We start from the raw sequence: 69,415 nt of genomic DNA, 5'->3' as shown, positions 1-69,415 counted from the left end.
CATTACATGTAGCAGCTGAGGCGGGACAAATCGAAGCTCTGCGTCTCTTGCTCGCTGCGGGGGCTGAAGTGGATGCTCAGGATTCTTCGGGAAGGACGCCCCTTTCGATTGCTTCTCGCAACGGCACTGTGGAGGTAAGGCTGCAACTTCCCCTGGATCATTTTTTTCCCCTGTGTATTACATTTGCGTCCTGACCTGGATGACCTGGGCTAGCTTGGTCTGATAGAATCATAGCGTTGGCCCGAGTCCCTCAGCCTTTCCAACTAGATCCTGGAAGCCAAGCAGGGTCAGCCCTGGCTAGTCTTTGGATGGGAGACCGCTGTGGAAGTCCAGGGTTGCTACGCAGAGGCAGGCAACGGCAAACCACCTTTTTGTTTGCCCTGATCCGGATGGTCTCGTCAGATCTTGGAAACTAAACAAGGTTGGCCCCGGTTAGTACTTGGAGGGGAGACCAGCAAAGAAGGCCAGGGTTGCTGTGCAGGGTTGTCATAGGCAACCACCTCTGCACATCTCTGACCTTGAAAACCCTACAGGGTTGCGAGCTGTGATGCAATGGCCCTTTCTGCACATCACATTCATAGCCTGCTTTTCTGAATAAATATACAGATGCCCAGGACTTTGTTTTGTAGCAGGAACTCCGCTCTTTCTAAATGTTCCAGGACCGACTGTTTGATGATTTGTTCTAAAACTTTTCCAGGTATAGATGTCAAGCTGATGGGTCGGTAGTTACCCAGATCCTCTTTTTCCCCCTTCTTGAAGATGGGGACAACATTCGCCCGCCTCCAGTCTTCCGGCACCTCTCCTGTTCTTCAAGAATTAGAGCGATTCCTCAGTGGAACAGGCTTTCTCGGGAGGTGGTGGGCTCTCCTTCCTTGGAGGTTTTTAAACAGAGGCTAGATGGCCATCTGACAGTGATGAAGATCCTGTGAATTTAGGGGGAGGGGTTTGTGAGTTTCCTGTATTGTGCGGGGGGTTGGACTAGATGACCCTAGAGGTCCCTTCCATGATTCTATGATTCCTTCCTTCCTTCCTTCCTTCCTTCCTTCCTTCCTTCCTTCCTTCCTTCCTTCCTTCCTTCCTCAGGAGGTGGTGGGCTCTCCTTCCTTGGAGGTTTTTAAACAGAGGCTAGATGGCCATCTGACAGTGATGAAGATCCTGTGAATTTAGGGGGAGGGGTTTGTGAGTCTCCTGCATTGTGCAGGGGGTTGGACTAGATGACCCTAGAGGTCCCTTCCAACTCTATGATTCCTTCCTTCCTTCCTTCCTTCCTTCCTTCCTTCCTTCCTTCCTTCCTTCCTTCCTTCCTTCCTTCCTTCCTTCCTTCCTTCCTTCCTCAGGAGGTGGTGGGCTCTCCTTCCTTGGAGGTTTTTATACAGAGGCTAGATGGCCATCTGACAGTGATGAAGATCCTGTGAATTTAGGTGGGGGGGGGTTGTGAGTCTCCTGCATTGTGCAGGGGGTTGGACTAGATGACCCTAGAGGTACCTTCCAACTCTATGATTCTATGATTCCTCTGCATATTAGGCTGCACCTCTCTAATGTAGCCAATTCTCCAAGAGCTTCCAGGGCTCTTCGTACAAGGCCTACTGGAAGCTCGAGGAGGATTGGCTACATCAGGGGTGTGTGGCCTAATATGCAAAGGAGTTCCTTCTTCAAAAAAAGCCCTGCGGATGCTGGCATTTCTCTCTGCTTCAACCAGGAAGGCAATGATGGAGCCAGGGGGAGCTGTGCTTGGGCATTCATTCTGTCGAAACTGTCCAGCTAGTTTTTGCTCCTTGACTACCTACAATCCGGCTCTAGTCCAGTATTGCTGAACGTTGCATGAAACCAAGAATGCCATTGCAGATGCTGCCATTTCAGCTCATTTTTTTCCTTCTTGCCTTTCCTTTAAGGAGCTGACGCTGGCATCCTGGGTTCTCCTGCTCCTCTATTTTTGCCCCACACCTACCCTGCGAGGTAGCTTAGGCTGGAACAAAAAATGCTACTGATCCAGAATCACTATGTTAGCTTTATTTCTAAGTAGGGAACTGAACCTCAGTCTCTCCGGTGTGAGTCACTCTGTAGGGTTGGCAGCGCTGGGAAATCCCTGGAGATTTTGAGGGTGGAGCCTGAAGAGGGCGGAGTTTGGGAAGGGGAGGAGCCTCAGCAGGGTCTAATGTCAGAGAGTCCACCCTCCAAAGCAGCCGTTTTCTCCAAGGGAACTGATTATTGCCTGGGGATCAATTATAATAGCAGGAGATCTGCAGACCCCACTCTGAGTTTACAGCAACCAAACAGAGAATCGCAGAAATGGAGCAGAAGAAAGGTACAAAGACCTCCGCGAAAACCAGCCTAAGATATAAACAAATTAATAGAAACTTACAACAATAGCAGTGTATTTACACACACAAAAAAGTGAATTCAGTCACATTTGAGGTGGCAAAACACTTGAGTCCGCCCGTACCCAAAATTCTCAATATGAGGGTCTGGGCTGTGTTGACAAAGTCAATTCTAAAACGGAGTCCAGTGCCCCAGTCTTTCTTTTTAAGAAGAAGGGTGGAATGGTGTACATATGAACATATGAAGCTGCCTTATACTGAATCAGACCTTTGGTCCATCAAAGTCAGTATTGTCTTCTCAGACTGGCAGCGGCTCTCCAGGGTCTCAAGCTGAGGTGTTTCACACCTTCTTGCCTGGACCCTTTTTAGTTGGAGATGCTGGGGATTGAACTTGGGACCTTCTGCTTACCAAGCAGATGCTCTACCACTGAGCCACCGTCCCTCCCCTTTGACCTGTGAATCTATATACGAACATATGAAGCTGCCTTCTGCTGAGTCAGACCCTCGGTCCATCAAAGTCAGTATTGTCCATTCAGACTGGCAGTGGCTCTCCAGGGTCTCAAGCTGAGGTTTTTCACGCCTACTTGCCTGGACCCTTTTTAGTTGGAGATGCCGGGGATTGAACCTGGGACCTTCTGCTTCCCAAGCAGATGCTCTACCACTGAGCCACCGTCCCTCCCCTGCTCTCCAGGGTCTCAAGCTGAGGTTTTCCACACCTATTTGCCTGGACCCTTTTTTAGTTGGAGATGCCGAGGATTGAACCTGGGACCTTCTGCTTCCCAAGCAGATGCTCTACCACTGAGCCACCGTCCCTCCCTAACGCAGCAAGGCACGAAGACGCGACAGGGTTGCGCGTAAATCCCTGTTTCGCCTCGAGCTTCCATGAGTCAGAATGCCATTATACAGTTTTCAACGGAGAGCAGAGCTTCAGAATTCTTAGCAATCAAATCGACCCTTTGACAACTCCGCTCTGGAAGCGTTTCATTTGGCATCGTTTGCCGCCAAAGCTGCCTTTGTTAAATTAGCTTTTTTTAAAAAGAATGCGGCTGCTACTTTATTTCTGTTTGAATTTCACTTAAAAAAAAAAAAAAAACGCCCGGGAGTTTAAACTGACCTCAGCATTCCTGGTTAAAAACCAAATGGAAGAATCAGTTGCGATTGCTTCCATTTAGACAAACCTTAATGAACGTTAAATGACAAGCCATTAGCATTGTATTAAAAGTTAATGATCCTGCTGCTGTGAAACAATTACCTCATGGGGTTTTGCAGGTAGCATCCTTATAAAGCCTGTTGGTAACTAAAACTGCATTCATAAAACAGAATTACTCCCTTCTAAATCCGTTGAAGCCAATGGCCTTAAAAGGGTGCGACGCTGCTTAGAATGGTGCTGCAAAGCACCTATTATTGCTCTATAATTTAATGCTTTGGGAAAAAAAATCGGAACAATATTTCACCAGCTGGGAGGGAAGGCAGTGTAGTATAAACTGGTCTCATCAGATCTCAGAAGCTAAGCAGGGTGAGGTACTTGGAAGGAAGACCACCAAGGAAGACTCTGCAAGGAAAGACAATGGCCAACCGCCTCTGCTTCTCACTTGCCTTGAAAGCCCCTTGCTGGGGGAGCTGAGCAGGACTGGTACTTGGATGGGAGACTACCAAGGAAGACTCTGCAGAGGAAAGCAATGGCCAACCACCTCTGCTTCTCACTTGCCTTGAAAGCCCCTTGCTGGGGAAGTTAAGCAGGATCAGTACTTGGTTTGGAGACCACCAAGGAAGGCTCTGCAGAGAAAGGCAATGGCCAGCCCCCTCTGTTTCTTGCTTGCCTTGAAAGCCCCTTGCTGGAGGAGCTAAGGAGGGTTGGTAGTTGGGTGGGAGACCACCAAGGAAGGCTCTGCAGAGAAAGGCAATGGCCAACCCCCTCTGTTTCTTGCTTGCCTTGAAAGCCCCTTGCTGGAGGAGCTAAGGAGGGTTGGTACTTGGATGGGAGACCACCAAGGAAGGCTCTGCAGAGAAAGGCAATGGCCAACCCCCTCTGTTTCTTGCTTGCCTTGAAAGCCCCTTGCTGGAGGAGCTAAGGAGGGTTGGTACTTGGATGGGAGATCACACCAAGGAAGACTGCAGAGGAAGGCCATGGGCAACCCCCTCTGCTTCTCACTTGCATTGAAAGCCCCTTGCTGGGGTTGCCGCAAGTTGGCTGAGACTTGACCACGCTGGACACACACATGCTTAGCCATCCAAATGAGTTCCTGCTGGGCTTTTTAACTGGAAGAGGTTGGGGAGCTAGCAGGCCTTGCAGTAAGCTGACAGCAGGAGATGGCTTTGTTGGAAGGGTAACAAAGAGAGCTGGCCCTTTCCCCAAGAAGCTACAACTGACCTGGTGGGAGTCATGGTACACGACTCACTGAAGATGTCAACTCAGTGTGCGATTGCAATTTAAAAAAGCAAATGCTATGCTGGGGATTATTAGGAAGGGAACCGAAAACAAACCAGCCAGTATTAGAATACTCCTGTATAAATCTACGGTGCAGCCTCATTTGGAATATTGTATCCAGTTCTGGTCATCATACCTCAAAAATAGTATCATAGCTTTGGAAAAGATGCAGATTATTAAATTAAATTAAATAATAGATGGAACACCTTCTTATGAGGAAATGTTAAGGAGGTTAGGGCTCTTTAGCTTGGGGAAAATGACTATTGAGGGGTGATATGATAGAGGTTTCCAGGGCTTTTTTTTGTAGCTGGAACTCCTTTGCATATTAGGAAGGTGTAGCCAATCCTACAAGAGCCCCGTGGTGCAGAGTGGTAAAGCTGCAAGACTACAGTCCTAAGTTCTGCTCACGACCTGAGTTCGATCCTGGCGGAAGCTGGGTTTTCAGGTAGCCGGCTCGAGGTTGACTCAGCCTTCCATCCTTCCGAGGTCGGTCAAATGAGTACCCAGCTTGCCAGTTTGGAGAGCCAGTTTGGTGCAGTGGTTAAGTGTGCGGACTCTTATCTGGAAGAACCAGGTTTGATTCCCCACTCCTCCACTTGCACCTGCTAGCGTAGCCTTGGGTCAGCCATAGCTCTGGCAGAGGTTGTCCTTGAAAGGGCAGCTGCTGTGAGAGCCCTCTCCAGCCCCACCCACCTCACATGGTGTCTGTTGTGGGGGAGGAAGGTAAAGGAGATTGTGAGCCGCTCTGAGACTCTTCGGAGTGGAGGGCGGGATATAAATCCAATGTCTTCACCTATCTCACAGGGTGTCTGTTGTGGGGGAAGAAGATAGAGGAGATTGTGAGCCACTCTGAGACTCTTCGGAGTGGAGGGTGGGATATAAATCCAATATCTTCATCTACCTCACAGGGTGTCTGTTGTGGGAAAGGAAGGTAAAGGAGATTATGAGCCGCTCTGAGACTCTTCGGAGTGGAGGGCGGGATATAAATCCAATATCTTCATCTACCTCACAGGGTGTCTGTTGTGGGGGAGGAAGGTAAAGGAGATTGTGAGCCGCTCTGAGACTCTTCGGAGTGGAGGGCGGGATATAAATCCAATATCATCATCTTCTTCTTCTTCCTTTACCTTTTTTAGCCAATCCTACAAGAGCTTACAGGGCTCTTCGTGCAGGGCCTCATGTAAGCTCTTGGAGGACTGGTTGCATCAGGGGGGCATGGCCTAATAAGCAAAGGAGTTCCTTCCTGCTACAAAAAAAAGCTCTGGAGGTTTCCAAAATTATGCCTGGGATAGAGAAAGCTGCCACAGTGTTCAGGGACACAATGCACAGCCTCCATCGTCCAGCAGTGTAGGTGATGTCCAGTTGCTTGTGGGCCAGATGGGTCAGTTCTGGCCCACAGGCCATATGTTCGACACCCCTGCCAATAGCATTCTACCCTGGCAAGGTTCCTTCCTCTCCCCAGCTCCACCCCCAAATCTCCAGGAGCTTCCTGACTTGGAGTTAGCCACTCTAGACATCTGTGAGCCATACAAATGGCTCCCAGTCATGGGGTTGGTTTGAACGCAGAGATGCTAAATGGGCGGCCGGTCTTTCTGAATTCCTCTCCCTCTCTCTTTAGGTTGTGAAATTGCTCCTCCAAGCCAAGGCAGACACGAACATAACCGACCGCTACGGCTGCTCTGCTCTCCACAAAGCCGCAACTGCGGGACATCTGCCCGTCGTCTGCCTCTTGGTAAATGGAGGCACCGCTGGAGTTAACGGAAGGGATGGCTTGAATCTGACCCCGCTGCACCGAGCAGCCAGCAGCGGTCACGTCAGCGTCGCCGGCTGCCTCCTGGACCACGGAGCTGACGTCAACGCGGCCGGCTGGCTCGGCAAGACTCCGCTGCACCTTGCTGCAGAAAAAGGGCACTGCTCTTTGATGGAGCTTTTATTAGCCAAGGGAGCAGACCACACGCTGAGATCGTGGTGGAAGGAAACAGCCAAAGCACTGGAAGCTGAGAGGCCTGGTTCTGGAGACGTCTCCAGCCAAGCCATTTGTGGCCCCCCCCCTAGTCTCCTAATCTTCGTGCCCCGTACTGCCTTCTGACTCTGGCCCCGGCTCATCTGATCCAGTGTTGATGGATCGTATTTTAAATGTATTTATAATTTTGCAATGTCTAGCTGTTCCGTTATAATAGCACCAATACAGTGTTGTAATTGCCGTATATACGTAAGTTGCCGTCCAACTATATAACAAATTAGAAGAAGAAGAAGGGATTGGATTTATACCCCGCTCTTCACTAGCCAAAGGAGTCTCAAAGCAGCTTACAATCTCCTTTCCCCTCCCCACAACAGACACCCTGGCTGTACTCCTTCTAAACTGTGGAGTCTCGTGAGCAGAAATTCTACTTCTTGAGCTCGTGGCATTAAAGTTGTGAGCTACTGCATGAATCAGTTTGCTCTGGAGCCATTTTCCGTGAGCCGAGACAAAAAAATATGTGGGCTGGAGGCTAAAAAACTCTAGCTCGTGGTAACTCAGCTTGGAGGGAACACGGCCTGTGAGGTAGGTGGGGCTGAGAGTGCTCTCCCAGAACTGCTCTTGAGCAGATCAACTCTGTAAGAACGTGTGGCTGACCCAAGGTCACTCCAGCTGCTGCATGTGGAGGAGTGGAGAATCAAATCTGGTTCTCCCAGATAAGAGTCTGCCCACTCAACCGCTACACCAAACATGTATGAATTCATTACTTTACATATGCAAGGCCATGGCTCAGGCAGAGGACCTCCATGGCATACAGAAGACTCCAGGTTCAGTCCCCAGAATCTCTGATTAAAAGAGCTCAGCTGCCAGGGATTCAGAAAGGCCTTTCTCTGCCCCTGGAGAGCCGCTACCAGTCAGAGTAGACAATACTGACAGAGATAGATCAAGGTGCTGACTCAGTAGAAGGCTGCTTGATTTAGAGAGGCGCTATGGCTCAGGGGTAGAAGATGTGCTTGGCATGCAGCAAGTCGTGAGTTCAATCCTTGCTGTCTCTAACTCCAAAGGTCACGTGAACGATGATGTGAAATTAGGGTTTGTAGAATCTTTCGGGCTCAAGTGCCGTATTCTACTGGAGAAAGTTTTCCTTCCAGACGTTTCGTTCTCAACTGCGGAGAACATCCTCAGTGGCGTTGCGGCCGGAGCAGGCGCTCTGACCTTCTTGGCTGCTGTGCATTGAGTGGGGCCAGGGCTGCTGGGGAGCTGCTATTTCTAGGCTGGAGAGGGTGTGATGAAAGGGCAATTGGTTTGTGGATGTGCCCATTGTTTGGTGGGGCTTCCTGGAAGGGTAGTGATAAAGAAACTGGCTGTTGAATGTGACCAAGGTCAGAGCGCCTGCTCCGGCTGCAACGCCACTGAGGATGTTCTCCACAGTTGAGACTGAAACGTCTGGAAGGAAAACTTTCTCCAGTAGAACACGGCACTTGAGCCCGAAAGATTCTACAAACCCTAATGATGTTACCAGCTGTTAAAACCTGAAATCTTTGATGATGTGAAAGCTTTCTGCCTGCCTGGGACCTTGGCCGGCTGCTGCCAGTCAGAGCAGGCAACACTGAGCCAGATGAGTCAAAGTTCTGAGTCAACAGAAGGCGTTGCATTATCTCATTCGCAGACCTACGACTAAATTTCATGCCGCTATTTGTTTCTGCGCAGCAGCTAGAATTGTTTAGCACAAAACCCATAATAGTTATGTCAATCAGGCTGTCTGGGTCGAAATTACTCTTCTGATAAGGAACGAGAGAGACAATGCTCATGGTAGATTTTAGTCAACCCTTCCTCAAATTTTGTTTGGGGGAGGGGGCCTCAAATAAAACATCACATTGAGCAGGGCTTTTTTTTGTAGCAGGAACTCCTTTGCATATGAGGCCACACCCTCGTGATGTAGCCAATCCTTCAAGAGCTTACAGGGTTCTTACTACATGGCCTACTGTAAGCTCCAGGAGAATTGGCTACATCGGGGGTGTGTGGCTTAATATGCAAAGGAATTCCTGCTACAAAAAAGCCCTGACATTGGGGCTCTATGATTGGTCTCCCGGCATGTTCCTCTGAGGACCTGCTGGGAGGAGCTGATTTGGGTAGGGGCCACTGTGCTGGGGGGCCAGTGGAATTTTTTGCAATAGAAATCTTACTTCCCTAAAGTGCTAGTAGCCTATTATGAAATATGAAAGCACACATACAGGCAACAGGCTATCGGAAGAAAGAAGCTGATATAGAAAAACAGACGTGAGAATCACTGAAGTGTGGTGGTTAGAGTGTCGGAATAGGCAGTGGTGATGGAAAGAGTGGTCAAGTCGCAGCAGTCTTACGGGTGACCCCATAGGGCAGGGGTGGCCAATGGTAACTCTCCAGATGTTTTTGCCTACAACTCCCATCAGCCCCAGCCAGCATGCTGGCTGGGGCTGATGGGAGTTGTAGGCAAAAAACCATCTGGAGAGCTACCGTTGGCCACCCCTGCCGTAGGGTTTTCAAGGCAAGACGGAGGTATTCAGAGGTGGTTGGCCATTGCCTGCCTCTGCATAGCAACCTTGGACTTCCTTGGCGGTCTCCCATCCAAATACTAACCAAGCTGACCCTGCTTAGTTTCCAAGATCTGACCAGATTGGGCGAGCCTGGGCCATCCAGGCCAGAGCTAAAGATCAGGAACTTGAGTTCAAATCCCCCCCTTAGCCACAAAGCTCAGTGGGTGATTGTGAGCCTGACATTCTCTCTCAGCCTGACCTACCTCACAGGGTAGTTCTGAGGATGGCAGGGAGACACCTGTGCATGCCCTGAACTCCCTGGAGGCTGGGGAAATCAAATCCACGTGGTTAATAGATAGGAGCAAACTTACAAAAGAAAGGGAAGGGAAGGGTAACCACAGAGAAGTGCAGATAAGACATGGAGTCTGTATTTTTCAAAGAAAGGGAAGTTTTTGCTGTATTGGTGCATGGTATGGAGAAAGAAGAGAAGTCCTTTTCTCCCTTTCTCACAATACAAGAACTCGTGGGCATTCGATGAAATTGCTGAGCAGACAGGTTAAAATGGATAAAAGGAAGTACTTCTTCACCCAAAGGGTGATTAACATGTGGAATTCACTGCCACAGGAGGTGGTGGCGGCCACAAGCATAGCCAGCTTCAAGAGGGGTTTAGATAAAAATATGGAGCAGAGGTCCATCAGTGGCTATTAGCCACAGTGTGGGTGTATATATATAATTTTTTTTTTTGCCACTGTGTGACACAGAGTGTTGGACTGGATGGGCCATTGGCCTGATCTAACATGGCTTCTCTTATGTTCTTATGAGAGTCCTGCCGATCAGTACTCCCTCTAAGCTGTGGAGCCTTGTGAGCAAAAATTCTGTTTTGTGAGCTGCTGGCATTAAAAGTTGTGAGCTGCTGCATAACTTTGTTTGCTCTGGGGCCATTTTTCCTGAGCTAAGACAAAAGTGTGTGAGCTGGAGGCTAAAGAACTGTGAGCTAGTTCACACTAACTCAGTTTAGAGGGAACATTGCTGCCGATTATTACAAAAAAGAAAATTCCCCCTTGGCATGAATGAGCAAGCATGTTCCTGTGCCCTAGATAACTGGTACACATTGCAGGATTCAATTATTCACAATTAGATGACCTACTTGAAACTAGAGCAACAGAAAGGGTGGGGGGACATGTTATGGAGACACAGACAGAAGGTAAGACAATGCCATAATGGGATAGGCATTTACCACAAGCTTAGATACTGCAGTGTAATCCCTGTAGCTAACTATCACTCACATCTTGAAAATAAACTGTGCAGAGAAAACCACTAGGAGTTTTCAGGCATCTTAGAAATCTCCAACATGTCATTGTGGCAGAAGCTTTCACGGACTGCAGCCCACTTCTGCTGTGCTTGAAGTGTTCCCTTCTGTAGGCAGATGTGTACGTATTGACAGAAGTATTAACAGAAACAGGGCCCAGGCAGAAAGGAAAATGGTAACTGAGTTGTGCAAACTGATAAACTGACAGGGCCACAGATGAATCTTGGATGTAAGCCTCTGAAGAGGAGCAATTTCTGTGAGTGAACCACGCCCAGCTCCTATTGAAGCCTAAACTGATAGGATCAATCAAATCTTCAAGGGAATTCCAACCACTCCCAAGTTGTAGGGTTGCTAGCCTCCAGGTGGGGCCTGGCTGGGACCCATCAGAATTACAAATAAGCTCCAGATTACAGAGATCAATTCTCTTTGAGCAAACAGCTCCTTTGGAGGGTGGACTCTATGGGACAGTACCCTGGTGAGGTTTCTCTCTTCCCTCAAACTCTGCTCTTCCCAGCCTCCAGCCACAAATCTCCAGGAATGTTCACACCCAGAGCTGGCAACCCTAAGTATCATATTTGCACACAGATTCCAACCATTCCCAAGGGTTGCCAGTTCCCATCTGGGGAAATACCTGGAGATTCCAGGGTGGAGTCCGGGGACTCACCAAGGAGGGACCTCAGCAAAGTAGAATGCCATACAGTTTACCCTCCAAAGCAGCCATATTTTGCAGGGGAGCTGGTCTCTACCACCTGGTGATCAAGTAGAACAGATTTTGAGGCCGGGGGCACCTTTAAGACTAGCAAAGACTCGGATTCTCATACTTTGAATAAATCTTTGTTGGTCTCTGGACTCAAAATCTGTTCTACTGCTTCAGCCCGACACGGCTGCCCACCTGGCTCTGGGGATCAAATGTCATTCTGGGAGATCTCCAGCCCCCACCTGGAAGCTGGCAACTTGAAGGACTGGCCAAAGCAAAACGAACAAGTGTGAGGAATCACAAGAACAGATCCCCGTTTGGTAATCCCACCCCATCTCTCAAAACAAACCCCCCCCCACAGGATTGTTTTAAAACAGGGGTGGCCAAACTGCGGCTCGGAAGCCACATGTGGCTCTTCCACACAAATTGTGCTGTGTGGCTCTTGAAGCTCCCACCACCCTGCCAGCTTGGAGAAAGCATTTGTTCCTTTGAATTACTTCTCCAAGCCAGCTGGCAACTCGGAGAATGCATTTAAAGTTAAAGTTGCTTTCTTTCCTCCTCTCCCTTCCCCCCCCCACCTTATTTGCCTGCCTTCCTTGCGGCTCTCAAACATTTGACACTCATGTCCTGCGGCTCTCAAACATCTGACATTTATTCCGTGTGGCTCTTATGTTAAGCAAGTTTGGCCGCCCCGGTCTTAAAATCTCAAAGATCTGCGCAAGTTCACTCGTTCTAACTACCACCCGAGAATCGCCCTACGCACGCCTCTCGGTCTGCGCCTGCGCCCTACAGCCCGGAAAAGGAGCTTCGCAGGCGCGTGCCGCTCGACTGTCTCCTCGGCGCCCTTCCCGTCTCCTCTGCAGCGGGCTGCGATGGTGTTCCTCTCGCCCGCCCTTTGGATCCGGACCCGCCTGACTGACCGCTTCTGGAGGAAGCAGGAGGTGCTCCAGTATGCCCGGGTAAGGGCGCTGCGTCGGGGGCTCTGGCCGCCTGCAAGCCGCTGCACCATCTGCCGGTGCCGTTTTGCAACTGGGGGGGGGGGTTGCTTTTTCTGGAAACAATTGCACGTTGAGTAATATTCAGAGTCTCTCTGTGTGTTGTTGTTTTTTTTAAATCATGCTTGATTTTTATAAGGACGTTGCAGAACAGCGCAGGCGCGCAGGGCCGGATCTAAGGGGGGGGGGCAGAAGGGGGCGCTTGCCCCGGGCGCCGACAGAGGGGGGCGCCAAATTGGGTATGGAGCCCATTGTATTCTGTTGTTGTTGTTCAGTCGCACAGTCGAGTCCGACTCTTTGCGACCCCATGGACCAAGTCACGCCAGGCCTTCCTGTCTTCCACCATCCTCCAAAGTCTGCTCAAATTCGTGCTAGTTACATCAGTAACACTGTCTAGCCATCTCATCTTTTGCCGTCCCCTTCTTCTTTTACCTTCTGTCTTTCCCAGCATCAGGATCTTCTCCAGGGAATGCCCCCTTCTCCTTTGGTGGCCAAAATAGTTGAGCTTCAGCTTCAGCATCTGACCTTCCAGTGACCAGTCTGGGTTGATTTCCGTTAGGACTGACTGATTTGATCTTCTTGCAGTCCAAGGGACTCTCAAGAGCAATTGTATTCTATGGGACCATAAAATAGAATGGCTCATAAGGGGGCGCCATTTTTTGATTTTGCCCCCCTCAAAAAAAACATGTACATCCGGTCCTGCTGGCAGCGCGGCAAGGTTGATGGCAGCAGATTTCTGCAATGGTTTAATCTGGGGACAAGAAGGGTCGGTGCTCTGGAGGCGTTGGCTTCCATGCCACGCTAAAAATATTTCGCAGGACAAAAAACAACAATGGTTCTGCCAGAATCACAATGCCCAGCAGCATCACAGTTATTTTTTTTTTAAGTCGTTCCAAAAAAATCAGGAAGAGTTTGTGGAATGGCTTGCCCGAAAAAGTCAGGAAATCTCCCGGCCGCCTGGCCTTCTGCAGCTGTGCAACGCTGAACTTCTTCAAGAGGGCTTTTCTGCTCCAGATGACTGGGGAAAGCAATGGCAAACCACCCCATAAAAAGTCTGCCGGGAAAACGTCATGATGTGACGTCACCCCAGAGTCGGAAACTACTGGTGCTTGCACAGGGGACTGCCTTGACCTTTGATGGGTCTGCGATTTGCACTGTACAAAAAAAGGTTAACTTGGATCGATGATTGGAACTTCTGATCTTGACCAGTGTTTGCTCTAAGCTGCAAAGTCTGGTGAGCAAAAATTCTACTTTGTGAGCTACTGGCATTAAAGTTGTGAGCTCTTGCATAAATTAGTGTGCTCTGGGCTCATCCTTCCTGAACTAAGACAAAAACGTGTGAGCTGGAGCCTGAAAATCTGTGAGCTAACTCACATTAACTCAACTTAGAGGGAACACTGATCTTGACTGCTGTATATAGCGTATTGTAAGTAGAATCTGTGTACAGTTCTGGTCCCCGTATCTCAAGGACATTGCGGAGCTGGAAAAAGTACTGAGAAGGGCAACCAAGATGATGGGGGGTGGGTGGGTGGGATTGGAACACCTTTCCTACGAAGAAAGCCTGAAGAGTCTGGGAATTTTTCAGTTTAGAAAGATGATATTGGGGGGGGGGGCATGAGAAAGGTTTCTAAAATGATGCATAGGGTAGAGTGAGTTGACAGAGCTTTTTCCCCCTCTTCCAGAATGCTAGAACTCCAGGGCAGCCAGTGAAGCTGATGGGCAGTAGGTTCAGCATATAGACAAAAGGAAATACTACTTTACACAGAGAGCGATTAAAATGCGGGATTCATTGCCAGAGGATATAGTGATGGCCACGGAAATCAAAAGCTTTCAAAGAACGTTAACTAGAGTCACGGAGGATAGGTCTGTCAGTGGCAACCAGCATAGGGGAAACCTCCATATTCAGAGGCACTAAGCCTCTGAATCCCAGAACCAGGAGGCCACATCAGATGAAGGCCGCATCACAGCTGCTGTTGTTCAGCCTCAGAGGGAACTGGTCGACCACTGTGTGAGACAGGATGCTTGATTTGGATGGACTGCTGGTCTGACCCAGCAGGGCTCTTCTTATGTTCTTATCTTATGTAATTTCTTCACCAGTTGTCATGTAAATACTTATACGATTGCTCCTCTTTTTTGAAAGCTAACAAATTTATATTTTGTTTTCCATGTCTTTTGCCCCCCAGTAGCTGCCCCCCCCCTTTAAATAACCAGAATTTATCCTATAGGATAATTTATCCCATAGGATCTTATTCTTGATGTTTTGTTTGTAGCTAGGCAGTGCTGATATTTCAGTGGTAAGCTGCCTTATTGGGTATGGGTTATGTCTTTGCCGGAATGCAAATGATTCAGGAAATAAATACCTGTAATCTCATTCAGGAACCCCCAGTAACCTCTCAACGGTTTTCCACAGCGCTGAAACACCAGCGCTGTCACACTTCCATATTTTTTTTTTCTGTGAGGAGGTCTCCATTGTGGTGCCCACCAATATTTTTCCTGGTGTCCATGAAGATCCTGTGAATTCAGGGGGAGGTATTTGTGACTTTCCTGCATTGTGCAGGGAGTTGGACTAGATGGCCCTTGCGGGACCCTTCCGACTCTATGATTCCATGAAATGTTATTAAGAAATGGGCAGGGGCAGGTGGGACTTTTGCCCAGCAAGGTTTCTGATTGGTAACTGGAGATTTGATTGGCTATGCAGTAAAAAAAGAAGAAGAAGATTTGGATTTATATCCCGCCCTATACTCTAAATCTCAGAGTCTCAGAGCAGTCACAATCTCCTCTACCTTCCCCCCACCACCACCCACAACAAACAACCTGTGAGGTAGGTGGGGCTTTTACAGCAGCTACCTTTTCAAGGACAGCCTCTATGAAAGCTATGGCTGACCCAAGGCCATCTCAGCAGGTGCAAGTGGAGGAGTGGGGAATCAAACCTGGTTCTCCCAGATAAGAGTCCGCATACTTAACCATTCACTACAAAAGCTTTGGCAGCAGCTGCCACTACAGCACAAAGATCTTCATCAAGTGACTCAAAGGTAGGCTGCAGCAATCATTTTGTGGGTAACTCTGCCTCCAGTGGCAGCTGTTTTGTCTATGAGCCCACCATGCTGTGTCAGAATGCCAAAAGTCCCCACTGGCTCAAAAAGATTGGGGACCTCTGGCTTAGATCCACATCTAAATATTTCTATTTTGGGGTGCAGATTTTTTTTAAAAAAAGATATACATTCATCCTCCCTGATTGTTCGGGAAAAGGAAGCATTCCCTTAAAAATGTTCCTGGTTCTGCCCCTCCCCCCCCTCAAAAGTCCCAGTATTTCCAGTTTTGGATGAGGTGGGGATGGGCTATACATATCCCTAGTGACTATCGCTTTCATTTGAATGCATTGGGCAGGATGAGATTCCAGTCTTTGGAGTCAATGAAATTTTGCCACTAAGCGTTTGCTTGTTCTAAGGATTTTTGGGGTGGTGGGTGGAAGGATGGAACTTGGTGCTGCATGGCGGAAGGTGGGGCCCTCCTAGGGTGACCAAGTCCCACGTGGCCACTGGCAGGAGATGATCGCCACCTGGGGGTCGTCAGATCCAGGCTGGGAAACTCCTGGAGATTTGGGGACGGAGACTGGAGCGGACAGGGACCTCAGTGGGGGGTACAATGCCATAAAGCAGGGACGTCAAACATGTGGCCCGGGGGCCGGATCAGGCCCTCAGAGGGTTCCTATCAGGCCCTCGAGCAAGTCTGCTTCTTTCTGCTCTCTCGCTTGCTTTGCCAGGCTTGCTCAATCGCACAGGAGCTACAGAGCAAAGCCTCTATTTTCTCCATTGGCCGAGGCTCCTCCCTTGGGGAGGTGGGAGAGCTTGCTTTGCCAGGCTCTCTCAATCACTCAGGAGAACTACTGAGCCAAGTGCCTTTTCCTTCTATTGACTGAGGCTCTGCCCCCTCCTCATCCCCTGGGGAGGGAGGGAACCAGCCAGAGCTTCCTTTGCCCAGTTCCCTCGATCACACAGGAGAGATACAAAATCTTTAATTGTTTTTGTCTGTGTCTATATAGTTTATATTCCTGCTACCTGGCATTAGTTAGTTAGTTTATTAAATTTATACCCCGCCCTCCCCGCCGAGGCAGGCTCATTTTATGACACACATGGCCCGGCCCGACAAGGTCTCATTTACATCAGATCTGGCCCTCATAACCTGCCGTAGAGTCTATCGCTCAAAGCATTTAGTTTCTCCAGGGGAACTGATCTCTGCAGTCTGAAGATGACCTGTAATATTGGGGGATCCCCACGTCCCACCTGGAAGTTGGCCTCCCTGCTGGTTTACACGGATCAACCATTGATTGTCTCACCTTCCACATTTTCCTTTCAGCACTTCCGTGGACGGAAGAACCGTTGCTACAGCTTGGCGGTCCGAGCAGTCCGCAGATCTTGGGTCTATGCTACAAATGCCAGATCCCTGAAAAAGAGGAACATGCGGGAGGTAAGGAAGGAGACCAACAGAGTTGCCAAGAAGCTTGCAGAGTTCTAATATGCAGAAACTCAGTCTTCCCTTTTTGTTTTTTTAACTCTCAGTTGTGGGTGACGAGGGTCACGGCAGGCACTCTTGAACACGGCGTGAAGTATCACAATTTCATCAGCAATCTTTATAAGGTAACTTGCTTTCTTTGTTTCCTCTTACTTCTCCTGGGTCGCTTCCCACAGGGGCTGGCCTGCATTTCTGGGATTTGCCCCAGTCCACTGCATAGAGCAGCTCATTGTGGTGCCCCTGGTTCAGTGTCTTACATGGAGCTGTTAAACATGAAGAAGACGACTGCAGATTTATACCCCGCCCTTCTCTCTGAATCAGAGACTCAGAGCAGCTTACAATCTCCTATATCTTCTCTCCTCACAACAGACACCCTGTGAGGTGGGTGGGGCTGAGAAGAAATGGAAGAAGACTGCAGATTTATACCCCGCCGTTCTCTCTGAATCAGAGACTCAGAGCAGTTTACAATCTCCTATATCTTCTCCCCCCACAACAGACACCCTGTGAGGTGGGTGGGGCTGAGAAGAAATGGAAGAAGACTGCAGATTTATACCCTGCCCTTCTCTCTGAATCAGAGACTCAGAGCGGCTTACAATCTCCTATATCTTCTCTCCTCACAACTGACATTCTGTGAGGTGGGTGGGTCTGAGAAGAAATGGAAGAAGACTGCAGATTTATACCCCGCCGTTCTCTCTGAATCAGAGACTCAGAGCGGCTCACAATCTCCTATATCTTCTCCCCCCACAACAGACAACCTGAGGTGGGTGGGGCTGAGAGGGCTCTCACAGCTGCTGCCCTTTCAAGGACAGTCCTGCGAGAGCTATGGCTGACCCAAAGCCATTCCAGCAGCTGTAAGTGGAGGAGTGGGGAATCAAACCCAGTTCTCCCAGATAAGAGTCTGCACACTTAACCACTACACCAAATTGGCTCCCATGGAGATTACCGGGCTCCCTGAAGGCTGTGTGGACTGCATTCCCTGTCATTCGGGATTCCCCAATCTTTTTTGAGCCTATGGACACCTTTGGAATTCTGGCACAGCATGATGGGGGCAGGCACAAAATGGCTGCTGGCAGGAGGTGGAACCAGCCACAAAATGGCTGCCGCAGCTTCCCTTCAGTCACGTAGTGGCCCTTGTGCTGGGGCAGTGGCAGCTGCTGTCAGAGCAAGGGTTTTTTTTAAAAAAAAATTATGCAGCCAATCAGAACCCTTGCTGGGTACAATTCCACCTGGCTCCTCCTCTCACTTTCCAAAAACACTTGGTGGGCACCAGGAAAGGTTGGTGGGTTCCACAGCTCCCACAGGGCCTTGTTTTGGCTAGTAGAAGGGTTGGTGTGATGGTAGTGGTCAGAGAACTGGACTAAGAATGTGGAGGCCCCCTGAATGGATATTCCTGGCCAGCCATAAAAGCTCTTGGGTGGCCTTAGCTCTTTCCTAGTCTGACCTTATTTCACAGGGTGGGTGCGAGGATAAAATGGAAGGAGGAGAAACTGTACGCTGCCCTAAGTCAAAGTTTCTTTGAGGAAGTAGTGGATTGAAAAAAATAATGAATGAATGAAAGCTGACAGCCAGTCCCCTACTGGTAGTTAGTGTGTGGGGGGGTTTTTTAGAAGGGGGGGGGACTTAATTTTGAACCGGCTCAGTATGCGGACCTTGTCATGCTGGGTAGGGGAGCATTCTCTGTAGCAGCCCCACTCCCACCCCAGAAATCCCTTTGTGTGGAGCACATGCCTTAAAATACAGATAATTCATCATGAATCGGCTGGTTGGTGGCAAAGATTCTCTCTGCTAGACTTTGGGAATCGAGTGCTGTACCTCAGCAGAGGGAGGCTTTCATTACTAGCATTATTTTTTTCTGTTTCTCGATCCTATAAAGAGATGTTGAGCCACATGTCTGAACAGGCTATTTTGAAAGAAGACACATGCATTTGTGTTGCTTCTCCCAACTTTTATATATTCTCTAATTTCCCTCTTTATCTGGGGGATTTCTATTTTATTGTACCAGACTCTGGAAAGTCACTGGCCCTAGCTTTGTCTTTTGCAGATACCTTGTTAAGATTTTGTTTGTGTAGCCTAGAAGTGAAATCTTAGAGTGAAGAAAGGATGTCTTGGCTTGAGGGAGGCGAGAACAGTGCACCGGCATTATGAGAGCCAGTTTGGTGTAGTGGTTAAGTCTGTGGACTCTTATCTGGGAGAACCGGGTTTGATTCCCCACTCCTCCACTTGCACCTGCTAGCATGGCCTTGGGTCAGCCATAGCTCTGGCAGAGGTTGTCCTTGAAAGGGCAGTTGCTGTGAGAGCCCTCTCCAGCCCCACCCACCTCACAGGGTGTCTGTTGTGGGGGAGGAAGGGAAAGGAGATTGTGAGCCGCTCTGAGACTCTTCGGAGTGGAGGGCGGGATATAAATCCAATATCTGCTTCATGGTGTAGTGGTTAGGAGTAGTGGACTCTAATCTGGAGAACTGAGTTTGATTCCCCACTCCTACACATAAATCTACTGGCTGACCTTGGGGCAATCACAGTTCTCGTCAAACTTCCTCGGTCACACCAACCTCACAAAGTGCCTGTTGTGGGGAAAGGAAAGGCTAGTGTAAGTCACTTTGAGACTCCTTAGGGTAGAGAAAAGTGGAGTATCAAAACCAATTCTTCCGCTTTTTCTTCTAAGCACACTTCAGCTGTGGAGGAGATGCATTTTGAACTCTTGATCGTATACGGTCAGGTTAATTTAGGTGCACCTTTAACTCAAAAGAACGATCTAGTTTGTTTTTTAAACCTGTGGAAGAGTGAATATAGCAAGCAGAGAGAGAAGAACTTAAACGCTGGTAATGTATGGAGAGAGAGTGGAGGACATGAATATTGGGGTGTTAAGCAAGCATCCTTAACATTCAAGATGGTGGCAGAACAATATATGTTAAACATGGATCTATCTCCCCAGGCGAATTATTTCCATCTATTAAAAGTTGGAGGGGACAGTCTGAGAGGCAGAACTTACTGGTGGATCAGAATCTGAAACTTCTTGAAAATTTTCTCCTTGGTTTGGAAGTGGCTCCAGAAGGCACAGCTGTTCTCCTGTCAACTTTGTGATGGTTGTTTTCTTGCATTTCAGTGTCAGGTGGAACTGAACAGGAAAGTCCTTGCTGACATGGCGATCTATGAACCGAAGACATTCAAGTCCTTGGTGGCATTGGCTAAAAGGAGGGGAGAAGAAGGCCTGGTCGCCGCTAAGGAAGGAAAAGAACCGGAGGGAATATTTTCACGCTATGTGCCGTATTCCTAAAGCTGTGGTTGTCGGCTGTGCTAAAAGGGAACACTTTGGTTTTGCAAAACATAGTCTCAGGGTGTAAAGCAAAGCAAGTCAGATCCCTGACTGGGGTGGGATCATCCTTTCTTGCTTTGAAGGTTATAACCCACTCTGTGTTGCAATTAAATTTTAAGAATGCTTGTATTTTCAACACTAGATCAGGAAAGCCAGCAATTTTGTCTCGAGCAAAGAACTTTTCTCCTCCTAGTGTAAACAGTGACTTGGGCCTTTGGCCACTTCATTTCCTCATTACAATTTTTCTCTTGTTTAAGATTAAATGCCTCCCTTTATTCAGCTGCAGAAGAGAAGGTTGCAGAGTCCGTTGTCTACGATGTGGCTTGAGAGGAACAGTTGAAATGCATCAGAAGCTACGTCAGGAGCCAGGGAAGAGCAGATTAGGTCTTCTAGATGCAGATCCTGAATTAATTGAGACCTTTTGTCTCATGATTAATTAATTTGTGAGCCGCCCTGAGGCTGCCTTCGGTGGGGAGGGCAAGATATAAATCAAATAAATAAAAAAAAATAAGTCTTTCTCCACTATACTTTTAATTAAAAGGACTGTTGAAATTGTTTGTGGCTACTGTTGTGTCTTTTCATCCCTCTGGTATAGAGCCAGTAAAACTCTGGTTTGTGGAACTGAAGATGTTTCATCTCCAGGGATATAATGTGGGGTGAGAAACTTCCACAAGCTAGTGGCAGGAAGCAGGCAAAAATCAAGGAAATTCCCATCCTGGGTTTTCTTAATCTATTACTAGGATAGGAAGTGTGTATATTTGAAATACAGCATTGTGTGTGAGGAGGGAACAGATTCTTGTCTGTCTTATTTTAATTTTGAAGTGAACCTTGGGGGAAAAATAGAAATTGAGCACCTGAAGCTTCCATGTTTTCAAATAAGATCTGTTAAGTGCTGATAGTTATGTCTTTTGTGAAGAGGGCCAGCCAAATGAAAAGAAGTAGCCTCAAGGCATACACAAAGCTTTTCCTTGCTGAGCCAAAGGAGTGGCTTTCTTTTGTTCCTAGATTCTTTTTGGTATTGTTGCCAGAATAGGGTCGTTAACCTGATGCAATTAACACACAGGTGAGGTGGGGGACCCATTATTCCTGGAATAAGGGAGATGTTGTTGTTCGGTCACACAGTAAGTCCGACTCTTTGCAACCCCATAGACAAAGTCACGCCAGGCCCTCCTGTCTTCCACCATCATACAGAAGGGCAAATCAGCTCCACCCATTTCCCCACTTGACTGGAGCGAGGGTGGGTTTTTATACCCCTACACAAACAACTTTTCGTTACAAATATGCAAGCTGCATTTTATGCTTTCATGGCTAACTTCTACATGTCAGCAAGGAAGCAGATAAGCTTATCTCATTTGAGACATACTGAAGAGACCCTTTTTTCTCCCCCTGCCAAAAATATCTGTTTAATCAGTATCATGTTTCTGGGCCACACACAGAGTGCTTCACTTTGGAAAGTAAGCTTTTAAAAAAAAAAAAATTCTTATAGAAAAGGGGTGAATACGGCCAAGCTTTGTTCATTTTGCTGTCAAGTCAGAGCTGATTTAGGGCGCCGGTCCTTTTTGACACCAGGGACCAGTTTTGTGGAAGTCAATTTTTCCACAGGCTGGGGGTGGTGGGTGGTTTTGGGATGATACAATTGTGCACTTTATTATTATATTGTGGTATATAGTGAAACAATTATACAACTCATGGCCCAGTTGGGGACCCCTGATTTAGGTCACACCTTTTGGGTTTTCCAGGTAGGAAGGAATGTTCAAAGGTGGCTTTGCCATTGTCTGCCTTTGTGTCACAACCCCCTTATTCCTAGGTGTTCTCCCATCCAAGTAGGGCCTATCCTGCTTCGTTTCTGTAATCAGGCTAGCCTGGGTTTTATTAACATTAATATCTTCCCCAAGAAGTAACCATCTGGCCAGGCAGGCAGATTAAATGGCAGCAGGCCATGCTATTTTAATTGCTGTGACCTTCCTCTTGGACAGAACTGGGACTCTTTAATATCCAAATTAAAACACGCTTGGTATTAGCCTGGGGCAACCTTTATGGGGAAGTTCTGCTCGGATTTTCCCACACAGGTAACCAACCTGCGGTTGGGTTGTACCATTGCAAATGGCAGGGGGATGCTCAAATTATTGACCGCTTCAGTGTGTGAAATATCATCTTCCACACAGAAAATTAGCATGGTATGGAGAAGTGCTGCAAGTGCGACGTCTCCCAAGCATGTCAGTTTCGTATGCTGGACGGATTTGGGGGCTGCGTGGCCATTGAATGCCATGAATCACCCCCATCATGGAACGTGGTACAGCCCAACGTCGTGAGGGGAGGGGGGGAAAGCAGGCCTGTCGTAGGCGGCCGTTAGGGAGCTCCGCGTTGCACGCTGGGAACTCTCGTCATTCCCCTTGACTAACCCTCTCCTCCGCCTCGCCTAGTTTCAAAGAAGGCGGAGGGGGGGGGGAGAGAGAGAGGAGGGGGAAATAGAATTCTTAGCCGTCGCGTCACAATGAGGAACCTCTGCGTCCAATGGGAACGCGGCAGCCGGTAGCGGGCAGCCAATGGCGAGGCAGAGAAGCTCCGCGAGAGCGGAAGCAGGGGGGAGGGCATTAAGGCAGAGGCGAACTCGTCAGTCCGTCTGAGGTGAATCCGCGACGTCGTCGTCGAGACAAGATGGCGGCGGCGATAATGGCGGCCGCGGGAGGCGGCGGCGGCGGAGTGGCGGCTACCCTAGCGGGGCCTGGTTCGGGGATGCCGCCCGGCCCGGGGTCGTCGTCGTCGTCCTTTCCCTCCGGTGGCTGCCTGGTCCCTCCTCAGCCGCCTCCTCCGGGAGCCGTCCGTATCGGCGACCGCCTGTACTCGGGGGTGCTGATCACTCTGGAGAACTGCCTCTTGTCGGACGACGCGCTCCGCTTCACGCCTTCCATGGGCAGCGGCCTGGACGCCGAGACCGAAGCCCAGCTCCGGATTACCGGCTGCGAGCTCATCCAGGCCGCCGGCATTCTGCTCCGGCTTCCTCAGGTTGGTAGGCCGCGGTGGGGGAAGGGCGGGCAAGGCCTCGGCCGTGGAATAGGCCTCGGAGGCCAGGGGAGGAGGGAGCGGGAAATAATGGCAGGGAGACTTGGGAGGGGAAGCGGAAAAGCTGCGGGCGGAAGCGGAGGCCTTTTTTCGCCGGCCGGGGAGGGATAGAGCCGGGAGAGACGCTCAGGGATCCTCGGCGGAAACGTCGGATTAAAACGAAAATACGGAAGTGCGATACGAGACGAGAGCGATGTTCCCTCTTAAGGTGCAGAGCCTCATGAGCAAAAATTCTACTTCGGTTTTTTTTTTTTCAAATTTGAAAAACAGTTTATTGAGTTACAAAATAATGTGAAATGTAAAATCAAGACTCACACACACAAAGCTGCCAAAACACAACACAGTGGTGCCCACTATGACTCTGAAACTGATTAAGCATACAGATTCAATTTAAATAGGAAAAAAAATCTACTTTGTGAGCTGCTGCATGAATTAGTGTGCTCTGGGGGCATCCTTCCTGAGCTTAAGACAAAAATGTGTGAACTGGAGGCTAAAAATCTGTGAGTTGGCTCACGTTAACTCAGCTTAGAGGGAACAAATGACCAGAGTCTCTTGTTTGGTCTGTTAAGGGAAGGAGACCTTTCGGTTTCGCAGACACATGCCCTCCCCTGGATGGCCCCCGGGGGGGGGTGGCGGCGCCAAGGAAGTTTGGGGTGGCTGTGCGAAGGCAATCTATGGCAAACCACAACTTTGGAGGACCTCTCACCTTGGAAACCCTAACAATCGGGCAAGGGTGTTTTGTCGTCCCTGTTAGCAGCGAGGGATATGAAATAGCTTCATATTTTCTGCCTCACCATCAAATCAGAAACTGTTTTGGAAACTTTGGTTTAAGGACATAAGAGAAGCAATGTTGGATCAGGCATGTAGCCGGTCCAGTCTAACACTCTGTGTCACACAGCAGCCAAAAAGCCAAGTGCCATCAGGAGGTCCACCAGTGGGACCAGGACACTAGAAACCCTCCCACTGTTCCCCGCCCCAGCACCAAGAATACAGAGCATCACTGCCCCAGACAGAGAGTGGCAAGTGGTTTGGGTGGCAAGGTAGAATTAAATAATTAAAATTATGTATTTTCCATAGATGTCTTATGATCACTATGTGTGTTGATATTGTAAAAAACACATATCTATACATACATATATGTATAGGTATATACATAGATACATATACCCAGGGCATTTTTGAGCAGGAACGCAGTTCCGGCTGGCTTGGTGTCACGGGGTGTGGCCTAATATGCAAATGAGACCTTGGTGGGCTTTTTTCGACAAAAAAGCCCAGGATATACCTATATGCAAGGCTTTTTTTTTTTTAGCAGGAACACACAGGAATGCAGTTCCAGCTGGCATGGTGTCAAGGGGTGTATCCTAATATGCAAATAAGTACCCGCTAATCTTATTCTACAAAAAAGCCATGCCTATATGTGTATTCATTCACATAGGAAGGTTTTGGTTGACGGACAGCGTAGAAACAACATATAAGATATGTATTTATTGTATATGTTGTGCCTTGCCCTTCAGGTACATTTCCACTGCAATTTCTAATAATAGATGCATATAACACATAGCTTTTTCTATGCAGCCTTTCCATTAAAAAAAAAAAATCCAGGGGGCTTCTAAGGATAAACGCACAAGCCAGTAAAATTCCAGCTCTGAAAAATCAGGAATATTGTTTAAAAGGCAACAAAAGAATCTGAATAACAAATGTGTTGTGGCATGTGATCTTGTAAGGCAGAGTTGATTTCATCAGATGAATGAAGTAAGGCTCTCACTGGGCAGAAGTGTTAGGAGGAATGTTACAAAGAGATGCCGGAAAGGCTTGGCATTCCGAGACATGGGTTAAGTTACATGCCAGGCACTTGGTGGTAAGCAGGCGAGCCAGTTTAAAACAAGGTCTAAACATTGTGGTCAGCTCCGCATGTGATTACATTATCTGAAGTCATCTGCTAGCCACCCCAAAACCTATTGAATCAGTTTAAATTTGCATGTGAATTCCAACTTCTGAGCTTCTCCTTTTCATTTGGAAGACTTTTATTTTGTCTTTAAAATCAAATTATCCTAGAGCAGCTTACAAACAGTACAAGAAAAACAGCTCTAGATGGAATGTGACTCTTGGCTCTTCCATCAGCAGTGGAGTGAAGGGGGGCAGATATGAAATTAAAAGCTTCTCAGTTCTTTTTATGTTCTTGCAGCTGTCTTTGGTGGAGCCTGTAGCAAAATTCAGCATGTGTGTGGGGGGGGGGGGGGACCTCCCTAGTTAGTTGAAGGCTATTGCCATTTTAACAGCATATGCCCAATTCATATTTTTAAAATATATTTCCCCACTGTTATTTAAGCCCTGTATGATTTCCATAACAAAAAAAATTTGATAACTACTATACAATTTCAGCAATAACAGTAAATTGGAAACCAAATAAACCTTTGGTGTAGTGCAGCAAGGTTGCCCTTATTGACCATGAGAGTTCAGAGTCCACTTACAGAGATAATATGCCTCTGATGATTGGTGGGACAGTGGTGGTGGTCCATGCCCTGCTTCTAGACTTCCCAGAGGCACTTGCTTTTATCTCTGGTAAAATGGGATTATTGACTAGCTGGACCTTCACAGCAAGGCATTTCTTACGAAAGATTTGACAACTTTGTGGAGGTTGAAAGATATCAGTGGCTGTTAGCTGTGAAGAGAGAGTAGACTGTCTTCATTTTCAGAAGTACTGAGGCTGGCAGTCTCCATTTTGATCCTGTCAGAAATGTGGTCCTTCATTTTTTTGTTTTAGCAACAGTTATTACCAATGGAATTTCCACACTTGGAGGCACTATACTACCAAACATCAGTGGCTGTGGAAAACTGTTGCCATCACTTCTGGCATCTGGCCACAGTTAGCGTCTAGATGCTAGTGGTCAGATGTGATGCAACACTGTTCAATTACAAACTTTTCTTGCTATTATAACATAAAATACATCATTTATAACTTAGCAGACAATGTTCTTTTGGAGTGCTTATAAAGTTAAACTGTCTTAGTTTTCTTCAAACAAAATTTAGAATGTGTCACATATGAGAGTACTGCAGATTGTTGTGATTCATGCTGCCTTAGTGTTTCGATTTCAGTTTCTTCCATCTGTGATGCAAGGAAAAAAAGCTGAGAATACAAACTTAATAAGCAGAAAATGAAGTATATAATTTGGATGCTGTTATGCTGTCACAAAAGGATTGTTCTTTCTTTTTTTTTTGCAGTGGGACTATCAACATATTTAGATATCAGTTCTAAACTTTATAATACTGAATTCAATACAAGAGTGCTATATATATTATAGAAAAAATACTTCAGGATTGCCACTTTTGGGAAAGTCAGGGAAACTGGTCAGAAGCCAGGGAAATTGTGATTAAAATATATTCAAGCAGTGGATTTTTGACCTGCTGCTGCAAGAGCATGATCTGTTCTTGTGGCAACTGGAATAGAGAAGTAGCAGAATACAAGGAAACTTAATGATGCCCTTTCCCAGTTCCACCTTTTTCTCAGCTCCATCCCCAGCAACCAGCCTAATGTGCTTGTTGAGCTCTGTCCCTGCATGATTTCCAAGGTCTGTCTGCCTGTAGCATTTGCAAAGCAAGGCTAGTTTAAACATTTAGCAATATACAAACTTCAAACATCCAATTGTTTTCATCCCTACCTGCTAGTACTACATTTAACTTAACATCTAAAGATAAGCATGTTTTGGGGTCATGTTTGTGTATGGAATGTTTTGTCTCCGGCTAAACCCAGCACAGAGTTGCAAAAGCATTTTGCCACTGTTGGATTTCACAGACAACCAACACTTTCTACTATGCACCATGCAAAGTAAATTTTGCAAATGTGATTGCTTGTTCCTACTGGAGTTTACAGCGTACCAGCTCTTTCACCCTCTTTCCTGACTTCTCATATGCATAAAGGCTACGAATGAGGGTTGTCTGCTAGAATGCAAAAACTCCACCTCCTTTCTTGCTGCTGATCTGCTCATTACACTTTCTGGAAAGTGAAAGTGAAACTTTCCCAGCTTTGGAAATTTCTTGTTAGCATTCAGAGTTTAATTGAATTGAAGTTTGTATCTTGGTGTAATTTTTGGTGCAACTGCAAAACAGATGTTGCTGCAGTTAATGTTGAAAGAAGCTGATATTAAATCTTATTTTGACAGATATTTTTGGAGTTGAGACTTGTGTAGTTGTAGAGTGGAACATTTCATTAAGCCTTGCATTAATGCAACATGACCTATTCATTTTTTAACTTGTGTTTATATTTGAATGGTGGTCAGGGAAATTGACAAATGGTGGTCAGGGAAATGAAAAATAAAATTTTAGTGGCAACTCTGTACTTGCCTTTAAACAATATACTTGCATTGTGTGCTTCTCATAAATATAGGCCTTATTGTTTACTACTGTAGATTGTTTTTATGTAAAAATAACTACACGTTTTTAATTAGTAAAGCCAAGCTATGTCGGAAGTATTTCACTCATCCCTAAAGAGAAAATACTTTGTTTGATCCCCCCCCCCACCGCACTTGATCTTTTACTGTAAGAAGAAATAGGTGGGGACAGTCCTCAGGCAAAAAATAGGGAGAGGGTCTAGGAGAAGTTGGGGGAGGTGACATATTGGAGATTTTTTATCTGTTATGCTGGTTTGCATATATGGCTGTAAAAAAAGGCATAAAAATACCACCCCTTATGATTAAGACAGCACAGCCCTTTTGTGGAGAGGAAACCTAACAATAGGGATGAAAAGGAGCAGGCTATTCTCTTGGAAAGAGTGAGAAAGTGGTTTGAAGGAGCAGTTGCTGAGGACACTTAAACTAGATTGTGAACACCTTTGAGCCATGGATGCATCTCTTTGGAGAAAGGGCTTGGAGGAGGAGTCCCTTGAAAGCTTCCACATTGGCTGCTTTGTTCAGAATCCCCGCTAGTACTGAATGCAGGGCTTTTGTTCTTCCCCCTGGACAGATGCTGTGCAATCAAGCCCTCAAACAAAGAACCCCAGACTCCCGACCTTAATAGGATCTTATGTTTCACAAGAATCCACCACGGGTTTGAGATTTTTCCCTGCTAGAGCAGGGTGGATGGCAGAAAATTCCCTGTTGAGTATAATGGAGGTTCCCTGGCAGTAACCTGGCTCTTCCAGGAAGTGGATGATGTAACAGCCTTGCCCGGAAATGACAGCCGAGTTAGATTAATAGAATCCAATGTTCTTTCCCCCCTCAAGAAAAGTCTCCTCCCTCTCTAGTCATGTATGCCTGCCAAGCCTGCTGATAACTGTCTGAAGGGAGTAAACATTTCTCTGACGTTGAGGATGTGACTTTGTATTCTTCCCCATTTCTAAATTCTTCTTTTTAGGTAAATCAATTTTTGGTTTCCCTTCAGGGCCACCTCTGTAATTTTTTTTTTTTAATTATGTGTCTTGTATGCTTATGTGTCTTATATGCTTGCTTGTTGCTCTTTTGAATGTTTAAAATAGAGAATATGGGACTATAGCGTTGCAGTTGGAGTGGTTATTTTCTGGTATGATATTTGTAAATCAGTAATGTATTAGGTTCCATTTTAATGCTGGATGAATATTTCAGGTTTCTGTGTACCAGGGACCGAAGTGGAGGAATCAGTCAAACTGTAGGCAGCACATTCTACAGTCATAGTTGCTTTGCCGCTTTCCCATCTCTTATGGGCTGGAGAGCAGAAGTTCTGCAAGTGGGCTCATCAGTATTATTCCTAGTTGCAATTCTGCAACACAGCAGACTTCAACTCCTGATTCAAGATTCTTAAGTGGGTTGCAAACTCTGTAGAGTTTCCCTGCTTTGTGAAAGGGCCAGCTCATGGTTTGCACGTGTATAGGGCAGCAGGATGCCAGTTGATACTCAGATGTTCTGCATACACCTTCAGTCATGGAGGGTGTTTCCTCCGACACAGTCATATGAGATTATTACTCATGGTCCTGTCACATGTCTGCTCTTCATTGTGTCCTATGTTGCTGTCTAGGGCTTAAAAGCAGATTCCAACTACCGTTGGGATGAAGATTACTGCTTTTCAAGCATACGGTGAAGGAGTGAAGTGGGATTGATTGGGGCATCTTTAAACGATGTCAGGCAGACAGCTGTTCTCAGTCTTCTCTCCCCTCCCCACACTCTGGTTTTGAGTCACATTTCGCAAATCTCATTCATCTGGCTTGTGGGAAGAAATGCCATGTTGTTTGCAATCCACGTCTGTGGTGATGCAGTTGGCATTAATTTAGGGAAGTCCAGTAACTCAGCAGTGATCTAAGGCAGCCATATTGTTGTTGCCAGATTGGTTCAGGGCTGAGTACTAAACAGAAGGTAGATCAAGATGGGCAGCCATGTTAGTCTGCCTGTAGCAGAAGAAAAGAGTAAGAATCCAGTAACACCTTAAGGACTAACAAGTAAGTGAACAGTGACTCTCAAAAGCTCATACCCTACCACAAATTTGTTAGTCTTTAAGGTGCTGCTGGATTCCTAGAAGGTTAAAAAGCAAAGGAATTAAGACCTTGTCAGCAGCATCGTTTTTAAAAACAACTGTCCTATGTGCCCTTTTATTGGTGCAGTAGCAGTCCTTGATGCAGGCCCTCCCCTTCCTGGGATCCACTGATCCACATAGGCACATCGAAGTCTGCAGTGGAAAGGTCGTAGCAGGAAAGTTAATCTTCCTCAAGCGCAGCTCTGTTTTCACTGCTTAGAATACAAGCCCACGTCTGATAATATGTCAAAACTTAAGCATTTTTGATGCTACAGATTTGGTTCAAAAGGAATCTGTTCCTAGTTCCTCTGAGCATCTTTCATGAGCATTAATGGGTGCATTGCATTTTTCCCTTTAGGTTGCCATGGCTACCGGGCAGGTGTTGTTCCAGCGTTTCTTTTACACAAAGTCATTTGTGAAACATTCCATGGAGGTATGAAATTCATTTTATGAAACTGAGCATGAGCTGTTTTCTTACATTGTTTGATTCTACTTAGCTGATTTTTCTGCTTTGTACCTCAGTCGTGATGTTATTTTACTGATAATTTCCATGAATCTCAAATGAACATGAGCCTGCTTTTAAGCAGGTGTCAGTTTGAAGTTACCCCCACTGTAACAAGCTTAATTTTTCCATTTTGGTAGTGAACATTAGAACCGTTGTCCCTTCTCCAGCAGTTTGCTCTTGGAATGAAGCTTAATATTTTGCCCATGCTTTTCTTTCAGCACGTGTCAATGGCTTGTGTTCATTTGGCCTCAAAAATTGAAGAAGCACCACGACGTATACGGGATGTCATTAATGTATTTCACAGACTTCGACATCTGAGGGAGAAGAAGTAAGTGTAAAACACACAAGGGGGTTGTCTTAGCAGTGGGCCTTCATGCCCAAACTATCCAAGGAATGGGAGGCCTGGACAGTAACTACTCAGCGGGTGACAGGGAGAACCCAAAAGGCTATCTTCCCCCCCCCCCCTCAAAATCACTCCTCTTTGCTCCCTCCTCCATCTTGAGGGAGGATGGCCTCTGATTACGCAAAGTGCCTAGCCAGAGTGGTTTTGTCCCTCAGCTCATCCACAAGAAAGGGTTAGGCTCTGTATCTGTAAAGGAGGGGATACTCTGGCTCCAATCACCAGGCTAGAAAAGGGAGAGAGCCACTAGGAAGTCCTCTTTCAAGAACATCTGTTGTGAGGGAGGGGGGGAGAGACCAGGGAGGACGTCTTAAACGTAAAATTGTGACCATCAGTGTGATTCAGTCAAAGCCTGTGGGATACAAGTGACAGAAATAGAATGTTTTCTGGTTATCTGTGACTTATATACCCATCAGTGGGATACCAGAATGAATCCAAGCAGTGCACCTCATTTGAACAATAGAAATTATTCACATGTGAGAAAGCAATGGGAATGTCCCTTGAATGAGCACTATGATGGTCTTAAAAGGTCTCATCTTCCACTTCCATTACACACCCAAGGAGTCGAGTTTTATTTTTATTTAATTTTTATTTGTGTTATTTATAGTCTGCCTTTTTCATAGGGATTCAAGGCAGATTATACATAGTTGAAATATGCCAGCAACCCAGCCAGGATAATCATATCTCAGAGCACACTCTTCTCTTGCCATCTGGGCTGCAACTTCAGCCTCCCTTCTTTTCCAAACAGGAAGCCCGTGCCTCTAATACTGGATCAAGAGTACGTTAACTTGAAGAACCAAATCATAAAAGCCGAGAGGAGAGTTCTCAAGGAGTTAGGATTCTGTGTGCATGTCAAGCACCCTCATAAGGTTTGTGTCCCCTTTCCCCTCCCTCCTAACGCATTCCGCAAGTTGCCTCATGTTCTGATAAGCCCTCGCTCCGAATGGATGGAAACATAGCCTGTACGTCACATGTCATAGCTGAATGATAGTGGCATTCACTGTCTTTTGTTTCTCATCTCAAGAAATTCTTACTATCTGATTCCATGTCTCCTTTGAGTGAAGTCTCATGCCTTGAGCACTGGCTGGCCTTAATTGTCCAAGTCCTTAAGCAGTTTATTCTTATACAAGCAGGTAATGACAGATGCACCATTGCCATTAAAGACTGCTGGTGGTCTTGAGGGTTGAGTGAGACAGCAGTTTGGAAAGCTGACCAGTTCCACCCATTTTGTCCTTTTGCTTAAACCATCAGTGTGGAGATGGCCAGACTGACTGGGTGTGACTCTGAAGCACACTTGCTGGTGTCAGAGATTGTATCACTCTTGGCGCTACAAGACAGCGTATTGGAGGCTAACCATTAATTATCCTACTCAAAAGAAAAACACATTAGAGTGGTAATGTCAAACAAATGCAGTGAAAAAGAGAAAAAGAATGAAAACACACGCAGCGCATAAGATCAATGGATGTAAAATTGCTCAAGGTCCATTCACACAGATGGGAGAGTGCCTGCTGTCCTGAATGAGTGCCAACAAGCAAACCCAGTCTAGTAAACCATATTGAGATAATCCTAATTCACAGGAATCATGTTAGCGAAAGAGTGCTGATATTTTTTCTTTCCTTACCAGTTGCTCTTGTATGTTTTGAGGTGGACGTATAAGTGAAGGTCGTCTGAACTCTTAACAAGAATTTTTTGGGAGCATTAGGAGACACCTGCCTGTAGATTAGAACCATACGTTTAGGAGACCAGGCCGGATGGAATACAGAGGAGGAAAGGTCGTGCTTTGCATTCATATGTTTTGTGTATTTGCTTCTCTGCACTTGGCATCGTATTGACACCCTGGAGGTCTCACAAGGATGCTTACCCAAGCTAGAATAAACTTGGTTGCCCCCAGCCATCTAAATTATAACCTCTGTCCACAACCCAGTCACCTGTATAACTCAATCACCCATATCTTCCAGATAATCGTTATGTACCTTCAGGTATTAGAATGTGAACGTAACCAACACCTGGTCCAGACCTCATGGTAAGTTGCTGTTTCTTCTTTCTGTTGAGACGAGCAGGGCTCTGGCACAGAGGTGTCATGTTATGGGGGCGGTTACATGTTTGTTCTGCCGCTGCGTTCATAGCGCAAGCGTGGCTCCAGTGTTAACCTGGCACACCGTACCTGTCGCCTCAAGTTGAAGGGTGTTAAAAGATTCAGGCACTGAGTTAAATGGTAAGAGAGCTTTCAACCTTCACGCACGCACCCTTTGCTTTTTTCCTTCCTCAAATCCTGCCCCGTTCGATCCCTTTTCAGCGGAGATTGCTATGGGATTGTTATTTCTGTGTGTGAACGTGCAAACCGCCATGCTGAATCAGAGCAGTGGTTTGGCATTCAGTCTCCCAAACAGGTTCTGAAGGCGGCTGCCACCTCCTGCTTGTTGGCAGCGCACAAAGGTACACTGCCTTTGAACAATGGAGCTTCTCTTGCACAATCTTGGCTTTGTGCCGCTGACAAGGAGTGGTGGGATGGGAAGGTCTCATCCAGAACGCTTGCGTTATTTGAAAAACAGTTAGACAAAACAGTCCTTTTAATTCATACAGTGATGCGAAATGTTAAATGTCTTGCTTCTTGGAGTGGGTTGGTTTTTAAAAGCAAAATGACAAAAAGATAAACCTGTGAAACTGGCATATGATGTAAAAGTAGTTCTAAAAGCCATTCGTATTTCTGCTGACTGAACTGTATGGTGCTGTCTTGAAGGAGAACCTCTTTTGACTCTTCTTTTCTGTACTCTTTTGATCAAAGGGTAGCCTCTGAGGGTAAGTGACTAAGACTTCTCCTCTGCTGCCCACTCGCTATGGTGCAGGGATAACTGCCGTCTTCAGTCAAACCAAAGCAGGCTCCGCAGAGAGAAGGCTGGCTCTAGACAGGTGGTATACGTACACTAGTAGAGTTAAAAACTGGCCGACTTCTGCTTGTGATTTTTTTTTTCAACTTGATTAAAAAAAAGCTTTATTTGCACACTTTACAGATAAGTCTAAATCTTGAATGCATTACTGTTGAGATGACTGATGCTGTGTGTCGTGTCTTTAGAATGCAAAAAAAAATGCCTTTATTAACTTGAATTTTAAATTAATGGGAGGGAAGGGGGGAGATTTTAGTTCCATAAATGCTGGTCGTTGCACTTAACGTAAAATTTTGGTACGTTGAATGAATGTTTTTAAAAAAAAAAAAATTCTGTGTCTCAATAAAGAGTTTTATATGTTAAGCGTTCTTATCCCCAGATCACATACAACTAAATTTCTCTTACTGTACTTTTAAAACGGGGGGGGGGGGGAGGGGGACGACAAGATCTGATGAACCATTTCTACATGCCTGGTGTCCCCATGCCTTTCAGCGAACTGCTTTGGCCATGGGAGATTTCCAGAATTAGCCTGATGCGTTGTGGGGATCAGCTGCTTGGGGGAGGGGGAGTTCCTTTGCACTCAAGTAGCTTTTGGGATCCTGGCTGTGGACAGAGATCCGCTGGAGAAAAGAGCAAGAAATTAGCAGGAAAGCCTTGGTTACAGCATTCATTGCAGAGACTTACTGTCCCAGAGTCTTCATCCAATTGTATTCCAGGGCCAGCAAGTATTTGAGCAAAACGTTCTAAAGAACTGTGTGTCTTGAATGCCTAGCCTGCTGTCCCAGTACAGTTGGTCCAATCAGAAGTGGGATCTAAACCAGTCGTCATTCTGTTAACATGCTGTTTTGGAAGTCAGAAAGCATCCACTTCTGTTTAACCGTTTTCTTAAATTTCTCTAGCTAGATTGGGAATAATATTTCAAACCCTTCAGCTTTGTTCGGGTGGATACCCCAAACTATCTGTTGACTGCCTCCTTTGCAACACATCCCATAGCACCTGTTCCAGTGGTCTGTGCATGGTTTGACTTAAGGCAACTGAGACACATAGTTTGGGGTCACCCGACGTTAATTCCGTCATTGTGCATCTGATGCTCATAATGCATCTCCAGTGGTCGTCTCTGGCTCCTAGAGGCCTTTGTTCTGGGTCATGTTTTAATTACTGTCTGATGTGCTGATTGAACAGTAGATTTTTCTTAGGAAATGAATGTGTGCTTACTGGGGTCTTGCACATGTTTTACCTGCCAAAAAAAAAAAAATCTGAATTTTCAGACATCCTTTCAGGGGAGGAATGTGTAAACCGTACTGACTGTGAGCCATGTGCGATGTTTTTGCAGTTGCCTCATTCTGTGAACATTGAGTTTAAGAAACGTTACACTGGGGCAATTTGGAAGCGATCCGGTGCCGAGCCAGTGGAAGGAAGGAAGCTGCATGAACTTGGGCATCTTCAGCTGCAGTGCTACCAGGACATCTGGACTGAACATCTGGGACTGTCTTGCCCTCTGAAGGGATTTGTTTGGCTGTGTGTATTCTGGAAAATGGATTATTCTGGCAAAAGCAGTAGAAGAGATCAGATGGATCCTGAAGAACCCTCCATTCAGATCTACAGTTTCAGATTGTCCACCTTGAGCCCACATACCGCTCTTTTTGATGGGATGAAGACTTGAGTTTGATAAGATATCTTCACATATGCTACATATTTTGTCTGAAGTTTTTTCTTTTTTTTAACAACATTCTGTTTTGCATAAGAACAGGCCAGTAGATCATAACAGGGAGAAAAGTAAAGTTAAAATTGGTTCTCTTTCACAAATTCCCGACAGCCGGTTGATATCCCCAGAGGCACCCTTCCCTGGAAGGAAGCTTTCTTTTTTAACCTGTCAGATTTCACAGGATTATCTAGACTTCAGATGTAGCTGTAGAACACCTAGATAACTACCGACAATAAAGTAAAAAAAAAAAAAAGCATAGTCAGAGCAGGGATCTGTCCAACTGCTGCAACTTCTGTTGTCTCATCCTTTGTCACCTTAGGAACTATATGAATGACAGCCTACGGACAGATGTCTTTGTGAGGTTCCACCCTGAGAGTATTGCTTGTGCCTGTATCTACCTTGCTGCTAGGACCCTGGAGGTTGGTCTTGTTTTGATTTTTTGGGGGGAGGGGGGTTGTATAGATAACTTATTGGTCCAGTTGTAGGAGGCAGGACTTGAGGGGCAGCAGAAAAATCTTCTAAATCAGGGGTGGCCAACGGTAGCTCTCCAGATGTTTTTTTTTGCCTACAACTCCCATCAGCCCCAGCCATTGGCCTTGCTGGCTGGGGCTGATGGACGTTGTAGGCAAAAAAACATCTGGAGAGCTACCGTTGGCCACTCCTGTCCTAAATGAATGAATGGCTTGTGGCTCAGGTACTTGAAGGACTTAAGTTTGAAAAACAGTCTTATTCTCCAGTGTGTCTGTTCCAGGAGGTAGTAATTGAAAGCCCCTCTTGAGAATCCTGGGGTTGGTTCAGAGTTGCTTGTATCCTGGCCCATATTGTTGAGAACAAACAAAACACACAGGAAGCTTTAGCAGACTGCTTTGACCAGATACCCCATGGTCTTGTAGAGCCAGTGAGAGTACTTGCTTGCCTTGGAAAATTTAATGGGAAATTCCTTATTTCTCTCGCTACATTTTGGCTACAATCAGTAAAAGGCTAATTCAGTTCAGCAACGGGTGCGCTTAAATATTAGCAGTTGCCTTTAGAGTGGTTGCAACCAGGTTACTGTTGATGGATAACTGATGGTGAGGGCTGACCTGTTTTGCTTACAGATGCCACTTCCAAGTCGCCCTCACTGGTTTCTGCTCTTTGGAGCAACTGAAGAGGAGATTCAGGAGATCTGCATAAAAATCTTGCAGCTCTATACTCGGAAAAAGGTGCGCTGCTTCTTAGACCACAGAATTTCCAGTCGCTTGGGATGGGGAAGAGAAAACTTAATGTGTTTCTGTGCACTGGGACATCTGAGATTTTCTTGTCCCCTTTTTGGTTTTATACATTAGATTTTAATTGTGCCTTAGACTCAAGTCTTTCTGTCCCGTGCTACATCCCAAAAGTTGATGTGGTGCACTCATGCCATGGGTGTAGCATTGCCCAACTTCCTACTCTGTTGATTAGTTTTTCTGTCTACAGAGATCTGCCCAACTGCTCCCTGCAACTATAACTTCCTTACCCTGTGAAATGGGTGAGCTACAGGTGCAGTTCCCCTGATCAGCCCTGTTGCAGATATTCTTCATATGCTATATCAGGGGTGGCCAAACTGTGGCTTTTTCAGACATACTGTGTGGCTCTCGAAGCCTCCTACCACTCCATCAGCCAGTTTGGAAAAGGCATTTCTTTCTTTAAATCACTTCATCAGGCCAGCCAGTGGCTTGGAGAATGCCATCTCCAAACTGGCCACATAGAATAAATGGCAGATATTTGAAAGAATGCAAATAGATGGGGGAGAGAGAGGTGGAAGGAAAGCAACTTTTCTTTAAATATCTGCCATTTATTCTATGTGGCTCTTACATTAAGCAAGTTTGGCCACACCAGCATGCAGTATTGTAAGCTTGCAGATAAGAACAGTTGTGCTAGTCAGATATTATATTAATAACCCCCCCCCCTCCCCTTTTGTTTTAGGTGGATTTGGCCGTCTTAGAAAGCAGAGTAGAGAAGAAGAAGCTGGCCATTGAGGAGGCCAAAGCCCAGGCAAAAGGCCTGTTGCCTGATGGAACGCCCAGTTTGGATGCTGTATCAGGATTTTCTCCTGCCCCCAAAACTGGTTGGTATCACTTACCGTGAAGCCTGTGCATGAGCCTTGGATGCATGACTGACAGAGGCCTGATCTGCGCACACACAGTGCTGTGAAAGCTGTGGTTCAGTCTGAGAGTCAGGGCCACTCCTTGCCCCCTGAAACCTGAGGAGCCTGGACTTAAATGTGAGCTCATTGATTCCTGACTGTTGTTCTATCACTAGAACAGAGCACAAGATCCAGTTTTCCTTTCTGTACGTGAGGGGCAGATCTTATTAACAATAAATATCATTTATTTATTAAATGCATCAGTTGAAGTTCGTTTGCTTATCCATATGAATACAGATCTTTATTTTTTTTAAGAAGGTGAATGTCCTATATACTGACTTCCATCTACCTGAAATGTGGTGTTAGGTGTGCAAGATACATGTTGCCTGGTTGGCACCTTGTTTAAACTTTGCCTTCTCTTGGGGTGCATTCACAGTTGGTGTTCCGGTGCTTGCCTTCTCAGCATGGTGTTTGAATTGCTCTTTGGTTATTAATGTTCTTGAATGCCCTCATCCTAGTGACCTTTCGAACAGTGATGCTTAAATGCAGTTTTCCTAGTTAACAACTGGATTCTCTTTCCTGCGTCTCCAGAATCTCCAAAAGAAAATAAAGGCAGCAAGCCTTCCCCACTCGCTGTGCAGGTGATCAAAAATGCCAAGAGGAAAATGGAAGGGATGAAGAGGGTAAAGTCAAACAGTCCAGTCAATGGGTAAGGCCTTGGGGATTTTTCTTTTCTTAGTGCTTCTGCAGAAACGCCAGCTGGGGGCAAGGGGAGTAGGAGCTTGCAGAAAAGCAGGATGGAGCCTGCAGGCATTTATTTGGTTGAAACATCTTAATGCCATCTTTCTACTCAGTGCTCCTATTGCTTACCTTTCTCATGTGGCTCCAGCATGTGTTCTCTGGCACAGTAAAGCTCTGGGTAAAAGCCTCCCAGATATCTCTTTAACTGTAGCATGCTTCAGCTTGCACAGAGAAAAGACGCAACATGTGCAGCTTTCTAGTAGATTTGGAAGCACCAGAGCTGCTGTAGAGTCTGCTTGTTACACCCAAGAGTTCGGACAACTGATAATAGAACGGCTAGTTTTGAGTTCAGCAAGATCTTAAGAGATCAACAAGATTTCCAGGGTGTAAGCTCTCAAAAGCCAGTGCTTCGTTCATCAGAGATTTCTGATGAAAAGAGTAAAAGCTTGATACACCAAAAATCTTGTTGGTCTCTAAGGCACTGCTGGACTCAACTGTAGCTGTTTTATTGCAGACCAACATGGCTCCCCTCTGAAACTACTAGGAGTATATTTTGTTGTTCTTGGGCTCCAGTTCATAAGGAAAGTGAGGCCAAATGGAGGCCCATGGAGTTCAGTTGTCACGGGGGTACGTAGAGACAAACATCATTGGTTTTAGATTGTCTTCACCCCCCCCCCCCACCCCTCTTTTTGTGATTCAAAGCAGCTGTTGCTAACTGAGGCCTCATATTCTCTGCCCATTGAGGACATCTTGGTATCTGGGAATTAGGGTCTGTGATGCATATCAGAATTTCTGATTGCAGCAGGTTGATGAAAAAAACACAACTCTGATGCTTTCCTGGTGGCTCCTTTCTGGATACCGTAGTCCTTGGGGCACCAGCATTTTCGAGTTGGGGTTGGTGTGTTGCTGGATACAGAAGTTATATCTGCATGCTTTAACCAGGGCAGTGGGTATTCTTTGCTTTCAAACAGAATTCATTGCCCTGGTGTCCCAGGTTCTGCAGTGAAAGGAACTGAAGGCAGCCACTTGAATAAACTGTGCAGATTATCCTGCCTCACCTAATTCTCCCCTTGGACAAATGAAGGCTCTGCTAAAGCCTGCTTGCAGTTGTTGAACTTTGCTCTTGCTTTGTTTCAAGATTGTAGTAGGCCTTCACATTTTCCAATGTATTTCCATGGCCCAGAAGGTAGAAACTGGCTCTTTTAAAAAAAGGAAAGAAAGAAATGGGAGAATCTGCAGGAAATGTGGTGCCTGCTCTGATCTTCTGCTCTCAAGGTTTATGCACTACCTGGACCTCAGCGTGTAGCAGCCATAAAATGGCACTAAGGAGAGACTGAATTGGGATTCAGCCCCTCATCCAGCCAATAAGATTATTCCCAGCATTGCCAGGACTTGCAGGCATATGATTGAGGGGGTCCCAGTGCCGCTTTACACCTATTCCTCTTGCTTTGTGTTCCTTGCAGCGTTCAGAAAGGCAGAGAGAGCAGGAGTCGAAGTGGAAGCAGAGACCCGAGTTATTCCCGGTCCCCTTCAAGGTCACCAACTCCAAAACAAAGGTAGGTGCCCAACAGGTGTGTGGGACGTGACAGACAGCAGAGCTGAGAAGAGTGTGCCCAGACCCTCCTGAAGAACAAGGTGTCAGTTTTGTGCTTAGACTTAATGGCAAACAGGGAGAGCTTCCTTCCTGTTGACCTGTCTGCAAATGTAGCAACAAGACCGGGACTCTCACCTCACCTTTTAGATCTTTAGACGACTAGAAAGGTCTGTTAGCCCAGAAGTGAAAAGAGAAGGAGAAATGTAATGTTTCCTTTCATTGGACTGCCCCAGACACACCCTTTATGATACACTCTTGCCAGAAGTGTATTATCCAGATCTTTGACCTGGAGTGGAATTTTACCTGCAGTGTGTTCTCGCCTGCAGTGTAGCATTATGGAGGACTGACCTCATAGCAAATCTGCCCTCCTTTTGTCTTGATACCACATTAGAAATAGAAAGCATCCAGTGGGATATTTCAGGAAATATAACGCCTGGTTTTTCCTTCTCTGGCAGGAAGAGCGAGAGCTATTCCCCCTCCAGTGGCTCCAAATCTCACAGCCGCTCAAGAAGCCGCAGCGATTCTCCCCCCCGGCAGTTCAACCACAGCACCTCCAGCTACAAAGGCTCCAAGGTGAGGAGCTACAAGAAGGCCCAGAGTTACAAGTACGCCTCTCCCAAGCAGCGGAAATCGCGCAGCAGGAGCTCCTCTCGGTCGCGGAGCCGCTCACGGGAACGTTCAGACCACTCGGGGAAATACAAGAAGAAGAGCCACTACTATAGGGATCAGAGGCCCGAGCGGCCCCACTCGTACGAGAGGCCAAGCCACCGCTACGATAGGGACCACCCCGGCCACAGCCGGCATCGGAGATGAGTGGCGCTAAAAGACAGCCAGAGGAAGCCCCTCTTTCTGGATTGGTCAGGGAGTGAGTGTATCTCTTGGTTGCATTCGGAAGACTCGAACTCATCTCTGACTCAAAGGATGGTATTGAAATGGGCTTTGTTTTTGATAGCGTCCATTTTGAGAACCTCTCTGTAGTACTCTGGGGGGAGGTTGCCCTCCTTTCCTGGATCTTTCATCTGTTCTTAAATCTTGGACTGGAGATGCTGCTATGCACTGTAGGAATGGGAATCGCGTCCTGAGATGGTTGGATTCTTCGGAGAGAGCTGCCTTTTACGCAGGCTGTTGACGTTGGTGACCTCTCTTTCCCCAGAGCATCTTGGAAGCACAGCCCCCTGTGGCATTGCTTGGTGCTAACAGTAGTCTGTCTGTCTCTCTCTCTCTCTTGGGCTTTGTTTTTTTTTTTTTGTTCACAACGGACACGATTGCATTGTATGACACATGGTGATGTTTGATTTTTTTGTTTTTTAGAATCGATGCCTATATTAGGCAGAATTTTCTTTTTTGTATATATGCGGCGTTGAACAGCAAGGACAGAGAAAGGCCTTAATATAACCCTTTAAACTTTAAATTGCAAATGCGTTGGGGGGAGGGAAGGGGAGCTCGCAGTCGACATATTGAACATTGAGAACTTCAGAGTCCTCAGCCTGAAGACTTTTCTTTTTTTTTTTTCTTTTGCGTAAAGAACTCTGTGGAAATGTGAAAAGTATTTAGATTTTGCGCGTTGGAAGTGGTCTCTTTTATAAACTGGTGGAATGCCTGGTGCTGGCCACCAGCTCAGGACTTGGGCCATTTTCATATAATTATGTGGTTTAGATAAACTCTCTACTCAGGATCTTTGGGGGGGAAAAAAATGCTGAAAAACTGATCGCTTGTCCACGCTTTGCTTGCTTAAAAGAAGGTGTTTATATTAAAAACAAATGTACACGGCACAGGGATATCCGTTTTAGTGGTATCACCTGAGCTGTTTTCCTGTTCCCCAGTTTCATTAAAGTATTTGATTTTGTATTTAAACATGCCGCCTCTGTGTCCCACACTGGTCGAGACGATGTTGAATAACAGAGTAGGGAACTGGACTTCTGAGCTAGGGCTGCATGTGAAGTTTTCTGTGATCTTGTGTGTAGTGCAACGGTGCCAAATGTGCTGTTGAGTTTGGCTGCCTGGAAAATCTCTCTTTTTAAAGGGAAGGTGGCCGTGTTGACATCCACGGGGACTAGAAGGCAGGTGGCGCAATGCCTGGTGAATTCTGATGGGGAAGTGAAATAAGGTTTCCAGGGAATGTCACTGCCCTGTCAGTCACTCTTTCCTGGCAAAGCCAGGATAAATGATGCCAACTAGTACAGGCTTTTAGCCTCGTTCATACATAACAGGCCATGGATTCAGAATCCTAGTTTGTAGGCAAGTGAACACCTTACCTCTGCCTGAGTTTAGCGTGGGGCTCTCCACCGGGGTGCCCACGTGCACCGTGGCACTCATGGACACCTTTCCTGATGCCCACCGAGTGTTCTTAGAAAGTAGGTGGGGCTACTTGAGACAGGACTTCTAATTGGTTGCACAGATTGAAATGACATTGTTTCAGTGGCAGCTGCCCACCATAGTGTTGGTTGCATTCTCTTCCAGTGTATTTTTTTCATTGACCGCTTTTGGGTTTCCTCTGTGGGCTCTGTCTTTTGTACCTCATTTTGTGGTTGCACCCACCATCACCTTGTGTCTGAAATACAAAGGTGGCCACAGGCTCAGAAAAGGTTGGGAATCCCTGGTTTAGCAGGCCAGTCACTACCTGGATGGGAAACCTGTTCATACTCTGCCTTGAAGTCAATAATTTTTTTAAAAAAACATGAGTGGATGTATGAATGGGGAGGAGAAAAGGGCTGTTCCTTATGGCTGGGCTGGTTTCAAGTATGGCTGGGCCGCCCTAAGAAAAAAAAGTGTCCCTTTCCACTTAACAGCCCACTGCTCTTACCTCATGCTTTTACAGTCTGCCTTCCTTCGCCAATTTCCAAGTTGGTTAGAGAGCCACGGCTTATAGAGAACAGCCTCGGCGGCTGCCCAGTCCTACTGGTGCTGGCGCCAGCTATGATGGTAGGTTTTAAAAATGGAAGGTTTCAAAACGTAGACCCACAAATCCTTCTAATTGATAGGTTCTTTGATGCGCTGCCTTTCGCTTGAGTGTCTCAGTCAGCAGCTGCGGGTGGTAATTGCGGCCGGCCCGCCGTGAGGGCCTGTCTGCTTGCCCGTCCCACTCCGTGCCTGTTTCAATAAGAAGGATCCTGGAGTCTCAGCCCCTTGCAATGAAAGCAAGCCTGTCAGCACGCAAGGGAAGAATAGCATTAGTCATGTGTAAGAATCATTCACTTGCCAAAGAAAAGGCTGGTACATCCCAGGTTTAAAGAACATCCTGTCCTAGAAGACTAAGGGGTTGGGGGGGAAGAATTGCTGTATCAACACAGCTGGTGGATTAAGTCGATGGGAAAATTGGGAGATGTTACCAGGAGGGGAAAAGGAAAAAAATGCCCCAGCGACAGTGAATGACCTGGGATGGGGAGGCAGAATTCTGCCTTGGATCCATCAACCTTTTTCTAAAAGGGCATTGCAGCAGCTTTGGACTGCTGACCTTGTTGACAGCATTTTTTAATGTCTAGGAAGTAGAGTCAAAGTTGGGAGGTCAGACTTGACCCAAGGGGTGACCTAACCAGGATGTTGCCTATGTAACTTTACGCCTGAGAGCTGGAAATCAGATCCTGGCTAAAATCTACCTGTCTACTACATGTTTTCTTCCTTTGGGCAGGTGTGTTTTGACTGGCCCAAAGTTACCTAGCAAGGTTCATGGCTGTGTGTAGATTTCTTAGTCTGCCACTTTAACTGCTGCTACACTTCTAGTTTATGTTAGGACAGGGGTGGCCAAACTTGCTTAACGTAAAAGCCACATAGTATAAACTTCAGATGTATGAGAGCCGCAGGACATGAAAGCAGAGGTTTGAGAGCCAGAAGGAAGGAAAATAGATGGGGGAGAGATGGAAAGAAAGCAACTTTAAATGCGTTACCCAAGCTAGCCAATGGGGCAGTGGGGGCTTTGAGAGCCACACAATATCCTTGAAAGAGCCACATATGGCTCCCAAGCCAGTTTGGCTACCCCTGTGCTAGGATAACAGTCTTTAAGATGCTAACAGACTTCTTATTTGTTAGTGAGAAACAGAATAGTTCGCAGCCACGTAAACGCGAGTGCATGAACATTAAGGCACAATGTACGGTTGGGAGACACAATGCAGCCAGCTTGCAGAAGGTAATCTGTGTCCGGTTGCTGAGATGGAGGCCCACCTGGATTTACCAGCACTACTGTATGATTGCTGGCATTCCATCAGGAAACAAAGGTAAATAAAACTCCGTCTATCTGACTTCTGTCACAAACTTACTAGGGTGCTTTAAACCATACTCTGCTGCATCCAGGGGCCCTAAAATGCTCAAAGTATGGGGTGAAATGTTACTCAAATCAAGAGAATTACAGGCTATTCTCTAGTGTGATTAAATTAGCTGAACATTTAATGGGCAGGTTTTGCCAAACTGGTGTAATACACAGTATGGGAAGAAACTTAAATCTTTGTTTAGTCGTTTGGTACAGACAGTATCCATAATTCTCATTCCTTCATTGGCTGTGACTTTCTTCATCCTTGCCCAGTGCTCCTGGGCTCAGCGGTGGAGATTATTTTATCAAAAGGGGTTGGTGAGAACCAGAAACACGAGCCTGTAAATGTTGACAGCGCAATTGGCTGATTTGTGGTGGAGGAAAATGCAGATCTCACCTGGAGATCTGAACATTTTATTATTCCATCTGCCATTGGTTTTGTCATTGAGGCCTGACATTCTATAGAAGTACACCAAAGATTCAGCATGCCAGGAAAGTTGCTAGTCCTCATGGTTGGGAAATACACTTGAGACACCTCTTGTCAAGCTGCTGCCAGGAATACGCAATGATTCTTTCCCTCAATAGCAATACCAGTGGCCAGTCACACTTTATTTTGCTTTTTTCTTCCACTTGTTGGTTAACTGGGGGAACCACTCTGGTTAAAATCTGGGAGATTACACATCTGAGCCTCAACAAAATCCTCTGATTTATCTTTGCAACAGAAAGACAGAATAAAGACTTCTATTCCAAGCAAGGAGTTCACACTGCAATCCCTGGTTTATCATTTAATAGCCGAAACGCTGACTGTGTTATCAGTTTGTGAAGAAATGAGTTCATCAGCCATCAGAAATGCAGGCGACGCAGTTCTCTTCAAGCAACTGCAAAGAAATTTGGAATAAGGGGTTTTAATTCCTCATGGCATGCCAGAAAAATGAAGAAGAAAAGAGCCAGAAGGAAACTTCAACCGTTAATTCACAGATTCCGTCAGGTTCCTTCATCCTTCCAGAGATGAAATGGTGTGATGTCAATTTTCCCCTTTCTCTCCCTACAGCTTTGTCTAAGCAGTCTCCGGTAGAGATTTGGAACCTGGCACCCATCAGATAGTACACTTGGTGCCGGATCTTGGTGTGAAAACATTTCAAAGCCCATAAGCATCAAAAAGGTCTCCCCCCACCACCACCCCCCTGTGAGATATAGGCCAGAAGAATGGGGTGTGTGTCTCTCTGTAACTGCTGATGCAACTGGATAGAGATAGCGAAAAAAACCCCACTCAACAGAGTTGAGAATAGCCCCTTTTCTTTTTTGCCCTCAAGTCACATGCTTTAGGGCAGGGGTGGCCAAACTGTGGCTCTTTGACATGTATCGTGGGGCTCTTGAACCCACCACTACCCTGTTGGCCTGCTTGGAGAAGGCATTTCTCAATCACTTTGCCAAGCCAGCTGGTGGCTTGGAGAAGGCCTTTGAAGTTGAAGTTGCTTTCTTTCCACCTCTCCCCCATTTGCCTGCCTGCCTTCCTGTCTTGGACTCTCCAACATCTGATGTTCATATCTTGCGGCTCTGACCTTTATTCTGTGTGGCTCTTACATTAAGCAAGTTTGGCCACCCCTGCTTTCAAGACGAGAAATATTCAGAGGTGGTTTGCCATTGCCAGCCTCTGTGTACTGCCCTTTGTATTCTTTGGCAGTCCCTTCCAAATAGTAACCAGGGCTGACCCTGCTTAGCTTTTGAGACCAGACTAACCTTGGCTTGACATCCAGAGTGTGAACAAACTTAGCAAGTAGAGAAGAGCTTTCAGCTACCTGTGTCTTGGGGAGGCTGTGATTTCTGGTGCAAGAACTGGATATCATAAACCTATCCCTGTTTCCGTCTGTGAAATGCTTTGAGGGAGCAATGACGGTTAAGGGGGGGAAAGACCGGAGCTTTCCCCAGGTCACCCCAATACTTTTTCCTGTGTCAACTTGCTCGGGTTAGTTCCTTCTCTATCTGGCGGAGACGTTTCCACTTTCCCTTCCTTTGTTTGAAAGCGCAGTGAAAGCTCAACAGATCAAAAGGGACCAGATCAGCCGAATAAGCCCTCTGTCCTTTGTACTTAATCCGCAGTTCTTACCGCTGTCCCTTTTGGGGATACTGCAGGTAAGCCTGCTGGGCATGAGACCAGAGAAGCAGAAGTGGGTGGCAGCCCAGAACAGGCTTGGCACGTACTGCTTCTGAGCAACTCTCCTGCTTCTAGGCATGCAAAAGTGGAAGAGGGAAAACAGTATTGCTAGCAACACTACTAGTTTTTAGTTCTGCATGACTGGCGCTTGAGTATCATTACAGTCCAGTAGCGCTGAGACATTTTCCTCCCTTCCCCCTGTGTAATTTTTGTGCATAAAGAGGGGAATGATTTTCTGTCTTCCATTGCATCCAAGGAAGCGAGCTTTTGTTGTTCAGTTGCACAGTCGAGTCAGACTCCTTGCGACCCCCTGGACCAAGTCATTCCAGCCCTCCTGTCTTCCACCATCCTCCGAAGTCTGCTCAAATTTGTGTTTGTTACATCAGTAACGCTGTCCAGCCATCTCCTCTTTTGCCGTCCCCTTCTTCTTTTGCCTTCTGTCTTTCCCAGCATCAGGATCTTCTCCAGTGAGTGCTCCCTTCTCATTTGGTGGCCAAAGTATCTGAGCTTCAGCTTCAGCATCTGACCTTCCAGGGAACAGTCTGGGTTGATTTCCCTTAGGACTGACTGATTGGATCTTCTTGCAGTCCCTTGGACTCTCAAGAGTCTTCTCCAGCACCACAGCTCAAAATTCGTGCTGAAATAAATGCTGTTCATTTTTTTTTTTTTAGTACTCTGTGTGTGCGTGTGCTTGCGAGTGTAAGGTTTTGCCCAGAATCTGTCACAAGGCTTCTTGAGTAAATGCAAAAGAAGCTTTTAATGAAGAATCATTAGCAAATGATTCTAGCACGGTAGTCTTGTATGCACGTTTTGCCAGACTGACAGTAACCGGAAGTCACAGTTCAGATATAGGTTACAGGCTAATGGACCATCAGTCCCACCCACCTGAACTTCTGCCACCTCAAAGTCTTCGAATTAATTCCTAGACAAGGAATACCAGGGTTGCTACACAGAGGAGGGTGATGGCAAACCACCTGTTTCTCTCTGCACTGACTTGGATGGCCCGGACTAGCCTGATCCTATCAGATCTCAGAAGCTAAGCAGAGTCAGCCGTGACTAGTTTTTGGATAGAAGACCACCGAGGAAGTCCAAGGTCACTATGCAGAGGCAGGCAATGACAGACGACTTCTTTTAATCCTGGTTGTCAGCACTGCTTCGGCGGGGAGGGCGGGATATAAATAAAATTACCTACCTACCTACCTTTTCGTCTCTTCTCCGGCTTGGATGATGGTCTAGGCTATCCCAAGCGCGTCAGGTCTTGGAAACTGTGCATAGTTGGCCCAGGTTAGTACTTAGATGGGAGATCACCAAGGAAGGTCCAAGGTTGCTATGTAGACACAGGCAATAGCAAACCACTCCTGTTTTGCATCTTTTCTTGAACACCCTCAGGGGTGTCAAACTCATTTGTTGTGAGGGCAGGTTCTGACATAAAGGAGATCTCGTTGGGCCGGGCCATGTGTGTCAGAAAACGTAATGCCGGGTAGCAGAGATAAACTTTATAGAAGTCACAAATACAAAGATTTTTAAAAACTTAAAATAAAGCATGCCTAAAACCAGCACTTGTTGATCTTAATAGTGCTTTCTTTGTAACTCTCCTGCGTGATCTAGGGAACTGGGCAAAGGAAGCTCTGGCTCTTTCCTTTATTCCTCAGGGGACCAGGAGGGGGAGGAGCCTCAGCCAATAGAAGGAAGAGAGGCTTGGCTCAGTAGCTCTGCTGTGTAATTGAGAGAGACTGGAAAAAACTAGCTCCGCTTTCCCCTTCTCCCCTCCCCCAGGGAGGAGTCTCAGCCAACTGAGGAAACAGAAGCCTTGCTCTGTAGCTCCTGTGCGATTGAGCAAGCCTGGCAAAGCAAGCTATGACACAGAAGGAAGCAGACAACAGCCAGTTGCTTGGGAGCCTGATAGGAGCCCTCCAGAGCTTGATTCAGCCCCTGGCTTGATTTGACACCTCTGCCCTATGGGGTGGCCATAAGTTGCCTGTGACTTGGCATTACATTGTTTAAAATACATAGATATGCATATATGCATCGGACCCTTGCAATAGGGTTTCCTCTAGTGTTATGTTCCGTGTGTCAAGGAATTTGGGGGGGTGGGGCAGAAGGGCTCCATTGTTTAAAGAGTTTAGATCACACCCGGAACAGAACGCGTGCACGCACGCACGTCCGCAAACAATGCCGCTGCCGGCATCTCCCAGCGGTTCCTGCTGCATCAGCGTGCTTCTGCAGAATCCCAGAAATGCCGTCTGGCACCAGCACGCTGTCTGATGTGCTGACAACCAGGATTAAATGAAGCGCAAACACGGAGGCGACTTGGGCCACAAAGGGATTTGACTTAATGGACTTCAAAGCAGCTCCCCAAATCAATCAAATGTAGTTGTGGGGGGCGGGGGAATGTTTACTCAATTACTTGTGGGGTATATAGAACAAAGCAGGAGCCCACTTGCCCCTTTAAGACCGGCAAAGTTTTATTCAGAACGTCAGCTTTCATGTGCTCCAAGCACGCTTCATCAGACGAGGAATCGGGTACAGTGAGCAGAGCTGCATAGAGCTGGTAGGCAGTGGTTCAGAATGCAAAATGATACAAATTTAAGATCCAAGGACAGAATAGCAAAATTAACAAATTGAGCAAACCTTTGATCTGGGTAGCATGACTATGAGAAAGCAATAAAACAGTAATATGTCAAAATGTGAGAATTCCCGTTCAGTCCAACACTCTGTGGTGCATAAGAACATAAGAGAAGCCATGTTGGATCAGGCCAGTGGCCCATCCAGTCCAACAATCCACGTCACATAAGAACATAAGAGAAGCCATATTGGATCAGGACTCTGTCACACAGTGGCCAATATGTGTGTGTTTGTATATATACACACATACACACACGCATATATATATATACACATACATACTGTGGCTAATAGCCACTGACGGACCTCTGCTCCATATTTTTATCCAATCTCGTCTTAAAGCTGGCTATGCTTGTTGCCACCACCACCTCCTGTGGCAGTGAATTCCATGTGTTAATCACACTTTGGGTGAAGAAGTACTTCCTTTAATCCGTTTTAACCTACTGCTCAGCAATTTCATTGAATGCCCACGAGTTCTTGTATTGTGAGAAAGGGAGAAAAGTACTTCTTTCTCTACTTTCTCCATCCCATGCATAATCCTGTCAACCTCTATCATGTCACCCCGCAGTCGACATTATAAAAAAATCAGCTTATGAAAAAAAAGCTGGAAACAGTGAAACGTGATAAAAAGCTGGCAATCACGCAAAGGTGAATTTTTTTCCTTTATAGCCGATATCGGAGGTTGGGCTCTGTACTTTTGGATGAATTTGGAGTTATACACCCATTGAAGATTGGAAAAGTTCTTCGGAGTCTTTTAGTGGAACAGACATATTATCAGTGGGACTTTCCTTTTTAACCTTTTTGATATCATTGTATGAATTTGTTGATGCTTGAGCACTTAGGGAATGAAACATTTTTTTCTAATGTAACTATGTGATTGATTTTTTTGGCACTGTTGTTTTTTTGGTTGCTTATCTATACTGTGTTGTCACTGTTGTTTTCTTGTGTTGTGGCAAATAGGGCTTTTTTTTGGTAGCAGAAACTTCTTTGCATATTAGGCCAGTCCCCCCTGATGTAGCCAATCCTCCTGGAGCTTCCCGTAGGCCCTGTGCGAAGAGCCCTGTAAGCTCTTGGAAGATTGGCTACAGTAGGGGGGTGTGGGCTAATATGCAAAGGAGTTCCTGCTACAAAAAAAAACCCCTGGTGACTGTGAAACAGGAGTTCCCAGGTGGATTTGTATTCCAAAACGCGGCATCCAGCTCTGAAGCCTGACAAGCGGAGAAAGTCATTTATGCTTCTGAACTTAATATGAGTTTAGATGAAAGAGTTTCATAATCAGTTTCATCAGGAGAGCCAGTTTGGTGTAGTGGTTAAGTGTGCGGACTTTTATCTGGGAGAACTGGGTTTGATTCCCCACTCCTCCACTTGCAGCTGCTAGCATGGCTTTGGGTCAGCCATAGCTCTGGCAGAGGTTGTCCTTGAAAGGGCAGCTGCTGTGAGAGCCCTCTCAGCCCCACCCACCTCACAGGGTGTCTGTTGTGGGGGAGGAAGGGAAAGGAGATTGTGAGCCGCTCTGAGACTCTTCGGAGTGGAGGGCAGGATATCAATCCAATATCTTCATCTACCTCACAGGGTGTCTGTTGGTGGGGGGAGGAAGGTAAAGGAGATTGTGAGCCGCTCTGAGACTCTCCGGAGTGGGGGACGGGATATAAATCCAATATCTTCTTCTACCTCACAGGGTGTCTGTTGTGGGGGAGGAAGGTAAAGGAGATTGTGAGCCGCTCTGAGACTCTCCAGAGTGGGGGGCGGGGTATAAATCCAATATCTTCATCTACCTCACAGGGTGTCTGTTGTGGGGGAGGAAGGTAAAGGAGATTGTGAGCCGCTCTGAGACTCTTCGGAGTGGAGGGCGGGATATAAATCCAATATCTTCTTCTACCTCACAGGGTGTCTGTTGTGGGGGAGGAAAGTAAAGGAGATTGTGAGCCGCTCTGAGTCTCCTCGGAGTGGAGGGCGGGATATAAATCCAATACCTTCTTCTACCTCACAGTGTGTCTGTTGTGGGGGAGGAAGGTAAAAGAGATTGTGAGCCGTTATGAGACTCTTCGGAGTGGAGGGCGGGATATAAATCCAATATCTTCATCTACCTCACAGGGTGCCCATTGTGGGGGAGGAAGGTAAAGGAGATTGTGAGCCGCTCTGAGACTCTTCGGAGTGGAGGGCGGGATATAAATCCAATATCTTCTTCTACCTCACAGGGTGCCCGTTGTGGGGGAGGAAGGTAAAGGAGATTGTGAGCCACTCCGAGACTCTTCTGAGTAGAGGACGGGATATAAATCCAATATCTTCATCTACCTCACAGGGTGCCCTTTGTGGGGGGGGGGGTGGAAGGGAAAGGAGATTGTGAGCCGCTCTGAGACTCCTCGGAGTGGAGGGCGGGATATAAATCCAATATCTTCATCATCTTCTTCATCATCTGGTATTGGGCCCGACCACATGATTTATGGCACAGAGCTCGCTATACCGTCACGCTGCACTAAAAAAGTCTTTTCTGATTTACCGGTACGGTTACATTCTTACATTGAAGGTGATTTAAAGGATCCTGGAATGTTAGATCACAATGAATTATCTTGTGATCTCCGGAAACGTGTTTTGTACCTGGCAACTGACCTGTGCTTATGGCAAGATGGATTGCAAAATAGAGCAAAGGGAGGGTGCTCCAATAAAACCACTTCAATGACGAGTCTTCAGATACTGCACAGCCAAAGAGCAACGGACCGAATCCCTTTGTTGAATGCCCTGTTGACTGCATCAACGCACCCTGTAGCCCCAAATGGTCAGCGGAAATTACCCGTAATGCCAACTGTGGGGCCAATGGACCACAAGTTGCATACCTAACCCAATCAGGGCTTTTTTTTTTTGGAACAGGAACTCCTTTGCATATTAGGCCACACACCCCTGATGTAGCCAATCCTCCAAGAGCTTACAGGGCTCTTAGTACAGGGCCTACTGTAAGCTCCAGGAGGATTGGCTACATCAGGGGGTGTGGCCTAATATGCAAAGGAGTTCCTGCTGCAAAAAAAGCCCTGGACCCAATTATTAGGACAAAATGGATAAACAGATAAATATTCTTCAAAACCACCTTGTCCAAAATCAGGACTGATGGTCCTGGCTAAGGCTCCCAGCTCCAAGGCCTGGTGAAGATATCACTGCCTTCTTTGCATTGTTTGAAGTATCTGCATAGGATGACCATCTTCCTGAAAGAGAGTACGTAGGAGTGACTAGGCATTGTGTGTATGGGGAAGTCGCTGAACGATTAGCTCAATTGTCATGTCATGTGAGGTTCACACCAGAAGAATCTTATAGTGCATTCGTGAGCAGAGTCCAGAGACTCTGCATGAGATGGGCAAAGAGGGCTCGAGCACATACCTTTTATGACCTGTCGGAGTGAACAGCAAAAGAGCAAATCTTTCAAGTCGTTCCTCGACAGCATGCAGCTTGGATAGCCCAGGCAAGCCCAATCTCATCAGATCTCAGAAGCGAAGCAGGGTCAACTCTGGCAAGTACTTGGATGGGAGACCTCCCTGAAATGCCAGAGCCAGAGGCGGGGGTAGGCTTTCTGCAGCCACCTCTCCGAATATCCTCCAGACTCCCAGTAGGAATCAGTCTTAAGAGGTTGCCATGACCCGCAGGTGTGTGTGCGCATGCATATACACACACACATAAAAATACAACCCCCCCCCCCCAAAAAAAAAGCATATGGGAATACATGTGTACTTGTAAAGATGTTAGATGAAATTGCTGCTGAAACCAGCCATTGCTGGAGGAGGAGGAGGAAGAAGAAGGTGATGATATTGGATTTATATCCTGCCCTATACTCTGAATCTCAGAGTGGTCACAATCTCCTTTAAATGAATACAGTTCCTCCTAATTCCATTTCCTAATGACTGACTCTGCTGTTCTTCTTTGAACTGTATTTCTCAAGCAGGCCAGTTACTACCTGGCACATCAAGAACAGGAGACACAGTCGCTAGATAGAATGTCAATCTAGGGACTGTGTCTCCTGTTCTTGATGTGCCAACGTTAATGATTGGCTTGCAATTAACTGAATAATCGTTTGCTGCAACACATCGAGCTCAAACGTGGCTCTGTTGCTTGCAATCATATCAGGCAAGGAGCAGGTACCTGCACTCTTGAACACGAGCCCTTGCATGAACTGGAGAATGTTGCCTAAAGAGTGGTCTTTGTTGGTACTCCTTGGCTGTCGTAGGGATAGGTGTAATCTGTCCCCTGCAGAACTGACATACCCAGAGCCAGTTTGGCGTAGCGGTTAAGTGTGCGGACTCTTATCTGGGAGAACGGGGTTTGATTCCCCACTCCTCCACTTGCAGCTGCTGAAATGGCCTTGGGTTAGCCATAGCTCTCATAAGAACATAAGAGAAGCCATGTAGGATCAGGCCAATTGCCCATCCAGTCCAACACTCTGTGTCACACAGTGGCCAATATATGTGTGTGTGTATACACACACACACACACACACACATATATATATATATACCGTGGCTAATAGCCACTGATGGACCTCTGCTCCATATATTTATCCAATCCCCTCTTAAAGCTGGCTATGTTTGTAGCCGCCACCACCTCCTGTGGCAGTGAAACAAACTGGAGAGCCAGTTTGGTGTAGTGGTTAAGTGTGTGGACTCTTATCTGGGAGAACCGGGTTTGATTCCCCACTCCTCCACTTGCACCTGCTAGCATGGCCTTGGGTCAGCCATAGCTCTGGCAGAGGTTGTCCTTGAAAGGGCAGCTGCTGGGAGAGCCCTCTCCAGCCCCACCAGGGTGTCTGTTGTGGGGGAGGAAGGTAAAGGAGATTGTGAGCCGCTCTGAGACTCTTCGGAGTGAAGGGCGGGATATAAATCCAATATCTTCTTCTTCTACATGTTAATCACCCTTTGGGTGAAGTACTTCCTTTTATCCGTTTTAACCTGACTGCTCAGCAATTAAGAGTTGTCCCTGAAAGGGTAACTTCTGGGAGAGCTCTCTCAGCCCCACTCACCTCCCAGTTTGGTGTAGTGGTTAAGTGTGCAGACTCTTAATCCCACATCTTGTGAAACCAACTCCAAATTGTAGGCACCCTATTTTTCTTCCAATTTTGTGCTATCGCTGGGTTTTTTGCTGCTAAAAATAAAATTTCAGCCAGACTGTCTAATGCAAGATAGGTGCCTTTTTTGGAACAACGTGTCTAAGTCCTGGTGGCAGAGTACACAGCTGTGAAGAACAGTTAAATTTCCTAGTATCTCTAGTTCAACGACCCCTGTCCAATACTATAGGTAAACTGTAGTGTTCCCACACCTCAGTCTTGGATAGAGGGAGACGGGCACAGCTTGTACTCTTTTTTTATGTTATATATAAATGTACGAGAGGCATGAACCTTCACCTCTTATTTACATACAGATTAAAACAATCCTATATTAGAACAAAGAAGCCCTCTTATCTTCAAGCGTGGCACATATATATCGACATTTCAATGCCTCTTTCTTGCTTTTATCTATGAGATGGATCGAAGTCCAGCATTTAAGAAAAAGTGACCATCTCTGAGCAAGCCAGGGGTTTAACAGAGAACATCTGAGACAGAAGAGTGTCTAAAACAGAGGTGGCCAAACTTGCTTAATGTAAGAGCCACGCAGAATAAAGATCAGATGTTTGAGAGCCACAAGACAAGAATGTCAGAGGAAGGAAGGAAGGAAGGAAGGAAGGAAGGAAGGAAGGAAGGAAGGAAGGAAGGAAGGAAGGAAGGAAGGAAGGAAGGAAGGAAGGAAGGAAGGAAGGAAGGAAGGAAGGAAGGAAGGAAGGAAGATAGATGGGGGAGATGTGGAAAGACAGTAACTTTGAATGCATTCTCCAAGCTGCCAGCTGGCTTGGCTTGGAGAAGTTATTTAAACAGAGAAATGCCTTCTCCTAGCCAGCAGTGGGGGCTTCAAGAGCCGCACAATATGTGTGAAAGAGTCACATGCGGCTCTTGAGCCACAGTTTGGCCACCCCTGGTCTAAAACATTCTCAGTCAGAAGCCGGGGCAGCCACAGCCAACCGGCTGATTCGGGAAAGGCTTAGAGATGTCAGTCTCCTGGTGGGACCTGGAGATCTCCCAGAATTCCAGCTCTTCTCCAGATTACAGAGACCAGTTCCCCTGGAGGGTGGACTGTGTGGCACTGTCCCCCACGGAGGTCCCGTGTCCTCTCTAGGCTCCACCCCCAAATGTCCAGGTGTTTCTCAGCTGGGATATGGCAACTTGACCCCACTGGTGGCAAACGTTACTGGTGGAAACGGATGCTGCTTTCTGCAGACCCAGTCATTGTGGGTTGTCTTCTTGGAGAGTTTGGTGTAGTGGTGAAGTGTGCGGGCTCTCATCTGGAAGAGCCGGGTTTGATTCCCCACTCCTCCCCTTGCAGCTGCTGGAATGGCCTTGCGTCAGCTATAGCTCTGGCAGAGTTGTCCTTGAAACGGCAGCTGCTGTGAGCCCTCTCAGCCCTACCAACCTCACAGGGTGTCTGTTGTTTGGGGGGCGGGGAGGTAAAGGAGATTGTAAACCTCCCTGAGATTCAGGGTATAGGGCAGGATCTAAAATCCAATATCATCATCAATCTTCCTCCTCCTCCGCCACTCTCCAAATTCAGGAAAGTCAGCCTACCTCTCCAGGTTGTTGTGATGTTTCAAATACCACCTTGAGCACCTGGGGGTGGGTGGCAGGAACTTGGGAGGCCACGTAGATAACGAAATAAGAGGGCGTTTTGTTTTTAAAAAGAACTCACAACGCCTCATGTCGAGAGGGGCTCTTGTGCTACCTTTTAATAATTGCGTTTTAAAAAATAAAATAAACCCAACTGTTTCCGCCAACGGGGGTGGCCAACGGCAGCTCTCCAGATGTTTTTTGCCTACCACTCCCATCAGCCCCAGCCAGCATGGCCAATGGCTGGGGCTGATGGGAGTTGTAGGCGGAAAACATCTGGAGAGCTACCGTTGGCCACCCCTGTAAATTGATCGCGAGAGACCGCTTTTGCATGGATTCGATTACAACGCCTCCTCGGGCTCCGTCGTCTGCCCGGCTCATCTCCAGACGCCGGTGGAGAAGTTTGCAAAGGAGAAGTTTCCTGCATTGTGCAGGGGGTTGGACTAGATGACCCTAGAGGTCCCTCCCGACGCTATGATTCTAGGAGAGGAAAACGAAGTTTCCCTCCGGATGCAATCCCTGGGAAACCCAAGCCAGAGCCCAAACTTGTCTCCCCGCTCCTCCCTTGCCGGAGCAGAAATCTTGCACCAATCCAGGGGCCCGGGCCCAGGAAGAAACCCGACCCGGGAGGGCGTGGCCTCCCCTTATAAAAGCCGCCCGGCGCTTCTTTGCAGCGCATCAGCCCCGGGGCAGGCTCCGGTGTTCGTCATGGCCGAGCTGCGCTGCCGCTCCGTGCTCATCACCGGCTCCAGCCGCGGGATCGGGCTGGGCCTGGTGCGCGGCCTCCTCGCCGCTTGCCCCGCGCCTGACTTCGTCATCGCCACCTGCCGCTACCCGGAGAAGGCGCAGGTAGGTGCGGGAGAAAAGGAAGTCCTTCTCTCCACCCAGAGGGTGATTAACGCGTGGAACTCACTGCCATAGGAGGTGGTGGCGGCTACAAGCACAGCCAGTTGGGTGCAATGATGAAGGGTGCAGACTTTGATCTGGGAGAACCGGGTTGGATTCCCCATTCCTCCCCTTGCAGCTGCTGGAATGGCCTTGGGTCAGCCATAGTTCTCGCAGGAGTTGTTCTTGAAAGGGCAGCTTCTGGGAGAGCTCTCTCAGCCCCACCCACCTCACAGGGTGTCTGTTGTGGGGGGTGGGGGGAGATTGTCAGCTGCTCTGTGACTCTGAGATTCAGAGTATAGGGTGGGATATAAATCCAATATCATCGTCATCTTTTGCTTACAACCACTGTAAGAGCCGGTTTGGTGTAGTGGTGAAGTGTGCGGATATCCGGGAGAACTGGGTTTGATTCCCCCTCTCCTCCACTTGCAGCTGCTGGAGTGGCCTTGGGTCAGCCATAGCTCTGGCAGGAGTTATCCTTGAAAGGGCACCTGCTGGAATGGCCTTGGGTTAGCCATAGCTCTCGCAGGAGTTCTTGAAAGGGCAGCTACTGGGAGAGCTCTCTCAGCCTCACCTATCTCACAGGGTGTCTGTTGTGGGGGGGGGGGGAGGTAAAGGAGATTGTCAACCGCTCTGAGATTCAGAGTATAGGGTGGGATATAAATCCAATATCATCATCTTCTTTTGCTTACAACCATTGTAAGATCCAGTTTGGTGTAGTGGTTAAGTGGGTGGACTCTTATCTGAGAGAACCGGGTTGGATTCCCCACTCCTCCACTTGCACCTGCTGGAATGGCTTTGGGTCAGCCGTAGCTCTGGCAGAGGTTGTCCTTGAAAAGGCAGCTGCTGTGAGAGCCCTCTCAGCCCCACCCACCTCACAGGGTGTCTGTTGTGGGGGGAGGAAGATAAAGGAGGTGGTGAACCGCTCTGAGACTCTTGAGTGGAGGGCGGAATATAAATGCAATGTAGTTGTCGTCTTCTTCTACAAGCACAGACAGCTTCAAGAGGGGATTGGATAAGCATATGCAGCAGAGATCCATCAGTGGCTATAAGCCACAGTTTTTTATTGGAACTCTCTGGGGCAAGTGAGGCTCTGTATTCTGGGTGCTTGGGAAGGGCCACAGTGGGAGGGCTTTGAGTGTCCTGACCCCACTGGTGGACCTCCTGATGGCACTTGGGTTTTTTGGCCACTGTGTGACACACAGTGTTGGACTGGATGGGCCATTGGCCTAATCCAACATATCTCCTCTTATGTTCTTTAACCCCACCCCCTCCCCCAGTGCAGAAGGCAGCATGGATGGTGTTGGAGTTGCCCCCTCACATCGAATATTGCAGTTTTGGTCTCATGCCCGGGACCCCTTGGCCCTCCAAAGCCAGGTGTGCCCTGTGCTCCTGTTGCACACACGTACCGTTGCCAAGTCCACGTCGGGAAATTCCTGGAGATTGGGGGGGGAGGTGCCTGGGAAGAGTAGGGGATGGGGCGGGGACTACCCCAGCAGGGTATAGTGCAGGGGTGGCCAAACTTGCTTAATGCGAAAAGCCACAGACTCAACGTCAGATGTTTGAGAGCTGCAAGATGTGAACATCAGATGTTCGAGAAGGAAGGACGGCAGGAAAATAGCTGGGGAAGGTGAGGTGGGAAGAAAGCAACTTTAAATGCATTCAAGCCGCATCAAGAGCCACACGATACGTGTGAAAGAGCCACAGTTTGGCCACCCCTGGTATAGTGCGTCCAATGTACAGTAAAGGTTAAGGTAGTCCCCTGTGCAAGCGCCAGTCATTTTCGACTCTGGGGTGATGGACATATGAAGCTGCCTTATACTGAATCAGACCCTCGGTCCATCAAAGTCAGTATTGTCTACTCAGACTGGCAGCGGCTCTCCAGGGTCTCAAGCTGGGGTTTTTACCTATTTGCCTGGACCCTTTTTTGGAGATGCCAGGGATTGAACCTGGGACTTTCTGCTTACCAAGCAGATGCTCTACCACTGAGCCACCGTCCCTCCTGACGTTTTAATGGCAGACTTTTTATGGGGTGGTTTGCCATTGCCCTCCCCGGTCATCTACACTTTCCCCCCAAGCAAGCTGGGTGCTCATTTTATTAACCTCGGAAGGATGGAGTCAACCATGATCCGGCTACCTGAACCCAGCTTCCGCTGGGATCGAAATCAGGTCGTGAGCAGAGCTTAGGGCTGCAGTACTGCAGCTTTACACTCTGTGCCACGGAGCTGCCCCAATGTACAGTAGCTTTGCTTTTATCATTTTAGCGTCTAGGGAGAATTCATGCTTGATTTCATCTAAAACCCACTTTTTCTTTTTGGAGGTCAGCGGTATCTGTAAATCTCGCCTCCAACACCACATTTCAAATGAATCGTGTTTCTTCCTTCTACTTTATTCACTGTCCAGTTTTCACGCCCATACACACTGATGGGGAATACCATCATGTGAATTATCTTGGTCTCCAACAACCCACCCTTACACTTAAGGATCTTTTCTGGTTCCTTTATGCCCTTCTCAGTCTCAGTCTTCTAATTTCCCAGTTGCAGTTTCTCTGTTGGCTGCCTGGGATCCCCTTTTCCCTCTCGATCCAGGTCTCTCGGGGACCATCCCTGGCACCCTCCCCAGTTATTCAGATTTCTGTGTTTCAGTTTCTCTGCTGGGAATGTTCAGTCTGGGGGCATAGAATCATAGAGTTAAGAAGGGACCTCCCAAGGTCATCTAGTCCAACCCCCTGCACAATGCAGGGAATTCACAAACACCTCCCCCTAAGTCCACAGGATCTTCATTGCTGTCAGATGGCCATCTAGCCTCTGTTTCAAAACCTCCAAGGAAGGAGCGCCCACCACTTCCTGAGGAAGCCTGTTCCACTGAGGAACTGCTCTAACTGTCAGGAGGTTCTTCCTAATGTTGAGCTGGAAACTCTTATGACTTAATTTCAACCCGTCGGTTCTGGTCCAACCTTGTGGGGCAACAAAAAACAATTCCGCACCATCCTCTATAATCAGGGGTGGCCAATGGTAGCTCTCCAGATGTTTTTTGCCTACAACTCCCATCAGCCCCAGCCAGCATGGCCAATGGCTGGGGCTTATGGGAGTTATAGGTAAAAAAAATCTGGAGAGCTACTGTTGGCCACCCCTGCTCTATATGACAGCCCTTCAAGTCCTTGAAGATGGTGATCCTATCATCTCTCAGTTGCTTCCCAGGCTTCAGCTGTATGTACAGTGGCATGAGCTAGTAGAGGCCGGAAGTGGTAGAAGGGACCGTACCAGTTTTTCCGCTATAGGATTGGAGAAGTTCACCTTTATACCCTGCTTTTTCCTCAATAAGGACCCAAAGCCGTTTATAATATCATTCTCTCCTCCTCTGTTTTATCCTCACAACGATCCTGTGAAGTAGATTTGTTTGTTTATTTCACTTATACCCCTCCTTTCTTCCCGATGATAGAGACCCAAAATCATTCTCCTCTCCTCGGTTTGAGCCTCACGAGAACCCTGCGAGGCAGGTGAGGCGAGAGGGCGTGCACGTCACCCAGGGCTGCGTCTATGGCAGGGCGAGGATTTGAACCTGGAATCTCCCAGATCCTAGTCCAGGGGTGGTCAAACTGTGGCTCAGAAGCCACATGTGCCTCTTTTGCACATCTCGAAGCCCCCGCTAGAGAAGGCATTTGTCTCTTTAAATTACTTCTCCAAGCCAAGCCAGCCTGCGACTTGGAGAATGCATTTAAAATTAAAAGTTGCTTTCCTCTAAAGGGTTGGAAGACTTTTCCCTATGAAGAAAGGTTAAAATGCTTGGGGCTCTTTAGCTTGGAGAAACGTCGACTGCGGGGTGACATGATAGAGGTTTACAAGATAATGCATGGGATGGAGAAAGTAGAGAAAGAAGTCCCTTTTCTCACAATACAAGAACTCGTGGGCATTCGATGAAATTGCTGAGCAGTCGGGTTAGAACGGATAAAAGGAAGTCCTTCTTCACCCAAAGGGTGATTAACATGTGGAATTCACTGCCACAGGACGTGGTGGGCCATTGGCCTGATCCAACATGGCTTCTCTTATTTTCCTCCCTCCCTCCTTCCCTGTGGATCTCAAGCATCTGATGTTTATTCTATGTGGCTCTTATGTTAAGCAAATTTAAGAACATAAGATAAGCCATGTTGGATCAGGCCAATGGCCCATCCAGTCCAACACTCTGTATCACACAGTGGTCAAAAATTTATACACAGACACACACACACACACACACTGTGGCTAACAGCCACTGATGGACCTCTGCTCCATATTTTTATCCAATCCCCTCTTGAAGCTGGCTATGCTTGTAGCCGCCACCTCCTGTGGCAGTGAATTCCACGTGTTAATCACCCTTTGGGTGAAGAAGTCGGACAGTCTGAATGGGACGAGCCTGGGTCATCAAGGCCAGGGGGACTGTGACGTAGAAGGCAAATTCGGCAGTCCCTTTTGCGAAAACTCAGGCAGTCTGGACCTGGGTGGGAAGAATCTTCCAGGGAATTCCATGTCCAAAGACAAGCTCTCCGTGTGCTAAGCCCTAGCCTGGTTGTCCCAAGCTAGCCTGATCTTATCAGATCACAGAAGCGAAGCAGGGCCTGCTGTGGTTCGTACTGGGATGGGAGGCCACCCGAGAAGTCCAGGGTCACTGCACAGAGGGAGACAATAGCAAACCACCTCTGAATGTTCTGTCACCTTGAAAACTTTACGGCGTCACTGTAGGTCGGCTGCGACTCGATAGCCCTTTCCACCACCGCCGAATGCGATCGATAATGAAGGGTGACCCACCTTACAGGGTTGTTGTGGCAATGTATGGGACGTGGTCAAAGGGAGGCGGGGCAAGATGAATATGCAGTGAGGAAAAAAAAGACAAAATACTACTTTACCCAGAGAGTGGTTAAAATGTGGAATGTGCTGCCACAGCTTTAAAAGGGGATTCGGTAGATTCCTGGAAAACAAATCTGTCGATGGCTACTAGCTACGGCGACTGAGGAGGAATCTCCGCATTCAGAGGCACTAATTCTCTAAATCCCAGAGCCAGAAGGCAGCATCGGGGGAAGTCCTGGGCCTTTCTGTCCCTGTTGTTGTCTCTCTAGAGCAGGGGTCCTCAACCTACGGCCCGCGGGCCAGATGCGGCCCGCTGCGGACGTTTATGCGGCCCGCCGGGTTATGGCAAAATCAGACCGGAAGTGACGTTCGACCTAAACTTGCGTTAGCAACGCACACTTCCGGCACTGGGCTGAGGCGGCGGAGACAGAGTGTGAGGTGATACCGAGGTGAGGTGAGTTCCCAGGCCAGAGTGTGTGGTGTGGGGAAGGGAGAGAGATGCAGAAGATGGAGAACTGACGGCCCGCGGCCTTGTACAGTAACGGCAGTCCGGCCCTCCAACAGTCTGAGGGACAGTGAACTGGCCCCCTATTTAAAAAGGTTGAGGACCCCTGCTCTAGAGGAACTGGGTGGCCACTGTTTGAAACAGGATGCTGGACTAGAGGGACCTCTGGTCTGTTCCAGCTGAGCTGTTCTGATGTTCTAATGAAGAAGAATTGCAGATTTTATACCCCGCCCTTCTCTCTCAATCAGAGACACAGAGCGACTTACAATCTACTATACCTTCTCCCCCCGCAACAGACACTCTGTGAGGTGGGTAGGGCTGAAAGGGCTCTCACAGCTGCTGCCCTTTCAAGGACAACCTCTGCCAGAGCTATGGCTGACCCAAGGCCATTCCAGCAGGTGCAAGTGGAGGAGTGGGGAATCAAACCCGGTTCTCCCAGTTAAGAATCCACGCAGTTAACCACTACACCAAACGGGCTCTCGGCCTCTCTGCCCTGTTGTTGGCTCTCCCGAAGAACCGGCGGCCATTGTGTGAGATGGGATGCTGGACTAGAGGGATCCTCAGTCTGATCCAGCAGGGCTCTTCTGATGTTCTAATGAAGGCCTCGGCCTCTCTGCCCTGTTGTTGGCCCCTCAGAGGAACTGGTTGGCCACTGTGTGAGACAGGATGCTGGACTAGATGGACCACTGGTTTGATCCAGCAGGGCTCTTCTGATGTTCTAATGAAGGCCTCGGCCTCTCTGCCCTGTTGCTGGCCCCTCAGAGGAACTGGCTGGCCACTGTGTGAGACAGGAGGCTGGACTAGATGGACCACTGGTCTGATCCAGCAGGACTCTTCTTATCTACTTAAATGTGGAGCCGTGAAGGGCTATGGGAATACAGCATCCAGGAGAGGTTGTCTGTCCTTCAGCGGAGATAAGTTTGCACAGTACATGGTTTGCCCGGAGGGTCAGGGTGTGTTTGCTCTTGACCAAAGCTATAAACTGCCGTTCTCAAGGTCTGTGAGCCAAATGGGGAGAGAGTTTGCTGATCGTTTCTCCCATGTTGTTGTCATAAAGCCTGGTGTATTGCATGCTTCTCCAGTGCATGATGAGCAGGGGTCTCTGGTAAGAGACAGGGCACCATAAAACCTCGCTTGTTTGCTCTGAATTTCCACATGCACACAGCCCTTGTGGTATTTTTCCCCCTCCCGTAGGAGATGTTGACGAAAGGTCTGCAAGGGCTGCGCTCTGTTTAAAGGGAATGAAAGAACGGAGCGGATTTGGTCGGGGAGTTATCTGCACTTGACCCACAAAGCGAACCGGTTGCTGGGCTCCGGAGCCAGCTCTCGAAACCCACTGATCACTAGGGTTGCCAGTTCCCAGCTGGATTACAAAATCGAGGAACCACAGTTCAACAATGATTAAGTAAAAAAACCAACATAAACTTACGTAGCGCTACAACGAGGTGTATAACAATTTTCTATTCATGTAACGCACATATATCAGTTCATAACGAGTTCAGAAGGGGGAAAAAAAAAATCCCCTTTGCTGTAAGCCTGTTTGTCATTTGCTGAGCACGCCTTCCTCTTGTGGTGCCGTTCCCATATATAGTCCAAATAAAGGTAATTGGCAAACGCACCTTCCAAGATGAAATGATGTTGTCATTTCAGAGAAGGAAAAATCGGGACCGGTTTCGGTTTATCCAACCTTCATCAGCCAAAAATGAATAGCTCAACATCTCATGGCTTCTTGCTGTTCAAAGATCCAATAACAATTCCTTAATTCCTAACAACTTCTAAATACGGCAAAAACTTCCATGACAAAACCCATACGCACCCAAAATTCTTAGATGAGTTACGCATTAATGAAAGCGCCAGTCTGATCCCGTTTTGGGACTAGCATGCCATCATTTTTTTTTGCTGGTATATAGACTTCTCCAAACATGCTCTACAATCACTACGGAATAGATAATTTATTTAATAAAATGTGGGTGTGCGAAGCTGTATGTTGTTTCATCCGTTAGAACGGTACGTGTCCGTATTTGTGATCATAGGTCCCGTCTTAAAACCCCAAAGGATGATGTTCCTCCCAGTCAACGCATTCTTATACAGGAGGTGGTGGCAGCTACAAGCATAGCCAGCTTCAAGAGGGAAGTTAGATAAAAATATGGAGCAGAGGTCCATCAGTGGCTATTAGCCACAGTATATATGAGTGTGTATATATATAAAAATAATTTTTTTGGCCACTGTGTGATGCAGAGTGTTGGATTGGATGGGCCATTGGCCTGATCCAACATGGCTTCTCTTATGTTCTTATGTGACACAGAGTGTTGGACTGGATGGGCCATTGGCCTGATCCAACATGGCTTCTCTTATGTTCTTATGCGACACAGAGTGTTGGACTGGATGGGCCATTGGCCTGATCCAACATGGCTTCTCTTATGTTCTTATGTGACACAGAGTGTTGGACTGGATGGGCCATTGGCCTGATCCAACATGGCTTCTCTTATGTTCTTATTATGGAGGCACCACAAGAGGAGGCGTGCTCAGCAAATATCTGCTGGGTACTCCATTATTCCCTATGGAGATCGATTCCCATAGGGTATAATGGAGAATTGATCCATGGGTATCTGGGGCTCTGGGGAGGGCTGTTTCTTGAGGTGGAGGCACCAGATTTGCAGCATAGCATCCAGCGTCTCTCCTCAAAAGACCTTCCAAGTTTCAAAAAGTTTGCACCAGAGGGTCCAATTCTATGAGCCCCCAAAGAAGGTGCCCCTATCTTTCATTATTTCCAATGGAGGGAAGGCATTTAAAAGGAATGCGGTCCCTTTAAATGTGATGGCCAGAACTCCCTTTGGAGTTCAATTATGCTTGCCACACCCTGGCTCCACCCCCAGAGTCCCCTGGCTCCACCCCCGAAGTCCCCAGCAACGTTCCCTCTAAGCTGTGGGGTCTTGTGAGCTACTGACATTAAAGTTGTGAGCTACTGCATAAATGAGCGTGCTCTGGGGCCATCCTTCCTGAGCTAAGACAAAAATGTGTGAGCTGGAGGCGAAAAATCTGTGAGCTGGCTCACGCTAACTCAGCTTAGAGGGAACGCTGGTCCCCAGATATTTCTTCAATTGGACTTGCGACCCTCCCTATTGCGCTCTGTTGTTTAAATGGGCTTTTCATGTGCATCAGCTTCGTGGCTGACGGAGCTGCCCAGTGGGGGTCACTCCAGGACAGGAATGCCATCTCTTCTTAGTCGCCCTTGCAGCAAATTCGAAATTGCAGGGTCCTTGCCCTGAGGAGCTTACAATCCTTAAACTGCTATATAATGTTGGCTCCTTCCTGAGCCGTGCTTTCCGAGATCCTTTTTCGGCTAGGAGAAGGGGTCCTGTCTGGAGAATGAGGGTCCTAAGCAATGTTCCCTCTAAGCTGTGGAGTCTTGTGAGCAGAAATTCTACTTTGTGAGCGACTAGCCTTAAAGTTGTGAGCTACTGTATACGCTAGTTTGCTCTGGGGCCATTTTTCCTGAGCTAAGGCAAAAATGGGTGGGAAAGGAAAGGTCCCCTGTGCAAGCACCAGTCGTTTCCGACTCTGTGGTGACGTTGCTTTCACAACGTTTTCATGGCAGGCTTTTTTTTACGGGGTGGTTTGCCATCGCCTTCTCCAGTCATCTACGCTTTCCCCCCAGCAAGCTGGGTCCTCGTTTGACCGACCTCGGAAGGATGGAAGGCTGAGTCAACCTCGAGCCAGCTACCTGAAAACCCAGCTTCCGCTGGGGATCAAACTCAGTTTGTGAGCAGAGCTTAGGACTGCAGCTTTAACACTCTGCACCACGGGGCTCTAAAAATGGGTGAGCCAGAGACTAAAAAAACTGTGAGCTAGTTCACACTAACTCAGCTTAGAGGGAACACGGATCCTAAGTATACAGACAAGTTGCATCTTTATCAGTGGGGAGGATATTGTAATAGCCTTTGGTGTAATACCTCTTCTCTTCCATTTTATATTGGTTTGGGTTCCCTATAAATAGGTAGGGAGGAGTTTTCTATACTCAAAGCAGTCCAGCCGGTGTGTGGTGAGGGGGATGTTTTGGGAGAAAAATTAAAAAGAAAACGAAGTCCTTGGCTTCTTACTGAAAGTTCTGACCATAGAGTTTCTGGCAATTCCTAGAGCAACATATGATTGCCAGTTCAGGATTGGGAAATACCTGGAGATTTGGGGGGGTAGAGCCTGAGGAGTGCAGGGTTTGGGGAGGGGAGGGACCTCAGCAGAATACAATGCCCTGGAACTCACCTTTCAAAGCAGCCATTTTCTCTGGGGGAGCTGATCTCGGTCACCTGAAGTTTGAGTGAAATACTGGAAGAACTGGAGCTACCACCTGGAGATTGGTAACCTCCAATTGCTGTGGATAAAATTAAGTGCCTGGTAAATAGTGGGAGGGGGAATGTCCCGGGAGAAAAATTAAAAAGAAAACAAAGGATTTGGCTTCTTGCTGAAAGTTTTGACCAGAGAGTTTCTGGCAATTCCTAGAGCAACCCTTGTTACTTCCAGGAATCCAGAGAGCCAGTTTGGTGTAGTGGTGAAGTGCACGAACTCTTATCTGGGAGAACCGGGTTTGATTCCCCACTCCTCCACTTGCAACTGCTGGCATGGCCTTGGGTCAGCCATAGCTATAGCAGAGGTTGTCCTTGAAAGGACAGCTGCTGTGAGAGCCCTCTCAGCCCCACCCACCTCACAGGGTGTCTGTTGTGGGGGAGGGAGATAAAGGCGATTGTGAGCCGCTATGAGATTCTTGAGTGGAGGGCGGAATATAAATTCAATGTCGTCTTCTTCTCTATGAATTGTCAGGACCTTTCTGGTCAGAACTTCCTACAAAGGCTGCAATTGGCTGGAGGTTTCCCTCCCTAAGCCGGGCAAATAGGAACCCTAAGCTGGGCCCCTAAGGGAAGCGAAGTGGGGCAGACCTCTGATGGTATGTTTTTTTTCCTCCCTGGCAGGAACTACAGCAGTTGTGCAAGAAGTACAGTAACTTGAAGCTTCTTCAACTTGGTAAGCAAAAAGTGGCCTTTTCGGGCTCAGAACTGCTGCGGGGGGGTTAACTTAACCCAGCAGGAAAGGGGCAAGAACATTGGGTGCGCACCATTTGAACTCAGCGCCCCCCCCCCCAAAAAAAACCCCTTTCTTTTGTGACTGCAACTGCTTTCTTTCCTTGATTCCAGATGTGGTTTCTGAAAGCAGCATCAAGAAAGTGGTCCGAGAAGTGGACGATATCGTCGGGGAGAAAGGGCTCAATTGCCTGGTCAACAACGCTGGCATTAACGTGCTGGCCAACCTAGAAGAAGTCACGGCGGAAACCATGCTTCGCATCTACGAGACGAACACTGTCGCCCAGCTGATGGTCACCAAAGTAAGAAAGGGGCTGCTAACGAAAGCAATGGAATAGTCGCTCGTCTGGGACGAGTTTCTTTCTTCCTCCAGGTGACCAGGCGAGGGAAATTCTGAGCGTTTATATAGCGCTCTTCAGTGGTCCACACACCTCCAGGGGACCGAGATGGTGAGAGCTAGTTTGGTGTAGTGGTTAAGAGCAGCAAGCTCTAATCTGGAGAACCGGGTTCGATTCCCCACTCCTCCACAAGCAGCTGCTAGTAAGATGACTTATAAAAATAGCAAAGAGTCCCGTAGCACCTTTAAGACTAACAAACTGACGAAGAGAGCTGTGTTTCTCGAAAGCTTATGCTACGATAAAACTTGTTAGTCTTAAAGGTGCTACGGGACTCTTTACTCTTTTGCAGCAACAGACTAACACAGCTTACTCCTTTGATTCTATGGCCATGGTGTGACCTAGGGTCAGTCACAAGTTCTCTCAGAGCTCTCTCACCCCCACCTACCTCACAGGGTGTCTGTTGTGGGTAGGGGAAGGCAAGGAGGTTGCAAGCTTCTCCGAAACTCTTGAGTGAAGGGTAGGGTGAAGAAGATGAAGAAGATATTGGATTTATATCCTGCCCTCCACTTCGAAGAGTCTCAGAGCGGCTCACAATCTCCTTTACCTTCCTCCCCCACAACAGACACCCTGTGAGGTGGGTGGGGCTGGAGAGGGCTCTCACAGCAGCTGCCCTTTCAAGGACAACCTCTTTCAGAGCTATGGCTGACCCAAGGCCATGCCAGCAGGTGCAAGTGGAAGAGTGGGGAATCAAACCCGGTTCCCCCAGTCCGCACACTTCACCACTACACCAAACTGGCTCTCCTCCTCCTCCACATTACCTGTTTGTTTTAGTGTGCGTATATAATTTATTCAAATGCCTCAGACTCTTAATACAAATTTCAGAGTGATTTGTGAAACTCCAGGAAATCCAGTATAGTACGTGAGATACTGACTTCGGCCGGAGGTGCCTCACCTTTTTGAGTCTGTGGGGCACCTTTGGAATTCTGACTCAGGGTGGTGGGAACAGTGACAAAATGGCTGCTTCCAGGAGGTGGAGCCAATCACCAATCACCCAATGTCAGGGATCACATTTATACACATCCGGGGCTTTTTTTTTTGTAGCAGGAACTCCTTTGCATACTAGGTCACACCCCCCCTGATGCAGCCAGTCCTCCTGGAGCTTACGGTAGGCCCTATATGAAGAGCCCTGCAAGCTCTTGGAGGATTGGCTACATCAGGGGTGTGTGGCCTAATATGCAAAGGAACTCCTGCTACAAAAAAAAGCCCTGCATACATCTCTGATGGTAACTCTTGAACATTTCAGATAGAACCACTGTTGAGCAGGGTGCCTTTTAATCTGCGCAGCCAATCAGAAGTAACAGAACTGAGAAAGGACCATACCTAGCCCCTCCCACTTTCTAAAAGCACTCGGAAGGCGCCAGGAAATGGGGTCAGCGGGCACCACGGTGCCCATGGGTGCCGCATTGGGGACCCCTGGATTAGGCTATTAGCTAATCAGCAGCAGCCGGAATGAGGTTTGAACGTGTGCCAAGAATGAGAATTCATTGTTAGAGCTATAAGAATACCTGCCGCGTTGATTGAAACGACTTCTGAGGAAATTTATGTGAAGCACTATCTTGAGCTGGCGGAAGTATCGAAAATCGGCTTATTTTACTGCGAGAAGTTTTGTTCCTGGATTATTTGAACCTTGTCTGGATTGCACCTGATAGAGCGTCGTGGGCTAGGAAAGTGATTTTGAGCGACTGGAGCAACAACAGGTGTAAAAACCAGCGGGTTCGGACACAGCCAGCGTTGGTTGTTTGAATGTGTGCGCTTGACATTGTCCTAGGAAACCACGAGATTGTATGTGTGACGTTTATAAATGAGTGTATTTTCGTAAGGGTTTTTTTTGCCTCCTTGACACGCTGTGGATCCCCGTTGGCTTTGTACATTAGCTAATCAGCAACAGCCGGAATGATATTAAGAATTCAAAAAGCGGCGCAGCTGGTGCTAAAGCAGCAGCGGCAGCTTCAGGCTCCTTTTCTCCCCCGCCGAATGTTTCCTTGTAGGCTTTTCTCCCCCTGCTGAGGAAAGCCGCCCATCTGAGCACCGGGATGGGGTGCCACCGCGCGACCATCGTCAACATGTCCTCGATATCGGCGTCCATGGAGCTCGTCGAGGACAACGACTTCCAGATGGTGTACCCTTACCGGATAGCGAAGGTGGGGGCCGTCCTAGTGAGCAGCCAGGGAGGGGGGGGGACCCCTTCCTGAGGGTTCAGTGGGAGAGCAGAAAGATCTTGAAGCTTTTTGAGACCCAGTAGAGCAGGGGTGTCAAACTCATTTGTTATGAGGGCCGGATCTGACATAAATGAGACCTTGTTGGGCCGGGCCATGTTAGGTGGGGTCGAGCCATGTTGGGCCGGGCCATGTGTGTACCTATTTAAGATTAGGTGGCAGAGATATAAATTTTATCAAGAACACAGACAAACACAAATATATTTTTTAAAAACATGCTTAAAACGTTAGCACTCCTTGGTCTTAAAGATGCTTTTCTTGTATTTCTCCCATGGGATCCAGGGAACTGGGCAAAGGAAGCTCT

The 69,415-nt window shown here is 47.4% G+C and overlaps 4 protein-coding genes across 8 annotated transcripts in view; all 4 read left to right on the top strand.

Moving 5' to 3' along the window:
• The window catches only part of ANKRD65 (ankyrin repeat domain 65), a 10,974-nt gene extending 4,024 nt beyond the window's left edge, over window positions 1-6,950 (top strand). Inside the window, exons 2-3 of the mRNA XM_060259223.1 lie at window positions 1-134; window positions 6,362-6,950. The exon at window positions 1-134 is cut by the window's left edge and continues 416 nt beyond it. Coding sequence (XP_060115206.1) covers window positions 1-134; window positions 6,362-6,832 — 605 coding nt within the window. The 3' untranslated portion in view covers window positions 6,833-6,950. The remainder of the gene's footprint in view (window positions 135-6,361) is intronic.
• A 4,729-nt stretch (window positions 6,951-11,679) lies between these two features.
• MRPL20 (mitochondrial ribosomal protein L20) lies at window positions 11,680-20,600 on the top strand. Its single transcript, XM_060259460.1, has 4 exons — window positions 11,680-12,184; window positions 16,577-16,687; window positions 16,780-16,857; window positions 19,836-20,600. The coding sequence occupies exons 1-4, from the start codon at window positions 12,098-12,100 to the stop codon at window positions 20,004-20,006; spliced, it is 447 nt and encodes a 148-aa protein (XP_060115443.1). The 5' UTR covers window positions 11,680-12,097; the 3' UTR covers window positions 20,007-20,600.
• Window positions 20,601-22,627: 2,027 nt separating this feature from the next.
• Window positions 22,628-41,373, top strand: CCNL2 (cyclin L2). 5 transcript variants are annotated; one of them, XM_060258776.1, is made up of 11 exons: window positions 22,628-23,051; window positions 29,944-30,018; window positions 30,309-30,418; window positions 31,239-31,359; window positions 32,449-32,513; window positions 35,400-35,499; window positions 36,178-36,282; window positions 37,025-37,166; window positions 37,776-37,893; window positions 39,389-39,481; window positions 39,975-41,373. In XM_060258776.1, exons 1-11 carry the CDS (start codon window positions 22,704-22,706, stop codon window positions 40,330-40,332), a joined length of 1,635 nt encoding a protein of 544 aa, XP_060114759.1. In that variant the 5' UTR covers window positions 22,628-22,703; the 3' UTR covers window positions 40,333-41,373. The 5 variants fall into 5 exon arrangements, 3 of the variants coding, with proteins under 3 accessions (XP_060114759.1, XP_060114761.1, XP_060114760.1); XR_009556385.1 differs by lacking the exons at window positions 36,178-36,282; window positions 37,025-37,166; window positions 37,776-37,893; window positions 39,389-39,481; window positions 39,975-41,373 and adding an exon at window positions 33,276-33,400 and having other exon boundaries at window positions 22,675-23,051; XR_009556384.1 differs by lacking the exons at window positions 35,400-35,499; window positions 36,178-36,282; window positions 37,025-37,166; ... (1 more) ...; window positions 39,389-39,481; window positions 39,975-41,373 and adding exons at window positions 33,276-33,400; window positions 34,709-34,798 and having other exon boundaries at window positions 22,675-23,051.
• Window positions 41,374-55,893: 14,520 nt separating this feature from the next.
• LOC132586907 (C-signal-like) overlaps window positions 55,894-69,415 on the top strand; it is a 19,943-nt gene continuing 6,421 nt past the window's right edge. The window contains exons 1-4 of the mRNA XM_060259060.1: window positions 55,894-56,061; window positions 66,390-66,441; window positions 66,612-66,799; window positions 68,884-69,036. Of these exons, the coding sequence (XP_060115043.1) occupies window positions 55,921-56,061; window positions 66,390-66,441; window positions 66,612-66,799; window positions 68,884-69,036 (534 nt within the window). The 5' untranslated portion in view covers window positions 55,894-55,920. The remainder of the gene's footprint in view (window positions 56,062-66,389; window positions 66,442-66,611; window positions 66,800-68,883; window positions 69,037-69,415) is intronic.

This window comes from Heteronotia binoei, chromosome 18 (genome assembly GCF_032191835.1).
Source record: "Heteronotia binoei isolate CCM8104 ecotype False Entrance Well chromosome 18, APGP_CSIRO_Hbin_v1, whole genome shotgun sequence".
In the NCBI taxonomy this organism is placed as follows: Eukaryota; Metazoa; Chordata; class Lepidosauria; order Squamata; family Gekkonidae; genus Heteronotia; species Heteronotia binoei.
Note: the sequence above shows the minus strand (reverse complement) of the source record. Positions and strands in the feature narration are given on the sequence as shown.

What these genes read in the sequence shown, in the direction of transcription:
- MRPL20 (XM_060259460.1), top strand. Translation starts at nt 12,098, where the DNA reads ATGGTGTTCCTCTCGCCCGCCCTTTGGATCCGGACCCGCCTGACTGAC. An exon ending in AAAAGAGGAACATGCGGGAG is followed by an intron (nt 16,688 to 16,779) that starts GTAAGGAAGGAG and finishes TTTAACTCTCAG; the next exon opens with TTGTGGGTGACGAGGGTCAC. An exon ending in TCATCAGCAATCTTTATAAG is followed by an intron (nt 16,858 to 19,835) that starts GTAACTTGCTTT and finishes CTTGCATTTCAG; the next exon opens with TGTCAGGTGGAACTGAACAG.
- CCNL2 (XM_060258776.1), top strand. Translation starts at nt 22,704, where the DNA reads ATGGCGGCGGCGATAATGGCGGCCGCGGGAGGCGGCGGCGGCGGAGTG. An exon ending in CGACATCTGAGGGAGAAGAA is followed by an intron (nt 30,419 to 31,238) that starts GTAAGTGTAAAA and finishes TTTTCCAAACAG; the next exon opens with GAAGCCCGTGCCTCTAATAC. An exon ending in TCACCAACTCCAAAACAAAG is followed by an intron (nt 39,482 to 39,974) that starts GTAGGTGCCCAA and finishes CTTCTCTGGCAG; the next exon opens with GAAGAGCGAGAGCTATTCCC.